Source organism: Somniosus microcephalus, unplaced genomic scaffold, assembly GCF_052327205.1.
Source record: "Somniosus microcephalus isolate GS21.2 unplaced genomic scaffold, FLI_Smic_1.0 unresolved_chr4, whole genome shotgun sequence".
Lineage (NCBI taxonomy): Eukaryota > Metazoa > Chordata > Chondrichthyes > Squaliformes > Somniosidae > Somniosus > Somniosus microcephalus.
In genome coordinates, this window is record NW_028225182.1 from 16,083,122 (window position 1) to 16,154,552 (window position 71,431).

General features: G+C 47.9%; 12 non-coding genes across 12 annotated transcripts; 1 reads left to right on the plus strand and 11 right to left on the minus strand.

Annotated features, from left to right (window-relative positions):
- Positions 1-20,127: 20,127 nt before the first annotated feature.
- On the plus strand, positions 20,128-20,199 carry trnae-cuc (transfer RNA glutamic acid (anticodon CUC)). The gene has a single exon. It is a non-coding gene; the product is annotated as a tRNA-Glu (tRNA).
- Positions 20,200-22,815: 2,616 nt separating this feature from the next.
- trnaq-cug (transfer RNA glutamine (anticodon CUG)) lies at positions 22,816-22,887 on the minus strand. The gene has a single exon. It is a non-coding gene; the product is annotated as a tRNA-Gln (tRNA).
- Positions 22,888-25,525: 2,638 nt separating this feature from the next.
- Positions 25,526-25,597, minus strand: trnah-aug (transfer RNA histidin (anticodon AUG)). The gene has a single exon. It is a non-coding gene; the product is annotated as a tRNA-His (tRNA).
- Positions 25,598-26,202: 605 nt separating this feature from the next.
- On the minus strand, positions 26,203-26,274 carry trnaq-uug (transfer RNA glutamine (anticodon UUG)). The gene has a single exon. It is a non-coding gene; the product is annotated as a tRNA-Gln (tRNA).
- Positions 26,275-26,871: 597 nt separating this feature from the next.
- On the minus strand, positions 26,872-26,943 carry trnaq-cug (transfer RNA glutamine (anticodon CUG)). The gene has a single exon. It is a non-coding gene; the product is annotated as a tRNA-Gln (tRNA).
- Positions 26,944-27,549: 606 nt separating this feature from the next.
- On the minus strand, positions 27,550-27,621 carry trnaq-cug (transfer RNA glutamine (anticodon CUG)). Its single transcript has one exon. It is a non-coding gene; the product is annotated as a tRNA-Gln (tRNA).
- Positions 27,622-29,578: 1,957 nt separating this feature from the next.
- trnaq-uug (transfer RNA glutamine (anticodon UUG)) lies at positions 29,579-29,650 on the minus strand. The gene has a single exon. It is a non-coding gene; the product is annotated as a tRNA-Gln (tRNA).
- Positions 29,651-30,247: 597 nt separating this feature from the next.
- On the minus strand, positions 30,248-30,319 carry trnaq-cug (transfer RNA glutamine (anticodon CUG)). Its single transcript has one exon. It is a non-coding gene; the product is annotated as a tRNA-Gln (tRNA).
- Positions 30,320-32,957: 2,638 nt separating this feature from the next.
- Positions 32,958-33,029, minus strand: trnaq-cug (transfer RNA glutamine (anticodon CUG)). The gene has a single exon. It is a non-coding gene; the product is annotated as a tRNA-Gln (tRNA).
- An 8,055-nt stretch (positions 33,030-41,084) lies between these two features.
- Positions 41,085-41,157, minus strand: trnaq-uug (transfer RNA glutamine (anticodon UUG)). The gene has a single exon. It is a non-coding gene; the product is annotated as a tRNA-Gln (tRNA).
- A 606-nt stretch (positions 41,158-41,763) lies between these two features.
- On the minus strand, positions 41,764-41,835 carry trnaq-cug (transfer RNA glutamine (anticodon CUG)). The gene has a single exon. It is a non-coding gene; the product is annotated as a tRNA-Gln (tRNA).
- Positions 41,836-44,478: 2,643 nt separating this feature from the next.
- trnaq-uug (transfer RNA glutamine (anticodon UUG)) lies at positions 44,479-44,550 on the minus strand. Its single transcript has one exon. It is a non-coding gene; the product is annotated as a tRNA-Gln (tRNA).
- Between the last annotated feature and the right edge of the window lie 26,881 nt (positions 44,551-71,431).

Below are 71,431 nucleotides of genomic sequence, written 5' to 3' on the forward strand. Positions count from 1 at the left end.
ACACATACTATCTCTCTCAGACTCACTCTCACACACACTGTCTCTCTCAGACTCTCACACACTGTCTCTCTCAGACACACTCTCTCACACACTGTCTCTCTCAGACGCACTCTCTCACACACTGTCTCTCAAACTCACTCTCTCACATACTGTGTCTCAGACTCTCGCACACACTCTCTCAGACTCACTGTGACACACACACTGTCTATCTGACTCACTCTCTCACCCGCTGTGTCTCTCTGACTCACTCTCTCAGACTCACTCTCTCACACACTGTCTCTCTCATACTCACTCTCTCATATACTGTCTATCTCAGACTCACGCTCTAACACCCTGTCTCTATCAGACTCACTGACTCACTCAGACTCACTCTCTCACACACTGTCTCTCTCACACTCACTCTCGCACACACTGGCCCCGATTTTCGGGCAGCTGTCGGGCGGCTTTTCATGCGGCCGTGGTCCGAAAATCGCGGAAAATGCGAGTCGGGACCCCTCCCCCGTCTGATTCCCCGCCCCTTCTGAATTTCGGACCGCCGTTTCCACGCACCCCGCTTCAGTCCCGCCCGCCGCTGGTGGGACTGCTCGTCGGAGCACTAATCACCAATGATCACCTTGTTAAGGACGATTTTCCCGTGCCGTTGCGACTTTGGGGCTTTCCCCACCTGAAACCCGCCTGCGGGGAACCCCGCCGATGAGAGCTGGCGTGAAAACAGCTGGCTTGCTTGCTTGCAGCAGCAGGTCGCTGAGGGCTGAAGGTATTTAAAGAGGCAGCATTTGCAGGCTGCAGGACCTTGTTGATCAAGGCTTGGGGGAACTATTTGAAGCCTTAGGAGCAGCTGCAGAAAGTTGGAGCCTCACACACTTCTCCAGTGTGAGCTCCTGGAAAGCCGCTCTCACCACCCTAACTCAGGACCTCCTCAACCGAGGCATCTGCTAGAAGCATGGGAGGCCTTTGGCACCTTCCCTTCCTGGCATTAGAGGATCTCCAACAGCAGAGGTGGCAGCAGCAGAACCAGGATGAGCACCAGGAGCACCAGGCTGCTGCTCACTCACCTGAAGCTGCACAATCCAGAAGGGGCCAGCGCTTGGAAGTGGCTTGAGAGCACCTTGCTGCGCTTTAGGGGGCCAGTGGGACCCGTTTCTGCACTGGCAGTCCTACTCAGAAGGACTTCCATGAAGATCTGGTTTCTCTGTTCAACAGATGGCCAACGCTCCTCAAGAGATGTCATTCTCTTATGAGCACTCACCATGTTTTCCGTATGAAACATCGAAACAGAAACTAGGAGCAGGAGTAGGCCATTCGGCCCTTCGAGCCTGCTCCGCCATTCAACGAGATCATGGCTGATCATCCAAACCCTAGCACCCGGTCCCTACACCGACAGCCATCCCACCCAAGCCCTATCCCCGTAACCCCATAACCCCACATATTTAATCCCCCCTAACACTAAGGGCCAATTTTTATCATGGCCAATCAACCTAACCCGCACATCTTTGGACTGTGGGAGGAAACCAGAGCACCCGGAGCAAACCCACGCAAACACGGGGAGAATGTGGAAACTCCACACAGACAGTCACCCGAGGCCGGATTTGAACCCGGGTCCCTGGCGCTGTGAGGCAACAGTGCTAACCACTACGCTGGCGAGTTATCTCCTCCATGGAGGTTGCCAACCTTTCCATGGTGCTGCGTTCATGCACCAGTGACTCCACAAAGGCTCTGCTCATGGTCGCTATGGACTCCTCCATTCGCTCCACATTCGCAGCGACCCTGGAGACAAAACCTGCCAGAGACTCCTGCATCTGTGCATGGAGATCCATCAGCTCTTCTCTTGTGGATGGACCCAGAGGCAGAGGGTCGAGATGCAGCGCAGCTGAGCTGAGCTGGCAGAGCCCTGCGCCCTCCGACGAGGACTCTCCACTGCTGTCCCTGTCTCCAGAATCTGCTGAGGCTCACTTGTCAGCTGTGAAACACCAGGTGACAACACTACTCTATGTCCCAAAGGTACCCCCGAGGTGTGAGTGTCTGCGCTGGTGCTGGGTGCGCTTACTTCTGCTGACGCTGCACCTTCAGAGGTTGGAGCTTCCTCTGAGGAATCTGGCTGCACAGCCTCTTCCTCCTCCACAGTGAGGACGGGGGCTCTGGATGGTACTGTGGGGGAGTCAAGGAAGGAGTTACAGATGTAATGCCAAGGTTCCTCTGGTGACTCCCAGCGAGTTGGCATCTGCTGACACCTGCATCCATGCAGCATTGGTCTCAGTGGGAGGCCTCTTCCTCCCTGACCTAGGGAAGAGGACCCCCCTGTGGGCCCTAGCCCCATCCAATAATGCCTGCAGTGAAGCCTCCTCGAATTTTAAGGCAGCTCGGGGTCTGGCACTGGCCACAGCTGCTGCAGGCTCCTCTGCCATCCTGTATGGTTCATTTGGAAGCCTTCAGAGGATGCAGTGCTTGCCATGGACCTTGAAAGCACCACGAATGATGACATCATACTGTGGGGATTTCTGACTCGATTTAGACAATTAGCAAGGCTTCCCACATGCTTGGAATTAATTGGCCAATTGAGGGAAAATTGCATGGGGCGGGCTGACACTTTATTATGTGTGTCAGAAACCCCACATTTGGGGAAATCCGACCATTTCCCACACAAGCCGAAAATCGGGGCCACTGTCTCTCTCAGACTCACTCTCTCACCCACTGTCTCTCTGACTCACTCTCTGATACACAGTCTCTCTGACTCTCTCTCTGATACACTGTCTCTCTGACCATCTCTCTCTCTCTCTCACACTCTCTCTCAGACTCACTCTCTCACACACTGTCTCTCTGACTCACTCTCTCACACACTGTCTCTCTCAGACTCACTCTCTCACACACTGTCTCTCTCAGGCTCACTCTCTCGCACACTGTCTCTCTCAGACTCACTCTCTCACACACTGTCTCTCTCAGGCTCACTCTCTCACACACTGTCTCTCTCAGACTCTCTCTCACACACTGTCTCTCTCAGACTCTCTCACACACTGTCTCTCTCAGACTCTCACACACTGTCTCTCAGACTCACTCTCTCACACACAGTCTCTCTCAGACTCACTCTCTCACACACTGCCTCTCTCAGACTCACTCTCTCACACACTGTCTCTCTCAGACTCACTCTCTCACACACTGTCTCTCTCAGACTCACTCTCTCAGACACTGTCTCTCAGACTCACTCTCTCACACACTGTCTCTCTCAGGCTCACTCTCTCATACACTGTCTCTCTCAGACTCACTCTCTCAGACACTGTCTCTCAGACTCACTCTCTCACACACTGTCTCTCTCAGACTCACTCTCTCAGACACTGTCTCTCTCAGACTCACTCTCACACACACTGTCTCTCTCAGACTCACTCTCTCACACACTGTCTCTCTCAGACTCACTCACACTGTCTCTCTGACTCACTCTCTGATACACTGTCTCTCTCTCACTCTCTCTCAGGCTCACTCTCTCATACACTGTCTCTCTCAGGCTCACTCTCTCACACACTGTCTCTCTCAGACTCACTCTCTCAGACACTGTCTCTCTCAGACTCACTCTCACACACACTGTCTCTCTCAGACTCACTCTCTCACACACTGTCTCTCTCAGACTCACTCTCTCACACACTGTCTCTCTCAGACTCACTCTCTCAGACACTGTCTCTCTCAGACTCACTCTCACACACACTGTCTCTCTCAGACTCACTCTCTCACACACTGTCTCTCTCAGACTCACTCACACTGTCTCTCTGACTCACTCTCTGATACACTGTCTCTCTCTCACTCTCTCTCAGGCTCACTCTCTCATACACTGTCTCTCTCAGACTCACTCTCTCACACACTGTCTCTCAGGCTCACTCTCTCATACACTGCTTCTCTCAGACTCAATCTCTCACACTGTCTCACTCAGACTCTCTCTCTCACACATATAGAAACACAGAAGATAGGAGCAGGAGTAGAACATTCGGCCCCTCGAGCCTGCTCCGCCATTCAATGAGATCATGGCTGATCATCCAAATTCAGTACCCTGTCCCTGCTTTCTCCCCATATCCCTTGATCCCTTTAGCCTTAAGAAATATATCCAACTCCTTCTTGAATATATTTAATGAATTGGCCTCCACTGCCTTCTGTGGTAGAGAATTCCAAAGGTTCACCACTTTCTGGGTGAAGAAATTCCTCCTTATCTCAGTCCTAAATGGCTTACCCCTTATCCATAGACTGTGACCCCTGGTTCTTTACTCCTTGGCCATCGGGAACATCCTTCCTGCATCTAGTCTGTCCAGTCCTGTTAGAATTTTATATGTTTCAATGAGATCCCCTCTCGTTCTTCTAAATTGCAGCGAGTATAAGCCCAATCGATCCAATCTCTCCTCATACGTCATTCCTGCCATCCCAGGTATCAGTCTGGTGAATCTTCACTGCACTCCCTCCATGGCAAGAACATCCTTCCTCAGATAAGGCGACCAAAACTGCACACAATACTCAAGGTGAGGTCTCACCAAGTCCCGGTACAACTGCAGCAAGACATCTTTGTTCCTGTACTCGAATCATCTCACTACGAATGCCAACATACCATTTACCTTCTTAACCGCATGCTGCACCTGCATGCTTACCTTCAGAGACGGGTGCACAAGGACACCCAGGTCTCGTTGCACTTCCCCTTCTCCCAATCTATTGCCATTCAGATAATCTGCCTTCCTGTTTTTGCCACCAAAGTGGATAACCTCGCTTTTTTCCACATTGTACTGCATCTGCCATGCTTCTGCCCAATCACCCAACCTGTCCAAATCATACTGGAGATTCTCGGCATCCTCCTTACAGCACACATGCCCACCCAGCTTTGTGTCGTCTGCAAACTTGGAGATATTACATCTAGTTCCCTCGTCTAGCTCATTTATATATATTGTGAATAGCTGGTCTCTCACGGTCTCTCTCAGACTCACTCTCACACACTCTCTCTCTCACACACTGTCTCTCTGACTGACTCTCACACACTGTCTGACTCTCTCTCACACACAGTCTCTCTCAGACTCACTCTCTCACACACAGTCTCTCTCAGACTCACTCTCTCACACACTGTCTCTCTCAGACTCACTCTCTCTCACACACTGTCTCTCTCAGACTCACTCTCACACACTCTCTCTCTCACACACTGTCTCTCTCAGACTCACTCTCTCACACACAGTCTCTCTCAGACTCACTCTCTCACACACAGTCTCTCTCAGACTCTCTCTCTCACACACAGTCTCTCTCAGACTCACTCTCTCACACACAGTCTCTCTCAGACTCACTCTCTCACACACTGTCTCTCTCAGACTCACTCTCTCTCACACACTGTCTCTCTCAGGCTCACTCTCTCACACTCTCTCTCTCAGACTCACTCTCTCACACAGTCTCTCTCAGACTCTCTCATGCACTGTCTCTGTCAGACTCTCTCTCTCACACACTGTCTCTCTCAGACTCTCTCACACACAGTCTCTCTCAGACTCTCTCTCTCACGCACTGTCTCTCTCAGACTTACTCCCTCACACACAGCCTCTGGGTCTCTCTCTCACACACGGTCTCTGTCAGACTCTCACTTCTTCTTAGGCAGTCCCTTGGAACAGAGGATGATTTGCTTCATTACTGATAATTAGTTCTCAAGTGACTGATGAGTCCAATGCAGGACCTACAGTCTCTGTCACAGGTGGGGCAGACAGTGCTTGAAGGGGTGGGTGGGTGTGGTGCCTGGGTTGACGTGCGCTCCTTCCACTGTTTGCTCTTGGCTTCCGCTTTCTCCCGTCGAAGAGACTCGAGGTGTTCGGCGCCTTCCCGGATGCTTCTCCTCCACTTTGTGTGGTTTTGGGCCAGGGATTCCCAGGTGTCGGTGGGGATGTTGCACTTTTTCAAGGAGGTTTTTAGGGTGCCCTTGAAGCATTTCCTCTGCCCACCTGGGGCTCTCATGCCGTGTTGGAGCTCCGAGTAGAGCGCTTGTTTTGGGAGTCTCGTATCGAGCATGCGGACGATGTGGCCCATCCATCAGAGCTGATCGAGCGTGGTCAAAGCTTCAATACTGGGGATGTTGCCTGAGCGAGAACACATACATTCATGCGCCTATCCTGCCAATGGATTTGCAGGATCTTGTGGAGGCAGCGTTGGAGGTACCTCTCCAGGGCTTTGAGTTGCCTGTTGGACATGGTCCATATCTCTGAAGCATACAGGAGGGCGGGAATCACGACTGCTCTGTAGACCATGAGCTTGGTGCCGGGTTCGACGCCCTGGTCTTCAAACATGCTCTTCCTCAGGCGACCGAAAACTGCACCGGCAAACTGAAGGTGGAGTTGGACTTCATCACTGCCTCTGAGTCTCACTCTCTCACACACCGTCTCTCAGACTCACTCTCTCACACACTGTCTCTTTTAGACTCACTCTCTCACACACTGTCTCTCTCAGACTCACTCTCTCACACACTGTCTCTCTCAGACTCACTCTCTCACACACTGTCTCTCTCAGACTCACTCTCTCTCTGTCTCTCTCAGACACACTCTCTCTCAGAAGGTTGTGATTTCAAGTCCCATTCCAAAGACTTGAGCACATAAAGCTATGCTGACACTCCAGTGCAGTGCTGAGGGAGTTCTGCACTGTCGGAGGTGCAGTCTTTCAGATGAGACGTTAAACCGAGATCCCTTCTACTCTCAGGTGGATGTAAATGATCCCATGGCACTATTTCGAGGATGACCAGCGGTCCTGGCCAATATTTATCCCTCAACCAACATAACAGAAACAGATTATCTCGTCATTATCACATTGCTGTTTGTGGGAGCTTGCTGTGCACTAATTGGCGGCTGCGTTTCCCACATTACAACAGCAACTCCACTTCAAAAGTACTTCAAAGTACTTTCTTTGTTATTATAGCTATTGTCATACATTCCTATTGCACTTTTGCCCTGAATTACATTGAATTTGCAGCACAGAAACAGGCCATTGGGCCCAACTGGTGTATCGCGGTGTTTGTGACTGACACAAGCCTCCTCCCAGCCCTCTTCACCTCACCTTTCAGCATCTCCTTCTATTCCTTTCACCCTCAGCTGCTGATCAAGCTGCCCCTCAAATGGGCCTGTGCTGTTCGCCTCAACTGCTCCTTGTGGGAGCGAGTTCCACATTCTAACCACTCTCTGGGCAAAGAAGTTTCTCCTGAATTCCCGGTGGGATTTATTAATGGCCAGCTTGTATTTATGGAGCCTAGTTCTGGTCTCCCCCCACAAGTGGAAGAATCTCTCCACGTCTACCCTATCAAACCCTTTCATAATCTTATAGAACTCTGAGCTCACCCCTCAGCCCTCTCTTTTCTACAGGCCTGTTCTGCCTTTCCTGATAATTATAACCTCTTAGTTTTGGTATCAACCTTGTAAATCTTTTTTGCATCTTCTTCAGTGTCTCTCCATCCTTTTAATAATATGGAGACCAGAACTGTGAAATTAAAGTTAAGTGTGGTCTAACCAAGGTTCAATACAAGTTTAACAAACCTTGTCTGCTTTTCAATTCAATCCCTTTAGAAACAAACTCAAGGGGTTGGTTTGCTTTTTTTGGCCTTATTAACCTGGGTCGCTACTTTTAGTGATTTGAGTATCTGTCCCCCAGATCACTTTGATCATCTGCCCCAGTTAGACTATTAATTTCCAAGCAGTCTGTGGCCTCCTTATTCTTCCTACGAAAATGTAAAATCTCTCACTTATCTCTGTAGAAATTCGTTTGCCAATTACACGCCCATTCTGCAAGTTTATTAATGTTCTCTTGTATTTTGTCGCAGTCTTTCCCAGTATTAACTATACTCCCCCAATTTGGTGACATCTGCAAATTTTGAAATTGTGTTTCCGATTCTCAATTCCAAACCGTTTGTGTAAATTGTGAACAGTGCTCCCAGCACCGATCCTTGTGGAACACCACTTCCCAACATTTTCCAGTCAGGGTAGCTCCCCTTAACCCCGACTCTCTGTTTTCCATTCTGCATCCAGCTTGCTAGCCATTCTGCTACCGGTCCCCTGACTCCACATGCTCTGACCATAGTCATGAGTCTACGATGCGGTACCTTATCGAAGGCCTTTGGAAAATCCTAATCTATTACACCTACTGTATTATCCTTGTCTTCTCTTTGTTACTACTTCACAGAATTGAATAAGGTTGGTCATGCATGACCTTCCCTTTTGAAATCCGTCCTGACTATTCTTTATTACGTTTTCTGTTTCCACATGTTTTTCTACTGTGGGTACATTGCAGGATATTGTCATACATGCTTAGTGGCCGCATGTGGGGGTATCATAGATATTGTTGACATGAATCAACTGAGCGGCCTGCGGTTGGCGCTGTCCAGGGAGAGTATGAAAACTGTGGAGGTATTGTATGATATGGGATATACCTCAAACATCCATTGCCTTTGTTACCGCTACAATTGACGATTCCAACGCTCTCCTGGCCAGCGTCCCACCTTCTCCCTTCCGTAAACTGCAGGTCATCCAAAACTCTGCTGTCCGTGTCCAACTCGCACCAAGTCCCGTTCACCCATCACCCCTGTGCTCGCTGACCTACATTGCCTCCCGGTTAGGCAATGGCTCAATTTAAAATTCTCATCCTTGTTTTCAAATCGCTCCAGGGCCCCTTCCTCCCTATCTTTGTAATCTCTTCCAGCCCCACAAAACTCCCTCCGAGGTATCTGTGCTCCTCTAATTCCGGCCTCTTGAGCATCCCTGATTTTAATCACTCCTCCATTAGTGGCCGTGCCTTCAGCTGCCTCGGCCCTAAGCTCTGAATTTCCTCTCTAAACCTTTCTACCTCTCTTTCCTCCTTTAAACCTTTGAACAACATTTTGGCAATCTGCCCTAATGTGGCTCGTTGTCAAATTTTGTCTGAAATGCTCCGGTGAATCATCCTGGGACTTTTTACCATTTTTAGTACGTTAAAGATGCTATATAAATACAAGTTGTTGTTGTATTACCCTCATGTCGAAGCTTTGTAGGACAATGTCACATATCCCTATTGCCCTTATTGAGGTACTGTAGGATATTGTCATATAAATCTCTATTGCCCTTTTTGAGATATTGGAGGATATTGTCATATATCCCTATTGCCCTTATTGAGGTCTTGGAGGATATTGTCATATATCCCTATTGCCATTATTGAGGTATTGTAGGATATTGTCATATATCCCTATTGCCCTAATTGAGGTCTTGGAGGATATTGTCATATATCCCTATTGCCGTTATTGAGTATTGGAGGATATTGTCATATATCCCTATTGCCCTTATTGAGGTATTGGAGGATATTGTCATATATCCCTATTACCGTTATTGAGGTATTGGAGGATATTGTCATATATCCCTATTGCCCATATTGAGGTATTGGAGGATATTGTCATATATCCCTATTGCCCTGATGTGGGATATGAGAAGCACAGGACATAGAAACAGGAAGAGGCCCTTCAGCCCATCGAGCCTGTCCCTCCATTCAATGAGATCGTGGCTGATCTGTGTCCTAACTCCATCCACCCGACTTAGCTCCAGATCCCTTAATACCCTTGGCGATGATAAATCTATCGAACTCAGATATGAAATTATTATTTGCGCTGACTTCTACTGCTTTTTGTGGGAGAGGGTTCCACACTTCTACCACCCTTTGTGTGAAGAAGTGTTTCCTAAATTCTCTCCTGAATGGCCTGGCTCTGATTTTAAGGTTATTACCCGTTGTTCGAGACTCCTCCACCAGTGGAAATAGTTTTTCTCTATCCTATCAATTCCTTTCAAAATCCTGGAAACCTCAATCAACTCACCCCTTAACCTTCTATATTCCAGGAACAGAAGCCAGGTTTATGTAATCTCACCTCATACTTTAACCCTTGGTCCCAGTTAACATGCTCCAAGTCCAGGATATCCTTTACCAGGTGCGGTGCCCAGAACTGTACACAGTGCTCCAGATGAGATCTAACCAGGGCTTTGTAAAGCTCTAGCAATCCCCCTTGTATTCTGGCCCTCTCAATATAAATTGGGTGAGTAGCGCCACCTGTTAGCACCTAAAGAGGCAGGCAGTGGCTGTAGCGCCACTGGCTGCACCTCCCGCGATATTCAGGAGGGGTGCTAATGGTGGCGTTAGCCTGTTGCGCTGCACCGCCACCGATGACGTCATCGGTGTGCGCAGCGCCCCATTCGTGCCCCGTTCGTGATATTTGGTAGCGAACAGTGCAGTTGTGCCGTTCGCTACCCTCGCCCGGTTCACGGGGCCTTACTGTGCCGGCAGTGGCGCAAGTTAAGGTGGAGGTGCGGGGCGGCCGCCTGCCAGCACCTCCGTCCCTGGCCTCCTAACCCCACCCCCGCGGCATTGCCGGCTGTTTCCCGAGAGCCCGGCACTTCTCCTTGGTGCCGGGCTCATTTCCCAGCACTCGCGATTGATGTTCGCGCTGTTGCAGGCACCTCCCCCTTAACAGTGGGAGGAAGGCCTGCAGTACCGCAGCGTGCTGTGCCGCAGTGTGTGGCGCTGCGGCACGTTGCACTGCGATAATCAGTTTCAGCGCCCTAAGAGGGACGCGGAGCGACTCGAGTCTCGCCCCGTGTCCCTCGAGGGGCACTGAAACTGAATTTCTGGCGATCGGTATTACTACGATCGCTGCGCTAAATCCTGCGCTCAGGCGACTTTTGCGCCACTTTGGCGCCACAACCCAATTTCTAGGCCAAAGGCTCACATTCCATTGGCTTTGTTGATTATTTTTTGTACCTGATCACTATATTTTAGTGATCTCTTTACACAAACCCCTAAATGTCTTTGGACCTTCACTGTTCCCAGCTTTCCACCATTTAAACAATACTCACATCTGTCTTTCTTTGGTCCAGAATGGATGACCTCACATTTAACTGTGTTGAAATCCAGCTGCCACAGTTTTGCCCACTCAGTTAATCTATCAATGTCTCTTTGTAATTTTATGCTCCCCTCTACACTACTTACTGTGCCACCTATCTTTGTGTCATCGGCAAACCTGGATATATGGCTCTCTATTATGTTATCCCTGTCATTAATAAATATAGTGAATAGTTGACCCCCAGCACAGATTCTTGTGGACACCACAAGTCACTTCCTTCCAATTCGAGTACATTCCCACTGTCCCTACTCTCTGTCTCCCACCGCCTGACCAATCTCCTAACGAGCCCAATAATTTGCCTTCAATTCCATGACCTTTAATTTTAGCTAACAGTCTCTTATACGGAACCTCATTGAATCCATTCTGGAAGTCCATATACAAACATCCACAGACATTCCTCTGTCTACTACTTCAGCTAATTCCTCAAAATTCAATGAGGTTCGTTAGACATGACCTGCCCTCTACACATCCATATTGCCTCTCTCTAATCAACTCACATTTCTCTCCGTGCTCAGTCACTTTGTCCTTGGCTGTAGGAGATTGTCATATATTCCTATCTCCCGTGTGGATGTATTACAGGATATTGTCAAACATCCTTTATCTCCAATACAAGTTCGAGGTGAAGGGAAACAGTGAAAAAACCTTTGACTTCGTTCAATAAAGTTATAATCAATCAGATACTGAAATATAACCCCTTCCATGCAGTGTATATGTGATATCGGTACCAATAAAACTCACACACCCCAGAGATACCGGCTTTGCTCCTCAAAGAGTCGATTTGAAGAGTTCCCCTTTTTTTATTACTCTGAGCTTCAGATTGCTGTATTCTTATATTTTTCATATTGGGACACGTGTGTGAATCATAAACCATCACTCCCTCCCTGTGTGTATCCTGATGATACAGTGGTTCTCATTTGTTCGGGAAGCCTTGGATGTTTGATCGCTTCCAACCTTTATTGCAAAGACAACGTTTGTCTCTTCTCCACACGAGCAGTTGAAATTCCTGCTTCACACTCCCCCCTGCTGTGATAAAAGTCTGTCTCTTTCAGTGTGTGTCTTTCTCTCGTGTGTTTTAAACTTGCTCCATCCGGAGGGACCACCCGGCATCGAACTCGGCACCAGCTAAGAACACGGCAACGGCACACCCAGCCCCGTCGACCCTGCAAAGTCCTCCTCACCAACATCTGGGCAATTGTGCCAGAATTGGGAGCGCTGTGACACAGACTAGTCAAGCAACAGCCTGACATAGTCATAATCACAGAATCCTACCTTTCAGCCAATGCCCCAAACTCCTCCATCACTATCCCTGGGTATGTCCTGTCCCACTGGCAGGACAGACCCACCAGGGGTGGCGGCACTGTGGTATACAGTCGGGAGGGAGTGGCCCTGGGAGTCCTCAACATTGACTCCGGACCCCATAAAAGTCTCGTTGCTTCAGGTCAAGCATGGGCAAGGAAACCTCCTGCTGATTACCACCTACCACCTACCTCCCACCCTCAGCTGATGAATCAGTGCGACTCCATGTTGAACACCACTTGGAAGAAGCACTGAGAGTAACAAGGGCACAGAATGTACTCTGGGTGGGGGACTTCAATGTCCATCACCATGAGTGGTTCGGTAGCACCACTACTGACCGAGCTGGCTGAGTCTGGAAAGACATATCTGCCAGTCTGGGCCTCCGGCAGGTGGTGAGAGAACCAAAATGAGGGAAAAACCTACTTGACCTCGTCCTCACCAATCTACCTGTCGCAGATGGATCTTTCCATGACAGCATTGGCAGCAGCGACCACCGCACAGTCACTGAGGAGACGAAGGCCCGTCTTCACACCAAGAACACCCTCCATCATGTTGTGTGGCACTACCACCGTGCTAAATGGGACAGATTCAGAACAGATCTAGCAGCTCAAAACTGGGCATCCATGCGGCGCTGTGGGCCATCAGCAACAGCAGAATAGTATTCAACCACAATCTGTACCACCAAGGCCTGGCCTGGTTCAATAAGGAGTGCAGAAAACCATGCCAGGAGTAGCAGCAGGCATACCAAAAATGAAGTGCTAAAAAGCGGAAGCAGCATGTTATAGACAGGGTGAAGTGATCCCACAATCAATGGATCAGACCAAAGCTCTGCAGTCCTGCCACATTCAGTCGTGAATGGTGGTGGACAATTAAACAACTAACGGGAGGAGGAGGCACCATGAATATCCCCATCCTCAATGATGGCGGAGCCCAGCACGTGAGTGCAAAAACACGGCTGAAGCGTTTACCACCACGTTTATCACCATCTCACCCCCTCTCACTCTCTCTTCGCTCTCTCTCTCTCCCTGCCCTCTCTCTCTCCCTCCCCTCTCTCTCTCTCCCTGCCCTCTCTCTCTCCCTGCCCTCTCTCTCTCCCTGCCCTCTCTCTCTCCCTGCCCTCTCTCTCTCCCTGCCCTCTCTCTCTCCCTGCCCCCTCTCTCTCCCGCCCCCTCTCCCGCCCCCTCTCTCTCCCGCCCCCTCTCTCTCCCGCCCCCTCTCTCTCCCGCCCCCTCTCTCTCCCGCCCCCTCTCTCTCCCGCCCCCTCTCTCTCCCGCCCCCTCTCTCTCCCGCCCCCCTCTCTCTCCCGCCCCCGCTCTCTCCCGCCCCCCCTCTCTCCCGCCCCCCCTCTCTCCCGCCCCCCCTCTCTCCCGCCCCCCCTCTCTCCCGCCCCCCCCTCTCTCCCGCCCCCCCTCTCTCCCGCCCCCCCTCTCTCCCGCCCCCCCTCTCTCCCGCCCCCCCTCTCTCCCGCCCCCCCTCTCTCCCGCCCCCCCTCTCTCCCGCCCCCCCCTCTCTCCCGCCCCGCCTCTCTCCCGCCCCCCCTCTCTCCCGCCCCCCCTCTCTCCCGCCCCCCCTCTCTCCCGCCCCCCCCTCTCTCCCGCCCCCACTCTCTCCCGCCCCCACTCTCTCCCGCCCCCGCCTCTCTCCCGCCCCCCCTCTCTCCCGCCCCCCCTCTCTCCCGCCCCCCTCTCTCCCGCCCCCCCTCTCTCCCGCCCCCCCTCTCTCCCGCCCCCCCCTCTCTCCCGCCCCCCCTCTCTCCCGCCCCCCCTCTCTCCCGCCCCCCCCTCTCCCGCCCCCCCCTCTCTCCCGCCCCCCCTCTCTCCCGCCCCCCCCTCTCTCCCGCCCCCCCTCTCTCCCGCCCCCCCTCTCTCCCGCCCCCCCTCTCTCCCGCCCCCCCTCTCTCCCGCCCCCCCTCTCTCCCGCCCCCCCTCTCTCCCGCCCCCCCCTCTCTCCCGCCCCCCCTCTCTCCCGCCCCCCCTCTCTCCCGCCCCCCCTCTCTCCCGCCCCCCCTCTCTCCCGCCCCCCCTCTCTCCCGCCCCCCCTCTCTCCCGCCCCCCCTCTCTCCCGCCCCCCCTCTCTCCCGCCCCCCCTCTCTCTCCCGCCCCCTCTCTCTCCCGCCCCCTCTCTCGCTCATCCTCTCTCTCACTCCCTCCCCGCTCTCTCTCCCTCCCCACTCCCTCTCTTTCTCTCCCTCCCCCCTCCCTCTCTTTCTCTCTCTCTCCCTCGCTCCCCCCCCTCTCCCACCCTACGATTCACACTGTTGTCTCCCTATTAATGTGTCCAGTTTTAGATGTGGCCGTGTAATAATACTGTGTAATGTCGATGTAATGAGTACAGACTCTGAACACAAAGCTTCCTGTGGGTAATTGGGGAGAGGAACACCAGCAGACTCTGCAGGAATTCCCACTGGGAGCACAAATTCATAACATCAACTAGTTTATGTCGATTAGATTTGATTGGCTTTCAGGGAAATATTTTTACATCAATTTAAACATCAACCCACAGCTGTACGATGGGGTTAATTATGAGGTCATTGTGATGAAATATTCCATTCATCACTGCCTGTGACTGTGGTTGGTTTCAGGTTCCCCCTTACCATTGTATTGCCTGTGACTGTGGTTGGTTTCAGGTTTCTCCTCACCATTGTATTGTGTATTGGAATGTATTGAATGTGTTGTGTGTAGGGCTCCGCCCATACCTGGCCTCTATGTAAGCCAGCTCAGTCTGGCCTCACAGCCAGTACTGCAGACCTCCAGGGAAGATACCTCTCTCCACTGCGTGTTATCTTCTAAGTTAATAAAAGCCTTGTTTTGTTTTGCTAACATCGAGTCTCGGGATTATTGAGGCACATCAATTTTATTAACTTATTTTTCAACACAATGGATCAACTCCTGAAACCCGAACGTTTGGATTTGGATCAGCATGCTCCGGACGCATCAGCACGCTTCGGACACTGGTTTATGTGTATGGAATTCTTCCTGGACAATTCCGCAGCCGTCAAAGACGCTACGGACGCTGCGAGTATGAAACTCGGAATTCTGCGGAATTGGGTAAGCCACCGGGTTTACCCCCTCATCCAAGACGCCGACACGTACCTGGCCGCCTGCGACATCTTAAAGGTGCATTACCAGCAGCCTACGAATGAGGTGTATGCTAGGCATCTGCTCGCCACTCGCGCACAGCGACCTGGGGAATCGGTGGAGGAGTTCCTAGGCAACCTGAAAATGCTTGGCAAAGACTGCAAGTGCCGAGATGTAAAAGCCGCAGTGTACAACCGACGAGCTTGTTCGCGATGCCTTTATCACAGGCCTCAGCTCCACTTACATCCGGCAAAGACTGCTGGAAAAAACGGGATTGGACCTGAAACAGGCTGCGGACACCGCGCGATCACTGGATGTGGCCCAGAGAAACTCGGACGCCTACTCTTCAGCCCGTGCCGTCCACGCCGCCACGTGTGCACCAAGGGCGCCGCCATCTTGGAAGGCATCTTCCCCGCCCGGCAGCCCGACACCGTCGGGGCCCCGCTCTCCCCCCCCAGAAGCCCTACGACAGCCGCGACGCGTCGGGGGACCCAACTGCTACTTCTGCGGGCAGCCAAAGCACACCAGAAACCTGTGCCCGGCGAAAGGCACCACCTGCTTTAAGTGCGGTAAGAAGGGGCACTTTGGGATGGTGTGCAGAGGGAACCCCGCTGGAAAAACCAAAACCCGCCACCAGCCGCGTGTGCGCCGTGGGAGCGGCCATCTTGGACGCCATCTTGCCCGACCTCGTGGGGTCGCCATCTTGTGAGCAGACAGCGCGGACGCCATCTTGTCTCGATCAGGGCCCTACAGTGGCATCGGTCACAGTGGACCAGACCAGACCCCACCCGCTATCCAAATCAATGGTGGACATCGAGGTAAACGGGTGCGGGGTTAAATGTTTAATTGACAGTGGAAGCACGGAGAGTTTTATCCACCCGGAACTGGCACGACAACTCTCCCTAAAGGTGGTCCCTACTCGGGGTACCATCTCTATGGCTGATAAAACCCAGACATCGACCATTCTGGGTTACTGCACGGTACAATTGTCCGTTAACGGGACTGTATACGATAATTTTAAAGTATTAATCATGAAGAATTTATGCGCGAGCGTGATCTTGGGCCTGGATTTCCAGTGCAACCACCAAAGCATCACGCTCAAGTACGGTGGGTCCCAGCCGCCCCTCACAGTGTGTGGCCTGGCTACCCTGAAGGTAAAGCCACCTTCGCTATTCGCGAACCTCACCCCTAACTGCCGGCCAATAGCGACCAAAAGCAGGAGGTACAGCTGGGAGGACAGGCGGTTTATCGCAACCGAGGTAGACAGGCTCCTGAAAGAGCGCATTATTGAATGCAGCAATATCCCGTGGCACGCCCAAGTGGTGGTGGTAAGGGGTAGCGAGAAGAAATGGATGGTGATCGACAATAGCCAAACGATCAACAGGTACACCCAACTAGACGCCTACCCGCTACCCCGCATATCAGAAATGGTGAACCAAATCGCCCAATACCGGGTGTTCTCCACCATCGACCTCAAGTCAGCGTACCACCAGCTCCCTATCAGACCAGAGGACCGCCCGTACACCGCCTTCGAGGTGAACGGACGCCTCTACCAATTCCTCAGAGTCCCCTTTGGGGTGACGAATGGGGTCTCGGCCTACCAGAGGGAGATGGATCGCATGGTCGATGACCACCACTTGCAGGCAACCTTCCCCTACCTCGACAACGTCACCATCTGCGGTCACAACCAGCAGGATCACGACTCGAACCTCGAGAGGTTCCTGAAAACCGCACAAAAACTCAACCTCACCTACAACGAGGACAAGTGCGTTTTCAACACCACGCGCCTCTGCATACTAGGCAGCGTGGTGGAGAATGGGGAAATCGGACCAGACCCCGACCGATTGCGCCCCCTACGGGAGCTGCCCCTGCCCAACACTCCCAAAGCCCTGAAAAGGTGCCTGGGGATATTTTCTTATTATTCCCAATGGGTCCCCAACTACTCCGACAAAGCCCGCCCCCTCTTGAAAGCATCCTCTTTTCCGCTCTCTGCTGTGGCCCACGCCGCCTTCAAAAGCATTAAGCAGGATATTGAGCGGGCCACGCTACAGGCAGTGGACGAGAACACTCCATTTCAAGTGGAAAGTGATGCGTCTGACTTTGCCTTGGCGGCCACCCTCAACCAGGCGGGGCGGCCCGTAGCTTTCTTCTCGAGGACCCTCCAAGGGCCCGAGATCAGACACTCCTCCGTGGAAAAGGAGGCCCAAGCCATCGTGGAGGCAGTGCGCCACTGGCGCCACTACCTAGCCGGCAAACGCTTCACCCTACTTACCGACCAGCGGTCGGTAGCGTTTATGTTCAATAACAAACAGGGGGAAGATCAAAAATGATAAGATTCTTAGGTGGCGGATCGAGCTCTCCACCTTCGAGTATGACATCATTTACCGGCCAGGGGCCCTTAACGATTCCCCAGATGCCCTCTCACGAGGGATGTGTGCCAGCGCCACCGGGGATCGGCTACAGACCCTCCACAACGACCTCTGCCACCCAGGGGTCACGCGGCTGTTCCACTTCATAAAGTCCCGCAACTTACCCTACTCGATTGAGGAAGTTCGGTCTCTGACCAGGAACTGCCGCACTTGCGCCGAGTGCAAGCCTCGGTTCTACCACCCTGATAGAGCCCACTTAATCAAAGCTACACGGCCCTTTGAGCGGCTCAGCTTAGATTTCAAGGGCCCCCTCCCGTCCGTCGACCGCAATGTTTACTTCCTGAACATTGTGGACGAATACTCCCAGTTCCCATTCGCCTTCCCCTGCCCAGACATGACCAGCGCCACGGTCATTAAATGCCTCAACAGCCTGTTCTGCCTGTTCGGTATGCCGAGCTACATCCACACAGATAGGGGGGCGTCCTTCATGAGTGAAGAGCTACGCCAGTACATGCTGTCCAGGGGTATCGCCACGAGCCGTACCACCAGCTACAACCCCCGGGGTAACGGTCAAGTGGAGCGAGAGAACGGGACAGTATGGAAAGCAGTCACTCTAGCTCTAAGGACCAAGGGCCTCCCTATCTCCCGCTGGCAGGAAGTCCTCTCATATGTGCTCCATTCGATACGGTCGCTATTGTGTACTGCCACTAATGCCACGCCTCATGAACGAATGTTTAGCTTCCCCCGGAAATCCACCTCAGGCGTATCCATGCCATCATGGCTCTCCACCCCGGGTCCGGTATTCGTGCGAAGGCATGTGGGGGGCCATAAGACGGACCCTCTCGTGGAGCCAGTGCACCTACTCCACACCAACCACCAATACGCGTATGTCCGGCACGCCGACGGAAGGGAGGACACCGTGTCAATAAAAGATGTCGCCACAGCCGGTAACAACAACAACCACGGCAATAGCAGCAACAACGACCACAGCAACTCTTACCCACCCACTACTCATTCATCACCCCCGGAAGAACATCGACCAACGGCACCCCCACCAACTACCCCTTCAACAACCCTGGCGGCACCCCCGGCAGAGACCCAGGAGGCCACCGGGGACACCCAGCCGACACCCGCGACACTACAACAGCCACGACGGTCGCAGAGGACTACCAAACCCCCGAACAGACTAAATCTATGGAAGGGGTGAATGTGATTAAATATTCCATTCATCACTGCCTGTGACTGTGGTTGGTTTCAGGTTCCCCCTTACCATTGTATTGCCTGTGACTGTGGTTTCTTTCAGGTTTCTCCTCACCATTGTATTGTGTATTGGAATGTATGGAATGTGTTGTGTGTAGGGCTCCGCCCATACCTGGCCTCTATGTAAGCCAGCTCAGTCTGGCCTCACAGCCAGTACTGCAGACCTCCAGGGAAGATACCTCTCTCCACTGCGTGTTATCTTCTAAGTTAATAAAAGCCTTGTTTTGTTTCGCTAACATCGAGTGTCGGGATTATTGAGGCACATCAGTCATCATCAGCAGTGAGGTCATCAGCTGGCAGGTCAGGTGACCGCTTGAGCCACAAGGCATCACAACCCGATTTGTGACTGGATTCAGAGCCCAAACCCTGTCACAATGGCCTTTTCAAATCAACTTACTGGCTGCTGGAAAACACAGCAGGTAAACTTTGTGTTTGACCGCGAGGAGAGCGAGTGAGAGATTTACAAAACACAATCAACTCTTGTGAAGATCAGTGAGTAAAGGCTGAGAGCTCTGTGCTCGAGCAGACCGTGAGTTTATCAATAGGAGATAGGCCGAGAAATTCCTTTCCCCGAGAATGGGTGCGGGGATCGGGATGGGCTCGCAACACAGGTCCGTTCGGAGGACTGCAGGCAGTTTGCCAACTTCGTGCTGCCGACTCTGCTGAGCACTGAGCACGGGGGGGTGAATAACGCCAAGGGCGCGGGTCCGATCCCCGTACGGGCCATCAGCCTAATTTTATGGTCTTTCCGAAAATATAAAATACAAACTTTAGAAGGAAGCCAATGCAGACAGAATCTCACGGGGGATTTATTTGGATTAACATCCACTGCACCTTTGCCACAGGGGCTGAGAGACACATCTTTCTGTTTATTTGTCTTTCTGGGTTTGCTGATGAAATTGAACAGGCGGCCTGTTCCCGATAATGGTCACAAGCAGGTAAGAGACAGACAGAGCGGCTCTGACCCCGCGAGATGGGCAAAAGGCTTCAGTTCAGGAGAAATGCATCAATGAATTGTTCGCCCAGCACCGAGAGAGACAACATCCAGAGAAAAACACAGGAGGACATCGATTTCAAGTGGATGCCTACCCGCACTTGGTGCCGTGCTTTTGTGAACACGTCTTTTGTGTGCTCGTCTAAAAAATGTCATTTTGTCCGAACAGTTTGCCTGTCGCGAAAGGATCTGAATTGCAAAGGAGCAGGCAGGAACAACTGCATTGCTGTGCTTGCTGCAGCTTCCCTGGTGGTCTACTGGTTAGGATTCGGTGCTCTCATCGCCGCGGCCCGGGTTCGATTCCCGGTCAGGGAACAGTGCGTTTTGGGGCTGTTTGAATTGCCCGATTTGTAGAGCCTCTCAATCGAGCTTGAGCGCACCACAGTCCGGAAGGGTCAGCGCACCACCTGCTTCCAGCACGATTCGCTGGAACCACAGTCTCTCCCGCAATTCTCCAAACACCGATGGATTCTTTGGGCGGTTGCCCTCGGTCGGCGCCCGTTGCTCAGACTACGACCTTCCAGGACCTTCCTTTCAGGTGAGATCCCCATGAGATGATGCCACACTGCAGGTGAGTTCGAACTTACTCGTCGCCACTGTAAAGTCTGCACCTCAATAATACACGCACTTCGGGAGAACAGTTTAACAGGTACTTTACTGAACAAGAGGCAGCTTGAAACTGAAACTACAGAAGCCTGCTTGGGCCTTTTATACAGGGGTGGTCACTGCCAGTACTGCAGTCTAAGACCAGTTATTCCCTTAAAGGTACATACACAACAGAGAACAATAAATCAACCGTCATTGATTCAGGCAGCAAACGGTCCAGCAACCGTGGTTGGTACGCAGATGCCTTCACCCTGTATGTCCAAAATTTCCAGCAACTGGGACAACAAGAATTCAGGTTCCACCGAGATTTGAACTGTGATTGCTGGATTCAGAGTCCAGAGTGCAAACCATTACACCATGGAACCGTTGCTGAAGATTTCATTAGCTCTTTTCTCAAAATCAACAACATTAACGTCTCCACCATTCAACTTTGTCTCGGCCTGGTCTCATCCTTAACTTCAGCTTGCCCAATTGCCCCTCTGCTAAGCCTCGGTTCTGAGCAAATCACACAGCCGCCTTGATGGATCTTGGTTCTCAAAACGCTGCTTCTTTCTCACACTGCTCAGAACAGCTTGTATTACAGTCCTGCCTGATAAAATGTGTATAAACCTTGCAAGGCACTGCTGCACTAAAGAAAAGCAATTGTTAACTTTTTTCGAGAATACGAAGTGCAATGCCTACGTTTCAAGAAGCTCTGCTTTCAATTACAACAAGTATGCCAGCCGAATGCAGCTTGCAAAGAAAATGTTGAGCAATCTGCTGTGGAATCAAATGAAGCACTGAACAACACATCTCTTTCTGCTCCGCTCATTTGGAACAGGGAATGAGAGGTTCAGCCTATCATCTAATGTCGAGAACAATAAATCAACCGTCATTGATTAAGGCAGCAAACGGTCAGGTAACCGTGGTTGGTATGCAGATGCCAAGCTTGTATGTCCCAAATTTCAGCAGCTGGGACAACAAGAATTCAGGTTCCACCGAGATTTGAACTCGGATCGCTGGACTCAAAGTCCAGAGTGGTCACCATTACACCATGCAAACGTCGCCGAAGAATTCATTAGAATCTTTTCTTAAAATCAACAACATTACCGTCGCCACCATTATACTTTGTCTCGGTCTGGTCTCATCCTTAACTTCAGCTTGCCCACTTGCCCCTCTGCTAAGCCTCGGTTCTGAGTAAATCACACAGCTGCCTTGATGGCTATCGGTTTACAAATCTCAGCTTCTTTTTCACACTGCTCATGGCAGATTGCATTGCAGTCCTGCCAGGTAAAATGAGTATAATCATTGCAAGGCACTGCTGCACGAAAGATGAGCAATTGTTAACTTTTTTCTAGAATATGAAGTGCAATGCCTACGTTTCAAGAAGCACTGCTTTCAATTTCAGCAAGTATGCCATCCGAATGCAGCTTGCAAAGAAAATGTTGAGCATTCTGCTGCGCAGTCAAACGAAGCACTGGACAACACACATCTTTCTCCCCCTCTTATTTGGAACTGGGAATAAGAGGTTGAGCCTTTCATCTGATGTCGAGAACAATAAATCAGCCGTCATTGATCCAGGCAGCAAACGGTCCCATAACCGTGGTTGTTATGAAGATGCCAAGCTTGTATGTCCCAAATTTCCAGCAGCTGGGACAACAAGAATTCTGGGTCCACCGAAATTTGAACTCAGATCGCTGGATTCAGTGTCCACAGTGCTTACCATTACACCATGGAATATCTCCTGAACAGTTCCTTAGATTCTTTTCTCAAAATCAACAACATTACCATCTCCACCATTATACTTTGTCTCGGCCTGGTCTCATCCTTAACTTCAGCTTGCCCACTTGCCCCTCTGCTAAGCTTCGGTTCTGAGCAAATCACACAGCTGCCTTGATGGCTATCGGTTCACAAATCTCAGCTTCTTTTTCACACTGCTCATGGCAGATTGCATTGCAGTCCTGCCAGGTAAAATGAGTATAATCTTTGCAAGGCACAGCTGCACGAAAGATAAGCAATTGTTAACTTTTTTCGAAGGATACGAAGTGCAATGCCTACGTTTCAAGAAGCACTGCTTTCAATTTCAGCAAGTATGCCAGCCGAATGCAGCTTGCAAAGAAAATGGTGAGCATTCTGCTGTGCAGTCAAACGAAGCACTGGACAACACACATCTTTCTCCCCCGCTTCTTTGGAACTGGGAATGAGAGGTTGAGCCTATCATCTGATGTCGAGAACAATAAATCAACCGTCATTGATTCAAGCAGCAAACGGTCCCGTAACCGTGGTTGGTATGCAGATACCAAGTTTGTATGTCCCAAATTTCAGCAGCTGGGACAACAAGAATTCAGGTTCCACCGAGATTTGAACTCGGATCACTGGATTCAGAGCCCAGAGTGCTTACCATTACACCATGGAACCTTCGCTGAACCGTCCCTAGATTCTTTTCTCAAAATCAACAACATTACCATCTCCACCATTATACTTTGTCTCGGCCTGGTCTCATCCTTAACGTCAGCTTGCCCACTTGCCCCTCTGCTAAGCTTCGGTTCTGAGCAAATCACACAGCTGCCTTGATGGCTATCGGTTCACAAATCTCAGCTTCTTTTTCACACTGCTCATGGCAGATTGCATTGCAGTCCTGCCAGGTAAAATGAGTATAATGTTTGCAAGGCACAGCTGCACGAAAGATAAGCAATTGTTAACTTTTTTCTAGAATACGAAGTGCAATGCCTACGTTTCAAGAAGCGCTGCTTTCAATTTCAGCAAGTATGCCAGCCGAATGCAGCTTGAAAATAAATGTTGAGCATTCTGCTGTGCAGTCAAACGAAGCACTGGACAGCACACATCTTTCTCCCACTCTTATTTGGAACTGGGAATAAGAGGTTAAGACTATCATCTGATGTTGAGAACAATAAACCAACCGTCATTGATCCAGGCAGCAAACAGTCCCGTAACCGTGGTTGTTATAAAGATGCCAAGCTTGTATGTCCCAAATTTCCAGCAGCTGGGACAACAAGAATTCAGGTTCCGCCGAAATTTGAACTCGGATTGCTGGATTCAGAGTCCAGAGTGCTTACCATTACACCATGGAACCTTTGCTGTACAGTTCCTTAGATTTTTTTCTCAAAATCAACAACATTACCATCTCCACCATTATACTTTGTCTCGGCCTGGTCTCATCCTTAACTTCAGCTTGCCCACTTGCCCCTCTGCTAAGCTTCGGTTCTGAGCAAATCACACAGCTGCCTTGATGGCTATCGGTTCACAAATCTCAGCTTCTTTTTCACTCTGCTCATGGCAGATTGCATTGCAGTCCAGCCAGGTAAAATGAGTATAATCTTTGCAAGGCACAGCTGCACGAAAGATAAGCAATTGTTAACTTTTTTCGAAGAATACGAAGTGCAATGCCTACGTTTCAAGAAGCACTGCTTTCAATTTCAAAAAGTATGCCAGCCGAATGCAGCTTGCAAAGAAAATGTTGAGCATTCTGCTGTGCAGTCAAACGAAGCACTGGACAGCACACATCTTTCTCCCCCTCTTATTTGGAACTGGGAATGAGAGGTTGAGCCGATCATCTGATGTCGAGAACAATAAATCAACCGTCATCGATTCAGGCAGCAAACGGTCCCGTAACCGTGGTTGGTATGCAGATACCAAGCTTGTATGTCCCAAATTTCAGCAGCTGGGACAACAAGAATTCAGGTTCCACCGAGATTTTAACTCGGATTGCTGGATTTAGAGTCCAGAGTGCTTACCATTACACCATGGAACCATTGCTGGTAAATTTATTTGAATCTTTTCTTAAAATCAACAACATTACCGTCTCCACCATTATACTTTGTCTCGGCCAGGTCTCATCCTTAACTTCAGCTTGCCCACTTGCCCCTCTGCTAAGCCTCGGTTCTGAGTAAATCACACAGCTGCCTTGATGGCTATCGGTTCACAAATCTCTGTTTCTTTATCACACTGCTCATAGCATCTTGTATTGCAGTCCTGCCAGGTAAAATGTGAATAATCTTTGCAAGGCACTGCTGCACGAGAGATAAGCAATTGTTAACTTTTTTCGAGAATACGAAGTGCAATGTCTACGTTTCAAGAAGCACTGCTTTCAATTTCAACATGTATGCCAGCCGAATGCAGCTTGCAAAGAAAATGTTGAGCAATCTGCTGTGCAGTGAAACGAAGCACTGAAAAACACACATCTTTCTCCCCCGCTTATTTGGAATTGGGAATGAAAGGTTGAGCCTATCATCTGATGTCGAGAACAATAAACCAACCGTCATTGATCCAGGCAGCAAACAGTCCCGTAATTGTGGTTGTTATGAAGATGCCAAGCTTGTATGTCCCAAATTTCCAGCAGCTGGGACAACAAGAATTCAGGTTCCACCGAAATTTGAACTCGGATCGCTGGATTCAGAGTCCAGAGTGCTTACCATTACACCATGGAACCTTTGCTGAACAGTTCCTTAGATTCTTTTCTCAAAATCAACAACATTACCATCTCCACTATTATACTTTGTCTCGGCCTGGTCGCATCCTTAACTTCAGCTTGCCCACTTGCCCCTCTGCTAAGCTTCGGTTCTGAGCAAATCACACAGCTGCCTTGATGGCTGTCGGTTCACAAATCTCAGCTTCTTTTTCACACTGCTCATGGCAGATTGCATTGCAGTCCTGCCAGGTAAAATGTGAATAATCTTTGCAAGGCACTGCTGCACGATAGATAAGCAATTGTTAACTTTTTTCGAGAATACGAAGTGCAATGTCTACGTTTCAAGAAGCACTGCTTTCAATTTCAGCAAGTATGCCAGCCGAATGCAGCTTGCAAAGAAAATGTTGAGCATTCTGCTGTGTAGTGAAACGAAGCACTGGACAACACACATCTTTCTCCCCCTCTTATTTGGAACTGGGAATGAGAGGTTGAGCCTATCATCTGATGTCGAGAACAATAAATCAACCGTCATTGATCCAGGCAGCATACGGTCCCATAACCGTGGTTGTTGTGAAGATGCCAAGCTTGCATGTCCCAAATTTCCAGCAGCTGGGACAACAAGAATTCAGGTTCCACCGAGATTTAAACTCGGATCGCTGGATTCATAGTCCAGAGTGCTTACCATTACACCATGGAACCTTTGCTGAACAGCTCCCTATATTCTTTTCTCAAAATCAACAACATTACCATCTCCACCATTATACTTTGTCTCGGCCTGGTCTCATCCTTAACTTCAGCTTGCCCACTTGCCCCTCTGCTAAGCCTCGGTTCTGAGTAAATCACACAGCTGCCTTGATGGCTATCGGTTCACAAATCTATGTTTCTTTTTCACACTGCTCATAGCATCTTGTATTGCAGTCCTGCCAGGTAAAATGTGAATAATCGTTGCAAGGCACAGCTGCACGATAGATAAGGAATTGTTAACTTTTTTCGAGAATACGAAGTGCAATGTCTACGTTTCAAGAAGCACTGCTTTCAATTTCAGCAAGTATGCCAGCCGAATGCAGCTTGCAAAGAAAATGTTGAGCATTCTGCTGTGTAGTGAAACGAAGCACTGGACAACACACATCTTTCTCCCCATCTTATTTGGGACTGGGAATGAGAGGTTGAGCCTATCATCTGATGTCGAGAACAATAAATCAACCGTCATTGATTCAGGCAGCGAACGGTCCCGTAACCGTGGTTGGTATGCAGATACCAAGCTTGTATGTCCCAAATTTCAGCAGCTGGGACAACAAGAATTCAGGTTCCACCGAGATTTGAATTCGGATCGCTGGATTCAAAGCCCAGAGTGCTTACCATTACACCATGGAACCTTTGCTGAATAGTCCCTAGATTCTTTTCTGAAAATCAACAACATTACCATCTCCACCATTATACTTTGTCTCGGCCTGGTCTCATCCTTAACTTCAGCTTGCCCCTCTGCTAAGCTTCGGTTCTGAGCCAATCACACAGCTGCCTTGATGGCTATCGGTTCACAAATCTCAGCTTCTTTTTCACACTGCTCATGGCAGATTGCATTGCAGTCCTGCCAGGTAAAATGAGTATAATCTTTGCAAGGCACAGCTGCACGAAAGATAAGCAATTGTTAACTTTTTTCGAAGAATACGAAGTGCAATGCCTACGTTTCAAGAAGCACTGCTTTCAATTTCAGCAAGTATGCCAGCCGAATGCAGCTTGCAAAGAAAATGTTGAGCATTCAGCTGTGCAGTCAAACGAAGCACTGGACAACACACATCTTTCTCCCCCTCTTATTTGGAACTGGGAATGAGAGGTTGAGCCGATCATCTGATGTCGAGAACAATAAATCAACCGTCATTGATTCAGGCAGCAAACGGTCCCGTAACCGTGGTTGGTATGCAGATACCAAGCTTGTATGTCCCAAATTTCAGCAGCTGGGACAACAAGAATTCAGGTTCCACCGAGATTTGAACTCGGATCGCTGGATTCAGAGCCCAGAGTGCTTACCATTACACCATGGAACCTTCGCTGAACAGTCCCTAGATTCTTTTCTCAAAATCAACAACATTACCATCTCCACCATTATACTTTGTCTCGGCCTGGTCTCATCCTTAACTTCAGCTTGCCCACTTGCCCCTCTGCGAAGCTTCGGTTCTGAGCAAATCACACAGCTGCCTTGATGGCTATCGGTTCACAAATCTCAGCTTCTTTTTCACACTGCTCATGGCAGATTGCATTGCAGTCCTGCCAGGTAAAATGAGTATAATCTTTGCAAGGCACAGCTGCACGAAAGATAAGCAATTGTTAACTTTTTTCGAAGAATACGAAGTGCAATGCCTCCGTTTCAAGAAGCACTGCTTTCAATTTCAGCAAGTATGCCAGCCGAATGCAGCTTGCAAAGAAAATGTTGAGCATTCTGCTGTGCAGTCAAACGAAGCACTGGACAACACACATCTTTCTCCCCCTCTTATTTGGAACTGGGAATAAGAGGTTGAGCCTATCATCTGATGTCGAGAACAATAAGTCAACCGTCATTGATCCAGGCAGCAAACAGTCCAATAACCGTGGTTGTTATGAAGATGCCAAGCTTGCATGTCCTAAATTTCCAGCAGCTGGGACAACAAGAATCCAGGTTCCACCGAGATTTGAACTCGGATCGCTGGATTCAGAGTCCAGAGTGTATACCATTACACCATGGAACCTTTGCTGAACAGTTCCTTAGATTCTTTTCTCAAAATCAACAACATTACCATCTCCACCATTATACTTTGTCTTGGCCTGGTCTCATCCTTAATTTCAGCTTGCCCACTTGCCCCTCTGCTAAGCTTCGGTTCTGAGCAAATCACACAGCTGCCTTGATGGCTATCGGTTCACAAATCTCAGCTTCTTTTTCACACTGCTCATAGCATCTTGCATTGCAGTCCTGCCAGGTAAAATGTGAATAATCTTTGCAAGGCACTGCTGCACGATAGATAAGCAATTGTTAACTTTTTTCGAGAATACGAAGTGCAATGTCTATGTTTCAAGAAGCACTGCTTTCAATTTCAACAAGTATGCCAGCCGAATGCAGCCTGCAAAGAAAATGTTGAGCAATCTGCTGTGCAGTGAAATGAAGCACTGGACAATACACATCTTTCTCCCCCGGTTATTTGGAACTGGGAATGAGATGTTGAGCTATCATCTGATGTCCAGAACAATAAATCAACCGTCATCGATTCAGGCAGCAAACGGTCCCGTAACCGTGGTTGGTATGCAGATGCCAATCTTGTGTGTCCCAAATTTCCAGCAGCTGGGAAAACAAGAATTCAGGTTTCACCGAAACTTGAACTCGGATCGCTGGATTCAGTGTCCAGAGTGCTTACCATTACACCATGGAACCTTTGCTGAACAGATCCCTAGATTCTTTTCTCAAAATCAACAACATTACCATCTCCACCATTATACTTTGTCTCGGCCTGGTCTCATCCTTAACTTCAGCTTGCCCACTTGCCCCTCTGCTAAGCTTCGGTTCTGAGCAAATCACACAGCTGCCTTGATGGGTTTCGGTTCACAAATCTCAGCTTCTTTTTCACACTGCTCATGGCAGATTGCATTGCAGTCCTGCCAGGTAAAATGAGTATAATCTTTGCAAGGCACAGCTGCACGAAAGATAAGCAATTGTTAAGTTATTCGAGAATACGAAGTGCAATGCCTACGTTTCAAGAAGCACTGCTTTCAATTTCAGCAAGTATGCCAGCCGAATGCAGCTTGCAAAGAAAATGTTGAGCATTCAGCTGTGCAGTCAAACGAAGCACTGGACAACACACATCTTTCTCCCCCTCTTATTTGGAACTGGGAATGAGAGGTTGAGCCTATCATCTGATGTCGAGAACAATAAATCAACCGTCATTGATTCAGGCAGCAAACGGTCCCGTAACCGTGGTTGGTATGCAGATACCAAGCTTGCATGTCCCAAATTTCCAGCAGCTGGGACAACAAGAATTAAAGTTCCACCGAGATTTGAACTCGGATTGCTGGATTCAGAGTCCAGAGTGCTTACCATTACACCATGGAACCTTTGCTGATAAATTTAATTGAATCTTTTCTTAAAATCAACAACATTACCGTCTCCACCATTATACTTTGTCTCGGCCAGGTCTCATCCTTAACTTCAGCTTGCCCACTTGTCCCTCTGCTAAGCCTCGGTTCTGAGTAAATCACACAGCTGCCTTGATGGCTATCGGTTCACAAATCTCTGTTTCTTTTTCACACTGCTCATAGCATCTTGTATTGCAGTCCTGCCAGGTAAAATGTGAATAATCTTTGCAAGGCACTGCTGCACGATAGATAAGCAATTGTTAACTTTTTTCGAAATACGAAGTGCATGTCTACGTTTCAAGAAGCACTGCTTTCAATTTCAACAAGTATGCCAGCCGAATGCAGCTTGCAAAGAAAATGTTGAGCAATCTGCTGTGCAGTGAAATGAAGCACTGGACAACACTCATCTTTCTCCCCCGCTTATTTGGAACTGGGAATGAGAGGTTGAGCCTATCATCTGATGTCGAGAACAATAAATCAACCGTCATTGATTCAGGCAGCGAACGGTCCCGTAACCGTGGTTGGTATGCAGATACCAAGCTTGTATGTCCCAAATTTCAGCAGCTGGGACAACAAGAATGCAGGTTCCACCGAGATTTGAATTCGGATCGCTGGATTCAAAGCCCAGAGTGCTTACCATTACACCATGGAACCTTTGCTGAATAGTCCCTAGATTCTTTTCTGAAAATCAACAACATTACCATCTCCACCATTATACTTTGTCTCGGCCTGGTCTCATCCTTAACTTCAGCTTGCCCCTCTGCTAAGCTTCGGTTCTGAGCCAATCACACAGCTGCCTTGATGGCTATCGGTTCACAAATCTCAGCTTCTTTTTCACACTGCTCATGGCAGATTGCATTGCAGTCCTGCCAGGTAAAATGAGTATAATCTTTGCAAGGCACAGCTGCACGAAAGATAAGCAATTGTTAACTTTTTTCGAAGAATACGAAGTGCAATGCCTACGTTTCAAGAAGCACTGCTTTCAATTTCAGCAAGTATGCCAGCCGAATGCAGCTTGCAAAGAAAATGTTGAGCATTCAGCTGTGCAGTCAAACGAAGCACTGGACAACACACATCTTTCTCCCCCTCTTATTTGGAACTGGGAATGAGAGGTTGAGCCGATCATCTGATGTCGAGAATAATAAATCAACCGTCATTGATTCAGGCAGCAAACGGTCCCGTAACCGTGGTTGGTATGCAGATACCAAGCTTGTATGTCCCAAATTTCAGCAGCTGGGACAACAAGAATTCAGGTTCCACCGAGATTTGAACTCGGATCGCTGGATTCAGAGCCCAGAGTGCTTACCATTACACCATGGAACCTTCGCTGAACAGTCCCTAGATTCTTTTCTCAAAATCAACAACATTACCATCTCCACCATTATACTTTGTCTCGGCCTGGTCTCATCCTTAACTTCAGCTTGCCCACTTGCCCCTCTGCGAAGCTTCGGTTCTGAGCAAATCACACAGCTGCCTTGATGGCTATCGGTTCACAAATCTCAGCTTCTTTTTCACACTGCTCATGGCAGATTGCATTGCAGTCCTGCCAGGTAAAATGAGTATAATCTTTGCAAGGCACAGCTGCACGAAAGATAAGCAATTGTTAACTTTTTTCGAAGAATACGAAGTGCAATGCCTCCGTTTCAAGAAGCACTGCTTTCAATTTCAGCAAGTATGCCAGCCGAATGCAGCTTGCAAAGAAAATGTTGAGCATTCTGCTGTGCAGTCAAACGAAGCACTGGACAACACACATCTTTCTCCCCCTCTTATTTGGAACTGGGAATAAGAGGTTGAGCCTATCATCTGATGTCGAGAACAATAAGTCAACCGTCATTGATCCAGGCAGCAAACAGTCCAATAACCGTGGTTGTTATGAAGATGCCAAGCTTGCATGTCCCAAATTTCCAGCAGCTGGGACAACAAGAATCCAGGTTCCACCGAGATTTGAACTCGGATCGCTGGATTCAGAGTCCAGAGTGTATATCATTACACCATGGAACCTTTGCTGAACAGTTCCTTAGATTCTTTTCTCAAAATCAACAACATTACCATCTCCACCATTATACTTTGTCTTGGCCTGGTCTCATCCTTAATTTCAGCTTGCCCACTTGCCCCTCTGCTAAGCTTCGGTTCTGAGCAAATCACACAGCTGCCTTGATGGCTATCGGTTCACAAATCTCAGCTTCTTTTTCACACTGCTCATAGCATCTTGCATTGCAGTCCTGCCAGGTAAAATGTGAATAATCTTTGCAAGGCACTGCTGCACGATAGATAAGCAATTGTTAACTTTTTTCGAGAATACGAAGTGCAATGTCTATGTTTCAAGAAGCACTGCTTTCAATTTCAACAAGTATGCCAGCCGAATGCAGCCTGCAAAGAAAATGTTGAGCAATCTGCTGTGCAGTGAAATGAAGCACTGGACAATACACATCTTTCTCCCCCGGTTATTTGGAACTGGGAATGAGATGTTGAGCCTATCATCTGATGTCCAGAACAATAAATCAACCGTCATCGATTCAGGCAGCAAACGGTCCCGTAACCGTGGTTGGTATGCAGATGCCAATCTTGTGTGTCCCAAATTTCCAGCAGCTGGGACAACAAGAATTCAGGTTTCACCGAAACTTGAACTCGGATCGCTGGATTCAGTGTCCAGAGTGCTTACCATTACACCATGGAACCTTTGCTAAACAGATCCCTAGATTCTTTTCTCAAAATCAACAACATTACCATCTCCACCATTATACTTTGTCTCGGCCTGGTCTCATCCTTAACTTCAGCTTGCCCACTTGCCCCTCTGCTAAGCTTCGGTTCTGAGCAAATCACACAGCTGCCTTGATGGGTTTCGGTTCACAAATCTCAGCTTCTTTTTCACACTGCTCATGGCAGATTGCATTGCAGTCCTGCCAGGTAAAATGAGTATAATCTTTGCAAGGCACAGCTGCACGAAAGATAAGCAATTGTTAAGTTATTCGAGAATACGAAGTGCAATGCCTACGTTTCAAGAAGCACTGCTTTCAATTTCAGCAAGTATGCCAGCCGAATGCAGCTTGCAAAGAAAATGTTGAGCATTCAGCTGTGCAGTCAAACGAAGCACTGGACAACACACATCTTTCTCCCCCTCTTATTTGGAACTGGGAATGAGAGGTTGAGCCTATCATCTGATGTCGAGAACAATAAATCAACCGTCATTGATTCAGGCAGCAAACGGTCCCGTAACCGTGGTTGGTATGCAGATACCAAGCTTGCATGTCCCAAATTTCCAGCAGCTGGGACAACAAGAATTAAAGTTCCACCGAGATTTGAACTCGGATTGCTGGATTCAGAGTCCAGAGTGCTTACCATTACACCATGGAACCTTTGCTGATAAATTTATTTGAATCTTTTCTTAAAATCAACAACATTACCGTCTCCACCATTATACTTTGTCTCGGCCAGGTCTCATCCTTAACTTCAGCTTGCCCACTTGTCCCTCTGCTAAGCCTCGGTTCTGAGTAAATCACACAGCTGCCTTGATGGCTATCGGTTCACAAATCTCTGTTTCTTTTTCACACTGCTCATAGCATCTTGTATTGCAGTCCTGCCAGGTAAAATGTGAATAATCTTTGCAAGGCACTGCTGCACGATAGATAAGCAATTGTTAACTTTTTTCGAGAATACGAAGTGCATGTCTACGTTTCAAGAAGCACTGCTTTCAATTTCAACAAGTATGCCAGCCGAATGCAGCTTGCAAAGAAAATGTTGAGCAATCTGCTGTGCAGTGAAATGAAGCACTGGACAACACTCATCTTTCTCCCCCGCTTATTTGGAACTGGGAATGAGAGGTTGAGCCAATCATCTGATGTCCAGAACAATAAATCAACCGTCATTGATTCAGGCAGCGAACGGTCCCGTAACCGTGGTTGGTATGCAGATGCCAATCTTGTATGTCCCAAATTTCCAGCAGCTGGGACAACAAGAATTCAGGTTCCACCGAGATTTGAACTCGGATCGCTGGATTCAGAGTCCAGAGTGCTTACCATTACACCATGGAACCTTCGCTGAACAGTCCCTAGATTCTTTTCTCAAAATCAACAACATTACCATCTCCACCATTATACTTTGTCTCGGCCTGGTCTCATCCTTAACTTCAGCTTGCCCACTTGCCCCTCTGCTAAGCTTCGGTTCTGAGCAAATCACACAGCTGCCTTGATGGCTATCGGTTCACAAATCTCAGCTTCTTTTTCACACTGCTCATGGCATATTGCATTGCAGTCCTGCCAGGTAAAATGAGTATAATCTTTGCAAGGCACTGCTGCACATAAGATGAGCAATTGTTAACTTTTTCGAGAATATGAAGTGCAATGCCTACGTTTCAAGAAGCACTGCTTTCAATTTCAGCAAGTATGCCATCCGAATGCAGCTTGCAAAGAAAATGTTGAGCATTCTGCTGTGCAGTCAAACGAAGCATTGGACAACACACATCTTTCTCCCCCTCTTATTTGGAACTGGGAATAAGAGGTTGAGCCTATCATCTGATGTCGAGAACAATAAATCAACCGTCATTGATCCAGGCAGCAAACGGTCCCATAACCGTGGTTGTTATGAAGATGCCAAGCTTGCATGTCCCAAATTTCCAGCAGCTGGGACAACAAAAATTCAGGTTTCACCGAAACTTGAACTCGGAGCGCTGGATTCAGTGTCCAGAGTGCTTACCATTACACCATGGAACCTTTGCTGAACAGTTCCTTAGATTCTTTTCTCAAAATCAACAACATTACCATCTCCACCATTATACTTTGTCTCGGCCTGGTCTCATCCTTAATTTCAGCTTGCCCACTTGCCCCTCTGCTAAGCTTCGGTTCTGAGCAAATCACACAGCTGCCTTGATGGCTATCGGTTCACAAATCTCAGCTTCTTTTTCACACTGCTCATAGCATCTTGTATTGCAGTCCTGCCAGGTAAAATGTGAATAATCTTTGCAAGGCACTGCTGCACGATAGATAAGCAATTGTTAACTTTTTTCGTGAATACGAAGTGCAATGTCTACGTTTCAAGAAGCACTGCTTTCAATTTCAACAAGTATGCCAGCCGAATGCAGCTTGCAAAGAAAATGTTGAGCAATCTGCTGTGCAGTCAAACGAAGCATTGGACAACACACATCTTTCTCCCCCTCTTATTTGGAACTGGGAATAAGAGGTTGAGCCTATCATCTGATGTCGAGAACAATAAATCAACCATCATTGATCCAGGCAGCAAACGGTCCCATAACCGTGCTTGTTACGAAGATGCCAAGCTTGCATGTCCCAAATTTCCAGCAGCTGGGACAACAAGAATTCAGGTTCCATCGAGATTTGAACTCGGATCGCTGGATTCAGAGTCCAGAGTGTTTACCATTACACCATGGAACCTGTGCTGAACAGTTCCTTAGATTCTTTTCCCAAAATCAACAACATTACCATCTCCACCATTGTACTTTGTCTCGGCCAGGTCTCATCCTTAACTTCAGCTTGCCCACTTGCCCCTCTGCTAAGCCTCGGTTCTGAGTAAATCACACAGCTGCCTTGATGGCTATCGGTTCACAAATCTATGTTTCTTTTTCACACTGCTCATAGCATCTTGTATTGCAGTCCTGCCAGGTAAAATGTGAATAATCTTTGCAAGGCACTGCTGCACGATAGATAAGCAATTGTTAACTTTTTTCGAGAATACGAAGTGCAATGTCTACGTTTCAAGAAGCACGGCTTTCAATTTCAGCAAGTATGCCAGCCGAATGCAGCTTGCAAAGAAAATTTTGAGCATTCTGCTGTGCAGTCAAACGAAGCACTGGACAACACACATCTTTCTCCCCCTCTTATTTGGAACTGGGAATGAGAGGTTGAGCCTATCATCTGATGTCGAAAACAATAAATCAACCGTCATTGATCCAGGCAGCAAACGGTCCCATAACCGTGGTTGTTATGAAGATGCCAAGCTTGTATGTCCCAAATTTCCAGCAGCTGGGACAACAAGAATTCAGGTTTCACCGAAACTTGAACTCGGATCGCTGGATTCAGTATCCAGAGTGCTTACCAGTACACCATGGAACCTTTGCTGAACAGTTCCTTAGATTCTTTTCTCAAAATCAACAACATTACCATCTCCACCATTATACTTTGTCTCGGCCTGGTCTCATCCTTAATTTCAGCTTGCCCACTTGCCCCTCTGCTAAGCTTCGGTTCTGAGCAAATCACACAGCTGCCTTGATGGCTATCGGTTCACAAATCTCAGCTTCTTTTTCACACTGCTCATAGCATCTTGTATTGCAGTCCTGCCAGGTAAAATGTGAATAATCTTTGCAAGGCACTGCTGCACGATAGATAAGCAATTGTTAACTTTTTTCGAGAATACGAAGTGCAATGTCTACGTTTCAAGAAGCACTGCTTTCAATTTCAACAAGTATGCCAGCCGAATGCAGCTTGCAAAGAAAATGTTGAGCAATCTGCTGTGCAGTGAAATGAAGCACTGGACAATACACATCTTTCTCCCCCGGTTATTTGGAATTGGGAATGAGATGTTGAGCCTATCATCTGATGTCCAGAACAATAAATCAACCGTCATCGATTCAGGCAGCAAACGGTCCCGTAACCGTGGTTGGTTTGCAGATGCCTATCTTGTATGTCCCAAATTTCCAGCAGCTGGGACAACAATAATTCAAGTTCCACCGAGATTTGAACTTGGATCACTGGATTCAGAGTCCAGAGTGCTTACCATAACACCATGAAACTTTTGCTGAATAGCTCCCTCTATTCTTTTCTCAAAATCAACAACATTACCATCTCCACCATTATACTTTGTCTCGGCCTGGTCTCATCCTTAACTTCAGCTTGCCCACTTGCCGCTCTGCTAAGCTTCGGTTCTGAGCAAATCACACAGCTGCCTTGATGGCTATCGGTTCACAAATCTCAGCTTCTTTTTCACACTGCTCATGGCAGATTGCATTGCAGTCCTGCCAGGTAAAATGAGTATAATCTTTGCAAGGCACAGCTGCACGAAAGATAAGCAATTGTTAACTTTTTTCGAAGAATACGAAGTGCAATGCCTACGTTTCAAGAAGCACTGCTTTCAATTTCAGCAAGTATGCCAGCCGAATGCAGCTTGCAAAGAAAATGTTGAGCATTCTGCTGTGCAGTCAAACGAAGCACTGGACAACACACATCTTTCTCCCCCTCTTATTTGGAACTGGGAATGAGAGGTTGAGCCTATCATCTGATGTCGAGAACAATAAATCAACCGTCATTGATTCAGGCAGCAAACGGTCCCGTAACCGTGGTTGGTATGCAGATACCAAGCTTGTATGTCCCAAATTTCCAGCAGCTGGGACAACAAGAATTAAGGTTCCACCGAAATTTGAACTCGGATTGCTGGATTCAGAGTCCAGAGTGCTTACCATTACACCATGGAACCTTTGCTGATAAATTTATTTGAATCTTTTCTTAAAATCAACAACATTACCGTCTCCACCATTATACTTTGTCTCGGCCAGGACTCATCCTTAACTTCAGCTTGCCCACTTGTCCCTCTGCTAAGCCTCGGTTCTGAGTAAATCACACAGCTGCCTTGATGGCTATCGGTTCATAAATCTCTGTTTCTTTTTCACACTGCTCATAGCATCTTGTATTGCAGTCCTGCCAGGTAAAATGTGAATAATCTTTGCAAGGCACTGCTGCACGATAGATAAGCAATTGTTAACTTTTTTCGAGAATACGAAGTGCAATGTCTACGTTTCAAGAAGCACTGCTTTCAATTTCAACAAGTATGCCAGCCGAATGCAGCTTGCAAAGAAAATGTTGAGCAATCTGCTGTGCAGTGAAATGAAGCACTGGACAATACACATCTTTCTCCCCCGCTTATTTGGAACTGGGAATGAGAGGTTGAGCCAATCATCTGATGTCCAGAACAATAAATCAACCGTCATCGATTCAGGCAGCAAACGGTCCCGTAACCGTGGTTGGTATGCAGATGCCAATCTTGGATGTCCCAAATTTCCAGCAGCTGGGACAATAATAATTCAGGTTCCACCGAGATTTGAACTTGGATCGCTGAATTCAGAGTCCAGAGTGCTTACCATTACACCATGGAACCTTTGCTGAATAGCTACCTCTATTCTTTTCTCAAAATCAACAACATTACCATCTCCACCATTATACTTTGTCTCGGCCTGGTCTCATCCTTAACATCAGCTTGCCCACTTGCCCCTCTGCTAAGCTTCGGTTCTGAGCAAATCACACAGCTGCCTTGATGGCTATCGGTTCACAAATCTCAGCTTCTTTTTCACACTGCTCATGGCAGATTGCATTGCAGTCCTGCCAGATAAAATGAGTATAATCTTTGCAAGGCAGTGCTGCACGAAAGATAAGCAATTGTTAACTTTTTTCGAAAATACGAAGTGCAATGCCTAATTTTCAAGAAGCACTGCTTTCAATTTCAGCAAGTATGCCAGCCGAATGCAGCTTGCAAAGAAAATGTTGAGCAATCTGCTGTGCAGTGAAACGAAGCACTGGACAATACACATCTTTCTCCCCCACTTATTTGGAACTGCGAATGAGAGGTTGAGCCTATCATCTGATGTCGAGAACAATAAATCAACCGTCATTGATCCAGGCAGCAAACGGCCCCGTAACCGTGGTTGTTATGAAGATGCCAAGCTTGTATGTCCCAAATTTGCAGCAGCTGGGACAACAAGAATTCAGGTTTCACCGAGATTTAAACTCGGATTGCTGGATTCAGAGTCCAGGGTGCTTACCATTACACCATGGAACCTTTGCTGAACAGTTCTTTAGATTCTTTTCTCAAAATCAACAACATTACCATCTCCACCATTATACTTTGTCTCGGTCTGGTCTCATCCTTAAATTTAGCTTGCCCACTTGCCCCTCTGCTAAGCTTCGGTTCTGAGCAAATCACACCGCTGCCTTGATGGCTATCGGTTCACAAATCTCAGCTTCTTTTTCACACTGCTCATGGCAGATTGCATTGCAGTCCTGCCAGGTAAAATGTGAATAATCTTTGCAAGGCACTGCTGCACGAAAGATAAGCAATTGTTAACTTTTTTCGGGAATACGAAGTGCAATGTCTACGTTTCAAGAAGCACTGCTTTCAATTTCAACAAGTATGCCAGCCGAATGTAGCTTGCAAAGAAAATGTTGAGCAATCTGCTGAGCAGTCAAACGAAGCACTGGACAACACACATCTTTCTCCCCGGCTTATTTGGAACTGGGAATGAGAGGTTGAGCCTATCATCTGATGTCGAGATCAATAAATCAACCGTCATTGATTCAGGCAGCAAACGGTCCCGTAACTGTGGTTGGTATGCAGATGCTAAGCTTGTATGTCCCAAATTTCCAGCAGCTGGGACAACAGGAATTCAGGTTCCGCCGACATTTGAACTTGGATCGCTGGATTCAGAGTCCAGAGTGCTTACCATACAGCATGGAACCTTTGCTGAACAGTTCTCTAGATTCTTTTCTCAAAATCAACAACATTACCAACTCCACCATTATACTTTGTCTCGGCCTGGTCTCATCCTTAACTTTAGCTTGCCCACTTGCCCCTCTGCTAAGCTTCGGTTCTGAGCAAATCACACAGCTGCCTTGATGGCTATCGGTTCAAAAATCTCAGCTTCTTTTTCACACTGCTCATGGCAGATTGCATTGCAGTCCTGCCAGGTAAAATGAGTATAATCTTTGCAAGGCACTGCTGCACGAAAGATGAGCAATTGTTAACTTTTTTCGAGAATATGAAGTGCAATGCCTACGTTTCAAGAAGCACTGCTTTCAATTTCAGCAAGTATGCCAGCCGAATGCAGCTTGCAAAGAAAATGTTGAGCATTCTGCTGTCCAGTCAAACGAAGCACTGGACAACACACATCTTTCTCCCCCTCTTATTTGGAACTGGGAATAAGAGGTTGAGCCTATCATCTGATGTCGAGAACAATAAATCAACCGTCACTGATCCAGGCAGCAAACGGTCCCCTAACCGTGGTTGTTATGAAGATGCCAAGCTAGTATGTCCCAAATTTCCAGCAGCTGGGACAACAAGAATTCAGGATCCTCCGAGATTTGAACTTGGATCGCTGGACTCAAAGTGCAGAGTGGTCACCATTACACCATGCAACCTTCGCTGAAGAATTCATTCGAACCTTTTCTTAAAATCAACAACATTACCGTCGCCACCATTATACTTTGTCTCGGTCTGGTCTCAGCCTTAACTTCAGCTTGCCCCTCTGCTAAGCCTCGGTTCTGAGTAAATCACACAGCTGCCTTGATGGCTATCGGTTCACAAATCTCTGCTTCTTTTTCACATTGCTCATAGCATCTTGTATTGCAGTCCTGTCTGGTAAAACGTGAATAATCTTTGCAAGGCACTGCTGCACGAAAGATAAGCAATTGTTAACTTTTTTTCGAGAATACGAAGTGCAATGTCTACGTTTCAAGAAGCAGTGCTTTCAATTTCAACAAGTATGCTAGCCGAATGCAGCTTGCAAAGAAAATGTTGAGCAATCTGCTGTGCAGTGAAACGAAGCACTGGACAATACACATCTTTCTCCCCCGCTTATTTGGAACTGGGAATGAGAGGTTCAGCCTATCAACTGATGTCGAGAACAATAAATCAACCGTCATTGATTCAGGCAGCAAACGGTCCCGTAACCGTTGTTGGTATGCAGATGCCAAGCTTGTATGTCCCAAATTTGCAGCAACTGGGACAACAAGAATTCAGGTTCCACCAAGATTTGAACTTGGATCGCTGGACTCAAAGTCCAGAGTGGTCACCATTACTCCAAGCAACCATCGCTGAAGAATTCATTAGAATCTTTTCTTAAAATCAACAACATTACCTTCGCTACCATTATACTTTTTCTCGTTCTGGTCTCATCCTCAACTTCAGCTTGCCCACTTGCCCCTCTGCTAAGCCTCGGTTCTGAGTAAATCACACAGCTGCCTTGATGGCTATCGGTTCACAAATCTCTGCTTCTTTTTCACACTGCTCATAGCAGCTTGTATTGCAGTCCTGCCAGGTAAAATGTGAATAATCTTTGCAAGGCACTGCTGCACGAAAGATAAGCAATTGTTAACTTTTTTCGAGAATACGAAGTGCAATGTCTACGTTTCAAGAAGCACTGCTTTCAATTTCAACAAGTATGCCAGCCGAATGCAGCTTGCAAAGAAAATGTTGAGCAATCTGCTGTGCAGTCAAACGAAGCACTGGACAACACACATCTTTCTCCCCGGCTTTTTTGGAACTGGGAATGAGAGGTTGAGCCTATCCTCTGATGTCGAGAACAATAAATCAACCGTAATTGATTCAGGTAGCAAACGGTCCCGTAACCGTGGTTGGTATGCAGATGCCAAGCTTGTATGCCCCAAATTTCCAGCAGCTGGGACAACAAGAATTCAGGTTCCACCAAGGTTTGAACTCGGATCACTGAACTCAAAATCCGGAGTGCTTACCATTACACCATGGAACCTTTGCTGAACAGTGCCCTAGATTCTTTTCTCAAAATCAACAACATTACCATCTCCACCATTATACTTTGTCTCGGCCTGGTTTCATCCTTAACTTCAGCTTGCCCACTTGCCCCTCTGCTAAGCTTCGGTTCTGAGCAAATCACACAGCTGCCTTGATGGCTATCGGTTCACAAATCTCAGCTTCTTTTTCACACTGCTCATGGCAGATTGCATTGCAATCCTGCCAGGTAAAATGAGTATAATCTTTGCAAGGCACTGCTGCACGAAAGATAAGCAATTGTTAACTTTTTTCGAGAATACGAAGTGCAATGCGTACGTTTCAAGAAGCACTGCTTTCAATTTCAGCAAGTATGCCAGCCGAATGCAGCTTGCAAAGAAAATGTTGAACATTCTGCTGTGCAGTCAAACGAAGCACTGGACAACACACATCTTTCTCCCCCTCTTATTTGGAACTGGGAATGAGAGATTGAGCCTATCATCTGATGTCGAGAACAATAAATCAACCGTCATTGATTCAGGCAGCAAACGGTCCCGTAACCGTGGTTGGTATGCAGATGCCAAGCTTGTATGTCCCAAATTTCCAGCAGCTGGGACAACAAGAATTCAGGTTCCACCAAGATTTGAACTCGGCTCGACTGCATTCAAAGTACAGAGTGCTCACCATTACACCATGGAACCTTTGCTGATAAATTCATTTGAATCTTTTCTTAAAATCAACAACATTACCGTCGCCACCATTATACTTTGTCTCGGTCTGGTCTCATCCTTTACTTCAGCTTGCCCACTTGCCCCTCTGCTAAGCCTCGGTTCTGAGTAAATCACACAGCTGCCTTGATGGCTATCGGTTCACAAATCTCTGCTTCTTTTTCATGCTGCTCATAGCAGCTTGTATTGCAGTCCTGCCAGGTAAAATGTGAATAATCTTTGCAAGGCACTGCTGCACGAAAGATAAGCAATTGTTAACTTTTTTCGGGAATACGAAGTGCAATGTTTACGTTTCAAGAAGCACTGCTTTCAATTTCAACAAGTATGCCAGCCGAATGCAGCTTGCAAAGAAAATGTTGAGCAATCGGCTGTGCAGTCAAACGAAGCACTGGACAACACACATCTTTCTCCCCGGCTTATTTGGAACTGGGAATGAGAGGTTGAGCCTGTCCTCTGATGTCGAGAACAATAAATCAACCATAATTGATTCAGGCAGCAAACGGTCCCGTAACCGTGGTTGGTATGCAGATGCCAAGCTTGCATGTCCCAAATTTCCAACAGCTGGGACAACAAGAATTCAGATTCCACCGAGATTTGAACTCGGATTGCTGGATTCAGAGTCCAGAGTGCTTACCATTACACCATGGAACCTTTGCTGTACAGTGTCCTACATTCTTCTCTCAAAATCAACAACATTACCATCTCCCACATTATACTTTGTCTCGGCCTGGTCTCATCCTTAACTTCAGCTTGCCCACTTGCCCCTCTGCTAAGCCTCGGTTCTGAGTAAATCACACAGCTGCCTTGATGGCTATCGGTTCACAAATCTCTGCTTCTTTTTCACACTGCTCATTGCAGCTTGTATTGCAGTCCTGCCAGGGAAAATGTGAATAATCTTTGCAAGGCACTGCTGCACGAAAGATAAGCAATTGTTAACTTTTTTCGAGAATACGAAGTGCAATGTCTACGTTTCAAGAAGCACTGCTTTCAATTTCAACAAGTATGCCAGCCGAATGCAGCTTGCAAAGAAAATGTTGAGCAATCTGCTGTGCAGTGAAACGAAGCACTGGACAATACACATCTTTCTCCCCCGCTTATTTGGAACTGCGAATGAGAGGTTCAGCCTGTCATCTGATGTCGAGAACAATAAATCAACCGTCATTGATTCAGGCAGCAAACGGTCCTGTAACCGTGGTTGGTATGCAGATGCCAAGCTTGTATGCCCCAAATTTCCAGCAGCTGGGACAAAAAGAATTCAGGTTCCACCAAGATTTGAACTCGGATCACTGAACTCAAAGTCCAGAGTGCGTATCATTACACCATGGAACCTTTGCTGAACAATGCCATAGATTCTTTTCTCAAAATCAACAACATTACCATCTCCACCATTATACTTTGTCTCGGCCTGGTCTCATCCTTAACTTCAGCTTGCCCACTTGCCCCTCTGCTAAGCCTCGGTTCTGAGTAAATCACACAGCTGCCTTGATGGCTATCGGTTCACAAATCTCTGCTTCTTTTTCACACTGCTCATAGCAGCTTGTATTGCAGTCCTGCCAGGTAAAATGTGAATAATCTTTGCAAGGCACTGCTGCACGAAAGATAAGCAATTGTTAACTTTTTTCGAGAATACGAAGTGCAATGCCTACGTTTCAAGAAGCACTGCTTTCAATTTCAACAAGTATGCCAGCCGAATGCAGCTTGCAAAGAAAATGTTGAGGAATCTGCTGTGCAGTCAAACGAAGCACTGGACAACACATATCTTTCTTCCCCGCTTATTTGGAACTGGGAATGAGAGATTGAGCCTATCATCTGATGTCGAGAACAATAAATCAACCGTCATTGATTCAGGCAACAAACGGTCCCGTAACCGTGGTTGGTATGCAGATACCAAGCTTGTATGTCCCAAATTTCCAGCAGCTGGGACAACACGAATTCAGGTTCCAGCGAGATTTGAACTCGGACTTGGTGGATTCAAGAAGTCCAGAGTGCTCACCATGACACCATGGAACCGTTGCTGAAGATTTCATTAGATTCTTTCCTCAAAATCAACAACATTACCGTCTCCACCATTATACTTTGTCTCGGCCTGGTCTCATCCTTAACCTCAGCTTGCCCATTTGCCCCTCTGCTAAGCCTCGGTTCTGAGTAAATCACACAGCTGCCTTGATGGCTATTGGTTCACAAATCTCTGCTTCTTTTTCACACTGCTCATAGCAGCTTGTATTGCAGTCCTGCCAGGGAAAATGCGAATAATCTTTGCAAGGCACTGCTGCACGAAAGATAAGCAATTGTTAACTTTTTTCGAGAACACGAAGTGCAATGTCTACGTTTCAAGAAGCACTGATTTCAATTTCAACAAGTAAGCCAGCCGAATGCAGCTTGCAAAGAAAATGTTGAGCAATCTGCTGTGCAGTCAAACGAAGCACTGGACAACACACATCTTTCTCCCCGGCTTATTTGGAACTGGGAATAAGAGGTTGAGCCTGTCCTCTGATGTCGAGAACAATAAATCAACCGTCATTGATTCAGGCAGCAAACGGTCCTGTAACCGTGGTTGGTATGCAGATGCCAAGCTTGTATGTCCCAAATTTCCAGCAGCTGGGACAACAAGAATTCAGGTTCCACCAAGGTTTGAACTCGGATCACTGAACTCAAAGTCCAGAGTGCTTACCATTACACCATGGAACCTTTGCTGAACCGTGCCCTAGATTCTTTTCTCAAAATCAACAACATTACCATCTCCACCATTATACTTTGTCTCGGCCTGGTTTCATCCTTAACTTCAGCTTGCCCACTTGCCCCTCTGCTAAGCTTTGGTTCTGAGCAAATGACACAGCTGCCTTGATGGCTATCGGTTCACAAATCTCAGCTTCTTTTTCACACTGCTCATGGCAGATTGCATTGCAGTCCTGCCAGGTAAAATGAGTATAATCTTTGCAAGGCACTGCTGCACGAAAGATAAGCAATTGTTAACTTTTTTCGAGAATACGAAGTGCAATGCGTACGTTTCAAGAAGCACTGCTTTCAATTTCAGCAAGTATGCCAGCCGAATGCAGCTTGCAAAGAAAATGTTGAACATTCTGCTGTGCAGTCAAACGAAGCACTGGACAACACACATCTTTCTCCCCCTCTTATTTGGAACTGGGAATGAGAGGTTGAGCCTATCATCTGATGTCGAGAACAATAAATCAACCGTCATTGATTCAGGCAGCAAACGGTCCCGTAACCGTGGTTGGTATGCAGATGCCAAGCTTGTATGTCCCAAATTTCCAGCAGCTGGGACAACAAGAAATCTGGTTCCATCGAGATTTAAACTCGCATCGCTGGATTCAAAGTCCAGAGTGCTCACCATTACACCATGGAACCTTTGCTGAAAAAATCATTAGAATCTTTTCTTAAAATCAACAACATTACCGTCTCCACCATTATACTTTGTCTCGGTCTGGTCTCATCCTTAACTTCAGCTTGCCCAGTTGCCCCTCTGCTAAGGCTCGGTTCTGAGTAAATCACAAAGCTGCCTTGATGGCTATCGGTTCACAAATTTCTGCTTCTTTTTCACACTACTCATAGCAGCTTGTATTGCAGTCCTGCCAGGGAAAATGTGAATAATCTTTGCAAGGCACTGCTGCACGAAAGATAAGCAATTGATAACTTTTTTCGAGAATACGAAGTGCAATGTCTACGTTTCAAGAAGCACCGCTTTCAATTTCAACAATTATGCCAGCCGAATGCAGCTTGCAAAGAAACTGTTGAGCAATTTGCTGTGCAGTCAAACGAAGCACTGGACAACACATATCTTTCTCCCCGGCTTATTTGTAACTGGGAATGAGAGGTTTAGCCGATCATCTGATGTCGAGAACAATAAATCAACCGTCATTGATTCAGTCAGCAAACGGTCCCGTAACCGTGGTTGGTATGCAGATACCAAGCTTGTATGTCCCAAATTTCCAGCAGCTGGGACAATAAGAATTCAGGTTCCACCGAGATTTGAACTTGGATCGTTGGAATCAACGCCCAGAGTGCTTACCATTACACCATAGAACCTTTGCGTAACAGTTCCCTAGATTCTTTTCTCAAAATCAACAACATTACCATCTCCACCATTATACTTTGTCTCGGCCTGGTCTCATCCTTAACTTCAGCTTGCCCACTTGCCCCTCTGCTCAGCTTCGGTTCTGAGCAAATAACACAGCTGCCTTGATCGCTATCGGTTCACAAATCTCAGCTTCTTTTTCACACTGCTCATGGCAGATTGCATTGCAGTCCTGCCAGTTAAAATGAGTATAATCTTTGCAAGGCACTGCTGCACGAAAGATAAGCAATTGTTAACTTTTTTCGAGAATACGAAGTGCAATGCCTACGTTTCAAGAAGCACTGCTTTCAATTTCAACAAGTATGCCAGCCGAATGCAGCTTGCAAAGAAAATGTTGAGCATTCTGCTGTGCAGTCAAACGAAGCACTGGACAACACACACCTTTCTCCCCCTCTTATTTGGAACTGGGAATGTGAGGTTGAGCCTCTCATCTGATGTCGAGATCAATAAATCAACTGACATTGATCCAGGCAGCAAACGGACCCGTAATCGTGGTTGTTATGAAGATGCCAAGCTTGTATGTCCCAAATTTCCAGCAGCTGGGACAACACGAATTCAGGTTCCAGCGAGATTTGAACTCGGACTTGGTGGATTCAAGAAGTCCAGAGTGCTCACCATGACACCATGGAACCGTTGCTGAAGATTTCATTCGATTCTTTCCTCAAAATCAACAACATTACCGTCTCCACCATTATACTTTGTCTCGGCCTGGTCTCATCCTTAACTTCAGCTTGCCCATTTGCCCCTCTGCTAAGCCTCGGTTCTGAGTAAATCACACAGCTGCCTTGATGGCTATCGGTTCACAAATCTCTGCTTCTTTTTCACACTGCTCATAGCAGCTTGTATTGCAGTTCTGCCAGCTAAAATGTGAATAATCTTTGCAAGGCACTGCTGCACGAAAGATAAGCTATTGTTAACTTTTTTCGAGAATACGAAGTGCAATGCCTACGTTTCAAGAAGCACTGCTTTCAATTTCAACAAGTATGCCAGCCGAATGCAGCTTGCAAAGAAAATGTTGAGGAATCTCCTGTGCAGTCAGACGAAGCACTGGACAACACATATCTTTCTTCCCCGCTTATTTGGAACTGGGAATGAGAGGTTGAGCCTATCATCTGATGTCGAGAACAATAAATCAACCGCCATTGATTCAGGCAGCAAACGGTCCCGTAACCGTGGTTGCTGTGCAGATGCCAAGCTTGTATGTGCCAAATTTCCAGCAGCTGGGACAACAAGAAATCTGGTTCCACCGAGATTTAAACTCGCATCGCTGGATTCAAAGTCCAGAGTGCTCACCATTACACCATGTAACCTTTGCTGAAAAAATCATTCGAATCTTTTCTTAAAATCAACAACATTACCGTCTCCACCATTATACTTTGTCTCAGTCTGGTCTCATCCTTAACTTCAGCTTGCCCACTTGCCCCTCTGCTAAGGCTCGGTTCTGAGTAAATCACACAGCTGCCTTGATGGCTATCGGTTCACAAATCTCTGCTTCTTTTTCACACTGCTCAGAGCAGATTGTATTGCAGTCCTGCCAGGTAAAATGTGTATAATCTTTGCACGGCACTGCTGCACGATAGATAAGCAATTGTTAACTTTTTTCGAGAATTCGAAGTTCAATGCCTGAGTTTCAAGAAGCACTGCTTTCAATTTCAACAAGTATGCCAGCCGAATGCAGCTTGCAAAGATAATATTGAGCATTCTGCTGTGCAGTCAAACGAAGCACTGGACAATACACATCTTTCTTGCCCCGCTTGTTCGGAACTGGGAATGAGAGGTTGAGCCTCTCATCTGATGTCGAGAACAATAAATCAACCGTCATTGATTCGGGCAGCAAACGGTCCAGTCACCGTGGTTGGTATGCAGATGCCAAGCTTGTATGTCCCTAATTTCCAGCAGTTGGGACAAGAAGAATTTAGGTTCTGCCAAGATTTGAACTCAGATCGCTGGATTTAGAGTCCCGAGTGCTCACTCTTACACCATGGATCCGTTACAGAAAAGTTATTTAGATTCTTTTCTCAAAATCAACAACGTTACCATCTCCACCTGATGTGCCTCAATAATTCCGAGACTCGATGCTAGTGAAATAAAACAAGGCTTTTATTAACTTAGAAGGCAACACGCAGTGGAGAGAGGTATCTTGCATCTGGAGGTCTGCAGTACTGGAAATGAGGCCAGACTGAGCTTGCTTACATAGGGGCCAGGTATGGGCGGAGCCCTACACACAATACATTACAATATACAATACAATGGTGAGGAGACGGAACTGAGGTAAGGGAACTGAAACCTGAAACCAACCACAGTCACAGGCAGTGATGAATGGAGTATTTCATCACACCACCATTATACTTTGTCTCGGCCTGGTCTCATCCTTAACTTCAGCTTGCCCACTTGCCCCTCTGCTAAGCCTCGGTTCTGAGTAAATCACACAGCTGCCTTGATGGCTATCGGTTCACAAATCTCTGCTTCTTTTTCACACTGCTCATTGCAGCTTATATTGCAGTCCTGCCAGGTAAAATGTGAATAATCTTTGCAAGGCACTGCTGCACGAAAGATAAGCAATTGTTAACTTTTTTCGAGAATACGAAGTGCAATGTCTACGTTTCAAGAAGCACTGCTTTCAATTTCAACAAGTATGCCAGCCGAATGCAGCTTGCAAAGAAGATGTTGAGCAATCTGCTGTGCAGTCAAACGAAGCTCCTGATTCTTATGTAACTTATGTAACAGGTTACGGAGTTGGGGATAATTGGTGTAGGGCTTCCAGACATCATTGGGTCCCCATTTTAAAATCCCCACATTGTGGTTTACAACAAAGCTTAGAGTAATATGCCAGGTAGCTACAGTGGGTTGAAACAGAGAATGTTGGACAATGAGAAGCTGGGGCAGGTAAATCTGGACGGCTGCAGTGGCACCAACTGGTGACATAGAGAGTTGCCTTTATCATTATTATTATTGACAGAGCAATTTATTACAGAAAAGTTGGCACAGAAGTGTGACAAAATAGGGACAGGAGGTTTTGTAATAAGGAACTGGCGCAGATGAAATGTTTTTATTACATTTTATTGAACCGATACATATATGGAATGAGTGATACAGTAATTTGATACATTTGAACATATATAAAGTGCACGTGGGGATATTGAGAGTATTTGGATATAATCATTCTTGCATATTATGGACATTGTGCCCGGGTACGAGAACTAATTCAAGCAGGTTATCGTTCCTCAACATGTAAAGGAAATCAAATGTAATTAGTCCTGCCTCTCGTCAGAAGTCAATTCAAAGTGGATTTTTGTCATACATATGTGTGTATATATAAATCAATTTAATATTTACTTAATAGTTGTTTCATGACCAGCAAAACACAGAACACTGGGCATAACGGCATGAGATCATGGGGCAACCGTAACTTACAGGATATAATAGTTAATCCATCCTAGGATCACAGCCATCTAACAACTCTGCCCAGAACTGAATACAATACTCCATCTGAGGCCTAAACAGGGCTTTGTATAGCTGCAGCATTACTTCTGCCCCGTTGTATTCTAGCTTTCTAGATATTAAGGCCAGCATTCCATTTGCCTTTTTGATTATTTTCCATACCTGTTAATGAGATTTTATTGATCTATGTACATGGAACCTCGAGTCTCTTTGGACAGCAAAGGGGTGCAAAAACACTGTAAAAGGGAATGCAAGAATAAACCTGTGAAAAGTTTTTACTGGTATAGTATGATAAAGAGGGAGGCGAAGGAGAATGTGGGCCCCTTAAAGACAGAGTCCTTTCTACAAAACTTCCTATCACTTTTTTGTTACACTTCTGTGCCAACTTTTCTGCAATAAATTGCTCTGTCCATAAGAATAATGGCAACTCTCTATGTCACCACTTGGTGCCGCTGCAGCAGCACAGATTTACCAGCCCAGCTTCTCAGTGTGCACTCGTCTCTGGTTCAACCCACTGTAGCTACCTTGCATATTACTCTAAGCTTTGTTGCAAACCACAATGTGGGGACTTTAAAATGGAGAACCAATGAAGTCTGGAAGCCCTACTCCAATTAACCCCAACTCCCTAACCCTGTCATGTAAGAAACATAAGAATCAGGAGCAGGATTAGGCCTTTCAGCCCCTCAAGCCTGCTCCGCCATTCAATTAGATCATGGCTGATCTTCGACCTCAACTACACTTTCCCACCCGATCCCCATATTTCCTGATTCCCTCAGGGCCCAAAAGCATTGACAATTGCAGGGATGAGAGACTTACTCCTCACTTTTATATTCCAAACCCCTTGCAATAAAGGCCAAAATGCATCCACCTTCCTAATTTTTTGGTGTACCTTCATATTGTAGGCAGGCATTCTTTACCTGCTTTATGGCAATTTACCTTCCTTTACCTGGTTTACGGTACTTTACCTGGTCAGACAGCCTTTTTGCCACTGCACTTTGACCAGCTCCAAACAGCGGTCTCGAATCGCTATAGCCCTCCTTCGAGTTCTGACGGGAGGAACTTATAATTAATGATATATTAAAACGGACAAATGGTCTGGATGCAAGAAAGTCAAACTTTATTAAAACTAAGAAACTACACCACACGATCTTGTAATCACGCTAAAATTGCTTAAAGAGGGGAGGAAAAAAACGGACACAACGAGGGAAATCGACTAAAATACAATTCTAATGAAATCCCCACTTTACTCCCACCCCTCAGCCTATCCTAAGTTGCCTTGTGGAAGACCAGAAAAATATATGCTCACCACTGCAGTGCCAGCTGCGTGTCCCACGAGATCTTCACTGTCCTGAAGTAAAGAAACACCCCAGTGTTTTAAAAGCAAACTGCTGGTGTTACTTCTTCTGACAGACTGCCACACTGTAGAGAGCACATGGAGGCAAGCCAGAGAGAGAGAGATGCCTCTGAGAAGCTATCTCTTACACATCAGTTTTGGGGCCGAAATGTTCCCGCCCAGATCCGGAAGTTTCTGGGCTAAAGCAAAAGTGATCCAACTGTCCCCATTGTCCAGAAATGGGTGCTTCAAACCCATTCATTTTAAACTGTTCCCTTCCTCAGTTTAAGTGTTTCTTTTCAAATGTCTGTGCTGAGCCTTCGAACCATCTCCATTCACCCTGATGGGTTTTGAATGGAGTTGTATTACTATGTAAACAGAAACCCATTATCTTGTGGTCACTGCAACCGCAGTCAATTGGTTTAATCCCTTGTGCAAATAGCCTTTTGCAGTTTCTGTAAACAAACATCGATTGTCTCTGCAGTGAGGGAACCTCCCCTTCTGATTGACAGAATTTGACTGCCGTTGCTTCACAGACACAGAAAGCTGCTTCCAGGCCCTTTGTCCTTGGCCACGCAGTCTGACGGCCATTTTATCCCTGGGCAATTTACCAAACTCAAGAGTACCTTTTTTTAATAAAAATGTGCTGTCTTAAGGTGTGCGATTTTTTTACAAAGTTCTTTGATTCCGGTGTTGTCCAAGTGCTGCCTAGCTTAACGCAGACTTCTTGCGGTTCTGGGTATGTTATAAAAAAAATCCAACCCAGAGACAATTTAAATCACGCAAACTCTTCGTCCACGATGTGGGTTAATATTTCCCGATCTTCGGGGGCTGAGGGGATTTTGCAAACCCCTACATTCGCACCTTGGATACTTCCAACTTGCTTGTAGTATCCTCTTGAAGAAGTGAGCAAAGATTTCTGACACCCGACAAACAACCATCCCTTGTATTTACCTATAGCTACCTATCACTGATTCCCCGACCTGTCTAATCCCCTCAAATCCGAGAAAACCGTGGTACGGTAGGCATCTACAGATACATCAATTACAAAATGTTACAATAAGGGTCTCATACCCCTGCACCACTTGTTACATTATAACATATTACAAAATGTTGCAATCTTGGTTATACAATGTAATCAGAATGATTTCAAGCACGTAGAGTGTCCTACGCCTCTGCAGCACTTGGAACTGTAAAACAAAATACAAAAATCTCCATTAAACATTTGAAACAAAATGCTGAAAAAAACCCGGACCATCACGTGCCAATGAAGGGCCACGAAATTCGAGTGAGTATTGCTCCTCCCACCCGGGCAGTAAATGTTCCTTCCACCCCCCCTTTTAATGGTCTTAAACTTTTAAAACATACAGAATGGATTTTACAGAACAGTCTGCTCCGCCAGCCCCAAGCCATTCCCTTCTCCCTTTGTGGAGGCGGGGTACCCCTCATGTTTCACAGACCGAGACCGGGGAGTATGGGATCGCAACTCCCAGTCCCTCCCCCTCCCATCTTCCCTTGACTGGCTGCAGAAAATGATGGGTGCCTGTGTGGCGTCTCTCACTGGCCCCACACTCAAACTTGGATCCCAGATCCTGCCACTCACTCATCCTTCCCAGCCACAGTTAGACTCCAACTTTGCCTGTGGGCCCCGGGTGAGTTCCTCCCTTCCCCGAATGCACCCATGCGACTCTTGAGTCTCCCCCTCCCCTTTACAATCTTTCCCGGGCCATCACCACCCAGTCCCCGGGGAATGCGTCCCTATCTGACAAGGCGCCTGTGCTTCCCCACCATGACTCCTCAATAGCGAGGTCTCCAGCAAGTGAAATTCGGTCAGGATAGTGCTGGGTTGCGGCTGTGCCCCACCTAGCTGGGGCCATCACTACCACGTAGGATGAATCACACACAGAATCTACAGTGCAGATAGAGGCCATTTCAGCCCATCGAGCCTGCACCGACACATATCCCACCCTATCCCCGTAACCCCACGTATTTAATCCCCTAACACTAAGGGTCAATTTATCATAGCCAGATCAACCTAACCTGCACATCTTTGGACTGTGGGAGGAAACCGGAGCACCCAGAGGAAACCCACGCAGACACAGGGAGAATGTGCAAACTCCACACAGACAGTCGCCCGAGGCCAGATATGAACCCGGGTCCCTAGCGCTGTGAGGCAACAGTGCTAACCACTATGCCACCGTGCCCCCCTTGAGTAGGCAGGTTCCACCGGACTCTGTCCGGTTTCTCCCGAAGGTCACTGTGGGGTCTCCTTCTGGATTTGTCCAATGGCGAGGTGATCACCAGCATTCTGTATAACCATATCTTCATTCGATGCCCAGCTCGGGCTGGGCGAACAGGTCTGCTCCTTTGTCCACTCTCCTGCAAAAGAACTTAAAAGGACATGCAGCCAAGTCTCTCACTGACCTGCTGCCTTAGGTGGAGACATGGTCGGGTCCCTTGACCTCGGACCAAAATACAAATATTTGGCACACTTACAAGCTTAAACTTTAAACTACTAGTTACATTCTAAACTTAAAATTTAAACACCTTAAAAGCAAGCTATAAACACTGGTAACTTAACACAAAGCTATAATACAAATGCCGCCCGTCTCCGGACGGCCAGGCTAATCTCTGGTGTCACTGTCGCAGATTACTGCTGCCTGCAGTGAAGCTGGACTGCCTCCTGCTTCTGGTCCCTGGCAGCTTATGGCTGCTAGTTGGGGACCTCTGTGATCTGTTTCCTCCCGGCTCGGAAGATTGCTCTTTGTGACAGGTACCCTGGTGACCATCTTATATTAGGCTTGTGGACCCGCTGAGACTTTCTGAGGGTCGTCTCTGCGGGGAAACATTGGCTGACAGACCCTGAGCCTGGGTCACAGCCCTAGCTGGCTAGGAACTTTTTCCCCCTGATGCAAACAGACCGCACTGTTTAATATACCTGGCAGCCTGCCAGTAATCCGGGTTTGTCTCCTTTTCCCTACCCACTCCTGTACTGGGGGCAGGCATCCCCTCACCACCCGCTGCTGGTGACTGAAAATCTTCCTCTCCAGGTCCAAAACCTGGTACCGGCTCCTTCCATATGTCCCCCACAAGAGGAATTTCAATCCTTTCCTCCCCAGAGTTCCACACCATAGGGGGAACCACTCTAGAAGCGGGCTGGGAAGTTTGTCCCTTGAAACAGGCAACTGCGCCTGCACGAACCTCCTCCCCTGAGTCCCCCGGCAGAGGCTGTGAAATCTCTGTATTCAAACAGGCGACAGCGCCTGCGCGGGAAAACTGAAGAGGAGCCGCTGGGGTCACAGGCTGGGGAACTGCACCTGTGCGAACCTGGTGTTGGGAAACCTCTCCCCGTGAACCTCCTGTTCAAAAGACTGGGGAATTCCTGCCTCCAGACCAGCGACTACACATGTGCGGGCAGTCTCTTCTGGGAATGAACTCGCAGCACCCTGCAGATTTTTACTCTCTGGTGGCTGTTTCTCTGTTTCTGAACTAGATAACTGGTTCAAATTTAAACTTAGGCCAAAACTTAGGTCCCACTGGGGCGGGGAAGTGTCCCAGTTGGTGGGCCGGACAACTTGTCCCTTGGAACAAGCCACAGTGCCTGTCTTTACAGCCTGTGAACTTGAACTTGTTACAATTTACATTGGTTGGCGTGGAACTACTTTGTGCACCGGGGTAGTTTTACTGCATTGACCATGGGGCTGTCCCTATCAACTATAATAGTATAGTCCCATGTAGAGTGGCTCTAAACTTCCCACCTGGGCATTGTATCTTACCATCACTCGGTCTCCTATCTCCCACTGGTGGCTCCTGCTAGGCTCCAGCAGCAGCCGGTTATTCCAATGCTGCTTCCTCATGCTGTCTGCTGCCTGCAGAAAAAATTCCCTTTTCCCATCTATCGCTCCTAGGGCTGCTGCGGTCTGCAGGTCTCCCATTAACTTAACAAATGCTGCCTGGCATCCCTCAACCCAGGACCACTCCACTCCCTTGTGTAGGAGATGGAGCAGAGGGGCCGCTGTGGCTGCATAGTCCTCTATAAATTCCCTGCAGTACCCCGTCAATCCCAGGAACGACCTCAGCCCTCTTACTGATTTGGGAATCGGTAACTCCTGGACCGCTTCCATCCTTGCCTTATCTATCGACCTCTCTCCTGTGCGGACAGTCAGACCCAGGAATTAAACTTCTTGCTGACCCATCTGCGCCTTCTTGGGGTTGACTTTAAACCACTTTGTCTGCAGCAGCTCAGCCAGCAGTGGGCCATGCTCCCCGACCGAGTCGGTAAATAAGAGCAGATCATCCACATACTGCAGTAAATGAGTGGTTTGACTGAACTCCTTTAAACTATCCTTCATGCATTGGTGGAAGATGCCGGGGCTGTTGTAGAAACCCTGTGGCAGACAGGTCCAGGTATACTGCTGTCCCTTAAAGGTGAAGGCAAACTTATATTGCACCTCCCATTTTAAAGGGATGGACCAGAACCCATTCGAAATTTCCAGCACCGTGAATGTGTTTGCGGATTCTGGAATACTGCTAATAATATTAGCCACTGCTTCTACTGTGGGGGCACACACGGGGATATTGCTGTTAAGCACCCGATAGTCCACCGTGGCTCTCCATGAATTATCCGGTTTCCTAACCGGCCAAAGTGGAGAATTAACATGAGTGGCTTTCGGCCTCAACACTCCCTGTTTAACTAAGGAGGTGATGGCTGCCTCCATGTCGGGTTCTGCCTCCTTGGGGAAATTGTACTGCTTCTGTGGTCGGGTCATGGGTTCCCCATTTATTTTAAATTCAAACCCTGTGATCCTTCCGCAGACGTGTTTATGGGTGGCAAAGGCTGTGAGGTTTGCCTGCACGACTGCCTGCAGTGCCTCCGGGACACCATTTACCATGAGCCTGAGGTCGTAACCTTCTTTGGGCTTCACAGTACACAAGGTCCCCTTACCCTCCTTGGCCGGGATGACCACTACACCTTCTTCCCTGTCTGTGCTAGCCCCCCAAAGGCAATGGTTGCAGAGATCCACGAGGATCCCGTGGCCCACCAGGAAGTCGGCTCCTTGGATCCCGTTTCCTTCCTCCTTATTCCACTTTGCCAGGATGCACGTCCACTTAGTTAGGAGCGTGCCCAGATGGACGGAGAGGGATCTGGAGTATACCCCCGCCTGCTACTGACTGGTGAATTCCGATAGTATGTTTGGAACCCCATCAAACAGAGGTGTGGTGGTGGGATTATCCGTATGGATCACGATGCATGATGCCCCCGTATCCAATAGATAAGTCCCTGTAACCTTCTCTGTCTCCATCTGTACGAGCGGTCTCTTCCATTCATCTTACCGGAGATTACACAGACGGACAGGCTGCGCGTGCTCCAGTCATTGTGGGGAGGCAAAGGTGGGCAAGGGGTTTGCAGCACCACTGATGGCTGCTACCTTTCCCTGATTGGCCCTGAGGAACGGTTTTATCGACTCCATGATGGACTCGACTGTATCGGGAGGAGTTTCTGTCTCTGCCTTCTGAGTTGGGGCTGCGGGGGTGCTGGCTTTATCGTCTCTCCAGGCTTTTTACAATCCCTGCGCCAGTGGCCATCCTCCCCGCTCCTGTAACAAGTGACCTTGTTCTTGGAGGGTCGGCTCCCCTCCTGGCGATGCTATTTCTTGAATTGAGTCCCAGGTTTAACCTCGTGGACCTTACCCTTTTGCTGGGGCTCCCACTATTCCTACTGTTCCTATATGCTACTGTGAGCTGCCGGATTACAGTCTCTTCGGTTGCTCGGGGGTCTCGATGGTCAAACCAAGTATCAGCCTTTGCTTTTATCTGGGGCAGACAATTGGACACCAGGCAACAAAGCCATTGGGTCCGCTGCTGCGGGTTCAGGCGTGCTCTATTTTGTCCCCCTGTACATGCACTGTTGTAGACTGGCTACCGCCTGTCTGCAAATGTCTGTGGGGTCTCCCCTTCCTTCTGCGGTGTTTTTCCTATGCGATCGAACGGACTGCCGTCGTTCGCACCCATGGCTTCCAGTATTTCCTCCTTTAGGTCCTCAAAACCATTCTGCCCTCTCTTAGCCTCATCTGAAAGGGTCTGATAGAGCTTAGTATCTACAGAGAAAAGGAACATTTTGGCTTTCTCTTCATCATCACAGCCATTAACACAGGCTGCCTGTTCTATCCCTTGCAAGTGCACTGAGGGGTCTCTCTTTTCGGAGAGCAGGGGAATATGTTTCACCAGGCCTCTGAGCTGTGGGGTATCATAGGGCACCAGATAGGTATGCTGAGCAGTCCCTGGGTCTTTATCGTTCACGGGCGGCCCGTACCTCCGTTGTGGGAGGGGGTACACTGGTCCTGATCCCCGCCTGCCTAGCGGGACCTGCTGGCGTTCTCCTACCACCCCATTGTCCACCCCTTCTTGCTGCCAGAGCTCCTCAAAACTCGGTGCTGTGGGCTGCTGTCTTGGGATCTCTAATTCCCTAGCAAGCTCTGTTCTGGGTGCTGCCTGTGGGGCGGTTTTATTTGGGCTGCTGGTACTGTCCAATGGACTTCCCTTCGGACTTATGAGACATTCCATCCCTTCAGTCCTTAATAACTCCATACCCAAACTCTCAATCATTCTGTTACATGGGGTATGATCTGCTCCACTAAACCTTTGGTCGCAGGCCAGCTTATAAGCTGCCTTTACCTCCTTAACCTTTTCCTCCTGCTCTGTTACTTCTGAGGTGAGGTGGGTATTCTCTTCCCGCAGTCTCATCTCGTTCCTCCTTGCTTCTGTAATTTGGCACTTTAGGAACTCTATCTTGTGCCTCGCGTGGCTTTTGCCATCACTAGTTTCTTGGGTGAGGTGTGCGTTTTCCTCCTGTAGCTTCATCTCACTGTCCCTAGCCACTGTGGCTTCCTGCACAAAGCGCTCTATCTCAGCCTGGCATTTCATGACCTCTAGTGTAAGGCGTGCATTTTCTTCCCGCACCCTCATCCCACTATCTCTGGCCTTATTCACCTCTCTTATGAGGCATTCTACCTCCGCCTGGCATTTTTCAAACTCTGACTCCCGATTCTTGGCCTCTTTAACCTCCTCCCGCACCCTCATCTCACCCTTCTTAATCCAGCCACCTATACCATAAACGGTGAGCTTACACACTGCCGCTAACTTCTGCAGGGCTACCTACAGACTAAAAGCAAGAAAAGCAAGCGCTGGTGCTTTCTCCAGATCCAGACCACTTATCATATCAAAAACTGCCTCCAGTCCTGCCACGGTCGCAAATTTGAAGGGGGCATTCTTTACCTGGTTTACGGTAACTTACCTTCCTTTACCTGGTTTACGGTAATTTACCTGGTCAGGCAGCGTTTTTGCCACTGCACTTTTTGCACTGCACAGCGGTTTCAAATCACAAAACCCCTCCTTCCAGTTCTGACTGGAGGAACTTATAATTAATGATATATTAAAATGGACAAATGGTCTGGATGCAAGAAAGTCAAACTTTACTAAAACTAAGAAACTACAACACACGATCTTGTAATCACGGTAAAATTGCTTAAATAGGGAAGGAAAAAAACGGACACAACGAGGGAAATCGACTAAAATACAATTCTAACGAAATCCCCACTTTACTCCCACCCCTAAACTTATCATAAGTTGCCTTGTGGAAGGCCAGAAAAATATATGCTCACCACTGCAGTGCCAGCTTCTTGTCCAACGAGATCTTCACTGTCCTGAAGTAAAGAAACACCGCAATGTTTTAAAAGTAAACTGCTGGTGTTCTTACTTCTTCAGACAGACTCCCACGCTGCAGAGGGCACACGGAGGCAAGCCAGAGAGAGAGAGATGCCTCTGAGAAGCAATCTCTTATACCCCAGTTTTGGTGCCGAAATGTGCCCGCCCAGATCGGGAAGTTTCTGGGCTAAAACAAAAGGGATCCAACTGTCCCCATTTTCCAGTAATGGGTGGTTCAAACCCATTCATTTTAAACTGTTCCCTTCCTCAGTTTAAGTGTTTCTTTTCAAATGTCTGTGCTGAGCCTTCGAACCATCTCCATTCAACCTGATGGGTTTTGAATGGAGTTGTATTACTATGTAAACAGAAACCCATTATCTTGTAGTCACTGAAACCGCAGTCAATTGGTTTAATCCCTTGTGCAAATATCCTTGTAGCAGTTTCTGTAAACAAACATCGATTGTCTCTGCAGGGAGGGGAAACTCCCCTTTTGATTGACAGAATTTGACTGCCGTTGCTTCACAGACACAGAAAGCTGCTTCCATGCCCTTTGTCCTTGGCCATGCAGCTTGACAGCCATTTTATCCCTGGGCAATTTACCAAACTCAAGAGTTCCTTTTTTTAATAAAAATGTACTGTCTTAAGGTGTGCGATTTTTTTACAAAGTTCTTTGAATCCGGTGTTGTCCAAGTGCTGCCTAGCTTAACGCAGCCTTCTTGCGGTTCTGGGTATGTTTTAAAACATTGTCCAACCCAGAGACAATTTAAATCACGCAACGTCTTCGTCCACGATGTGGGTTAATATTTCCCGATCTTTGGGGGCTGAGGGGATTTTGCGAACCCCTACAATGTTACCTCTCTGTGTTTCGTGTACAAGGCAGACAAAGTCCTCTGAGCACCAACATTTAACAGTTCCTCGCCGTTTAATAAAATGTTCTGTTTTCTGATTTTTCCTACCAAAGTGAATAACCTTACATTTCCCCACAGTATACTCCGTCTGCCACCTTATTGCACACTCACTTAACCTGTCTATATCCCTTTGCAGGTTCTTTGTGTCCTCCTCACAGCTTACTGTCCCACCTATCTTTGTATCGTCAGCAAACTTGGGCACATTACACTCGCTCCCTTCATCTAACTTATTGATATAGAGTGTTTCGCCTTAATACCACACCTAGGGGGGAAATTCAGTTGTTTGCACCTCCCGTTAGCGCCTTAAGAGGGCACTAAATGGGCGTAAAGCAACTAGTGCCCGGGCGCGGCGATGCTTGCGCCACTCGCGAAATTAACTAGACTTTTGCGGCGGCACTAAACACTACCGCCATGATCTCTTGGGCCGGCAGATCATGACATCAGTCAAGTGCACAATGCCCCGGTAGTGCCCCGGACCAGATATTTAGTGGCGCCCCCTGCCTTACCGCCTGCCGCTAGCAACAACAGTTTGAGGAGAGCGTTATGCAGTCAGAAAGGGACTGGGGGAGCGCTACTTAAAGGCGACCGCTTCCTGCCTTTTTTTGTTGGTGACATTTTTGCACCACGCATTCTGAGAGAGAGAGAGCGAGAGAGACTTCTGGAGAGATTCAATGCTGTGTGAAGGAGTTTTGGGTACAGAGCAGCACTTTGCAGGTTTATTTTAGTTTGCCCTTCCTTGCTTCGCCAGCGCTCTGAGGTACCGCATCACTCCTCGGGCTTTTTGCCTTAAGACTGGTGTGAAGCACCTGATTTAGCGCTCCAATCACCTCCAGGGGCAATAAAAGCCAAGTTTGCCGTCGGAGGTGATAATTAGTGCGCCAGGCACTAAATTTTGCGCATGGCCGATAATGCCGCCCCAAACGGGGCGATACTGAACTTTTCCCCCCTAGTCACAGTGCCCCGTGTGTGGCACTAATGGAGATTAACTGATAATAATAGAATGCTATTGAAAGATATAAATATAGTCAGTATCCTAAGGTACTGCACATGGCAAGGTTCCTCTTCGCTGTGTGTGCTATTTCTCTCTGTCTCCTCCTTTGCTTCTTTCTCCCTATTTCCCTTCTCTTCAATCCTCAATTCCTATGTTTGCTTCTCTTTTTCTCCTTTTCTCCCCCTACCCTTTTTCTTTTTTCCTTTCGCATGGGAGCTGCTGGTTTGCATCGTGTGGTGGTGCACAATAAGCAGCCGCCAATGTGTTCCGGAAGCAATTTGTGGGTAGGACTTGGCCGGAATTCCCTCCCGACCCATCCCCAAACACTCACGCCTCCCACCCCTCATTCCCATTGCATCCCCTGTACCGTTACCTTCCCACTGACCCCGCCCATTATCTTCCCCTCTCAAGAACATGAGAAATAGTAGCAGGAGTCAGCCATATGGTCCCTCAAGCCAGCTCCGCCATTTAATAAGATCATGGCTGATCTTCGACCTCAACTCCACTTTCCCACCTGATCCCCATATCCCTTGATTCCCCTAGAGTCTAAACAGCTATCGATCTCAGCCTTGAATATACTCAACGATTCAGCATTCACAGCCATCTGGGGTATAGAATTCCAAAGATTCACCACCCTCAATGAAGAAATATCTCCTCATCTCAGTCGCCCCCTCCTTCTGGACTCTCCAGCCAGTGGAAACAGCTTCTCAGCATCTACCCTGCCAAGCCCCTTAAGAATTTTACACGTTTCAATGAGATCACCTCTCATTCTTCCAAACCCCAGAGCGCATAGTCCCAATCTACTCAATCTCTCCTCATAGGACAGCCCTCTCACCCCAGGAATCAATCTGCTGAACCTTCATTGCACTCCCTCTAAGGCAAGTATATCCTGCTTTAGGAAAGGAGACCAAAACTCTGCACAGTACTCCAGGTGTGGTCTCAGCAAGGCCCTCTACAATCGCAGCGACACTTTCCTCACTCTTACATTCAAACCCATTGAATTTCGTCTGCCATGTGCTCGCCCATTCCACCAGCCTGTCAATGACCTCCGTGTACACAGGGAAAAATAAACATAGAAACATAGAAGATAGGAGCAGGAGTAGGCCATTCGCCCCCTCGAGCCTACTCCGCCATTCAATGAGATCATGGCTGATCATCCAAACACAGTACCCTGTCCCTGCCCTCTCCCCATATCCCTTGATACCTTTAGCCTTAAGAAATATATCTAACTCCTTCTTGAATATATTTAATGAATTGGCCTCAACTGCCTTCTGTTGTAGAGAATTCCACAGGTTCACCACTCTCTGGGTGAATAAATTCCTCCTCATCTCAGCCCTAAATGGCTTACCCCTTATCGTTAGACTGTGACACCTGGGTCTGGACCGCCCCGCCATCGGGAACAGCCTTCCTGCATCTAGTCTGTCTAGTCCTGTTAGAATTTTATAAGTTTCAATGAGATCACCTCTCATTCTTCTGAACTCCAGCGAGTATAAGTCCAATATAACTCATACGTCATTCCTGCCATCCCAGGTATCAGTCTGGTGACTCTTCGCTGCACTCCCTCCATGGCAAGAACATCCTTCCTCAGATAAGGCGACCAAAACTGCACACAATACTCAAGGTGTGGTCTCACCAAGGCCCTGTACAACTGCAGCAAGACATCCTTTTTCCTGTACTCAAACCCTCTCGATATGAAGGCTAACATACCATTTGCTTTCTTAACCGCCTGCTGCACCTGCATGCTTACCTTTAGCGACTGGTGCACAAGGACACTCAGGTCTCGTTGCACTTACCCTTCTCCTAGTCTATTGCCATTCAGATAATAATCTGCCTTCATGTTTTTGCCAGCAAAGTGGATAACCTCAAATTTATTCACATTATACTGCGTATGCCATGCATCTGCCCAATCAGCCAACCTGTCCAAATCATCCTGGAGTTTCTCGGTATCATCCTCACAGCACACACACCCACCCAGCTTTGTGTCGTCTGCAGACTTGGATGTGTTGGTTGAAGGATAAACATTTGTCAAGGAGAATACCCCGGTGTTCTTCCAAATACAACTGTGGAATCTTTTACGTCCACCTGAGGTGGAAAACAGAGCCTCGGTTTAACATCTCATCCAAAAGACGACACCTCCGACAGTGCTGCGCTCCCTCTACTATTTCACAGGAATTTGTGCTTCAGTCAAGTGGAGCTTGCACCTACGACTCACGTGAGCACGCGAACAACTGAGCCGAGGCTGACACCCAACATCAACCAGAAAGCCCCCTTAGAACAGAATAACCTAAGAATTAGGAGCAGGAGTCAGCCATACGGCCCCTCGAGCCTGCTCCACCATTCAATGAGATCATAGCTGATCATCGAGCTCAACTCCACTTTCCCGCCCGATCACCATGTCCCTTGATTCCCCTACAGTCCAAAAATTATATCTATCTCAGTCTTGACTATGCACAAAGACTCAGCATCCACAGCCCTCTGGGGCAGAGAATTCCAAAGATTCACCACACTCTGAGTGAAGAAATTCCTTCTCATCTCAGTCTTAAATGGCCGACCCCGTTTCCTGAGACTATGCCTAGTTCTATACACTCCAGCCAGGGGAAACAACCTCTCAGTGTCTACCCTGTCAATCCCCATGGAACATAGGAACAGGAGGAGGCTATTCAGCCCCTCGAGCCTGTTCCGCCATTCAATGAGATTATGGCTGATCTGTGATCTAACTCCATCTATCCGCCTTTGCCCATACCCCTTATTACCTTTGGTTAACAATTATCGATCAATCGCAGATTTAGTTTTAACAATGGACCCAGCATCAGTTGCTGTTTGTGGAAGAGAGTTCCAAACTTCTACCACCCTTTGTGTGTAGAAATGTTTCCTAACTACACTCCTGAAAGGCCTGGATCTAATTTTTAAGCTATGTTCCCTAACCCTAGACTCCCCAACTGGGGGAAATAGTTTCTCTCTACCTACCCTATCAGTTCCCCCTTAAATATCAAACCAAACTTGGGGGTGTGGCAAACATTGAGGTTGATACCAATCGACGGCAACAGGAAATAGAAAGGCTAGCAGAATGGGCAGATGGAATTTAATACAGAGAAGTGTGAGGTGATGCATTTTGGCAGAAGGAACAGGGAGAGGCAATATACACTTAATGGCACAGTCTTAAAGAGTTTTCAGGGACAGAGGTACCTGGGAGTTAATGTACATAGGACACTATGGAGGGATTTTCTAGATTTAATATGATAATTTCTAGCAGGCATTTGAGAAGATTTCACACAAGCGACTGTTAGCAAAAATTTAATTCTACGTTAAATTAGTAACTGTTAATAATATATTGCATTGATAACTTTAATTAGGTACATCTTAGTCTTAATATTCTGTAAAGTTAGTTAATAGTCGAATAAATAAAGGCAGGGCAGCTCAGTCCCACGGAATGTGCATCCTGTGCCATGTGGGAAATCCAGGACGTATCCCATGTCCTGGACAACCACGTGTGCAGGCCGTGTCGTCAGCTGGAGGAGCTCGCGGTTTCGGAGCTTGATCAGCAGCTGGCGTCACTGCAGTGCATCCGCGAGGCTGAGAGCTACGTGGACAGCACGTTTCAGGAGGTGGTCACCCCGCAGCTAAGGAGTGTACAGGCAGAGAGGGAATGGGTGACCGTTAGACAGACGAGGAGAACAGACATGACTCCAGGATGGGGAGACAGGGACTGAATTTATATGGCTAGAGTTAAGATATAATAGAGGGGCCGTTACACTACTAGATGTATTCTATAGGCCACCAACTAGTGAGAAAATATGGAGAAGCAAATTTGCAGAGAAATTACAGAGAGATGTAAGAACTATTCAAGAAAGGCTGTAAGGATAATTCTAGTAACTACAGGCTGGTCAGTTTAACATCAATGGTGGGTAAAGTTCTAGAAACAATAATCAAGGAAAATATTAACGGCCAGTTGGAGAGGTTTAAGCTAATTAAGGAGAGCCAACATGGATTTGTAAAAGGCAGATCGTGTTTGACTAATATAATTGAATTTTTTGATGAAGTAACAGGGAACATTGATCAAGAGAATGCAATGGATGTTGTCTGCATGGATTTTAGGAAGGCGTTTGATAAGGTACCACGTAGAAGGCTGGATAACCAAATTGAGGCTCATGGAATAGATGGGTCAGTGGCAGCTTGGAGAAGGAATTGGCTTAAGGATAGAAAACAGCGAGTTGTGGTAAATGTGTGTTTTTTCAGACTGGAGGATGGTAGACAGTGGTGTTCCCCAAGGGTCAGTGCTGGGACCACTGCTTTTTATGATATATATGTAATTGACCTGGATATTGGAATACAGAGTAGAATTTCTAAATTTACCGATGACAACAAACTTTGGGGTGTGGCAAACAGTGAGGATGATACCAGTCAAATACAGCAGGATATAGAAAGGCTAGCAGAATGGGCAGACAAATGGCAGATGGAATTTAATACAGAGAAGTGTGAAGTGATGCATTTTGGTAGAAGGAACAGGGAGAGGCAATATACACTTAATGGCACAGTTGTAAAGAGTGTGCAGGGACAGAGGGACCTGGGAGTTAATGTACATAGGTCTCTGAAGGTGGCAGGACATATTGAGAGAGTGGTTAGCAAAGCATATGGGATCTTGGGCTTCATAAATAGAGGTATTGCGTACAAAAGTAGAGAAGTTATGCTGAACCTTTATAAAGCGCTGTTTAGGCCACGACTGGAGTATTGCGTCCAGTTCTGTTCACCACACTTTAGGAAGGATGTGAAGGCCCTTGAGAGGGTGCAGAGGAGATTTACCAGTATGGTTCTGGGGATGGAGCATCTTAGCTACAAGGACAGGTTGGAGAAGCTGGATTTGTTTTCATTACCACAACAACAACAACAACAACCTCTATTTATATAGCACCTTTAACGTAGTAAAACGTCCCAAGGCGCTGGACAGGATGATTTTAAGGCAAAGGAGGTTGAGGGGTGATTTGATAGACGTGTACAAGATTATGGCGGGTTTGGATACACGAGACGGGAAAACGCTGTTCCCACTAGTTCATTGTACAAGGACTGATGGACACAGATTTAAGGTTTTGGGCAAGAGATACAGGAGGGATGTGAGGAAAACTTTTTTACTCAGCGAGTGGTGAGGACTTGGGACTCGCTGCCAACGGAAGTCGTAGAAGCAGAGACACTCAATGTTTTCAAGGGGAGACTGGTTAGAAACTTGAGGGAAATAGGCTTGCAGGGCTATGGGGATAGAGCGGGGGAATGGGACTGAATGGATAGCTCCACAGAGAGCTGGAACAGAATCAATGGGCCGAATGGCCTCCTTCTGTGCCGTTACGACTCTATGACAATGAAGTATAGACTAGTGATAATGGGGGCTTCAACTATCCTAATATATCTGACTATAGAGAGTTCAGATTAGAAGTGAAAAGGAAAATAAGAGGGGCAAAGAGAGGGTCTGAGAAAAGAATGGCAGCTAACATAAAAGGTAATCCCAAAGTCTTCCATAGGCATATATTACCAAGTTTAACGACACTAAGTTAGTGGCAGAGTAAGTAGTGCGGAAGGGAGCAGAAAATTGCAAAGGGACATTGGTTGAGTGGGCAAAACTAGAGACGTCAGATTCAGAGGGAAGGAAATTCGGGATTTAATGAGTTTGAATGGAACATTTTTGACTTGTGCAGTTCGGTCAGAGAAATGCCAGTGAAAGGAAATCATTGCAGAAAGAGCGATTCTGTAGTGTCCCTTCTGTCTGAACAGTACTTTGTCGATAATTAACTAAGCAGAGGTCTCCAGAGTGTAGCGGTTATCACGTTCACCACACACGTGAAAAGTCCCTGGTTCGAGCCCGTGCGGAAACATTATGTTCCTGATGATTTTTTCTCTGTAATAAATTTAATAGGTTTCTTGTGTCAGGAAAAATGAACAATTTTAAACAGACTCCTAAAATACAGAGTGCGTAAATTCTGATAGGGTATAAATCTTCGTCAATGAATAAACTTTCACAAATTAATAAAGTTAAATTACTCAACTTTTGACTGTCCCTTACTGTGAGCATTTCTTTCATTCTGCAAAACAACGCTTTCGGTTAATGAATGTTGATTAAAACAATTAAACCACTAAACTACCAGAACACACATTAAAGAGTTGAACACAATTGCTGATATTTCTTATCTTTTTTCTTGTGTTTTTTCAGCTCTTGGTCCTTTTCAGCTACTGACTGCGGATATTCCTCTGATTAAACGTGAACAAAATGAAATATCTCGCAGCCCCGGCCTCGGTTAATACCAACAGATCTAAGCCGCATTTCAGGCCAGAAAACAAAGCCATTAATTATTCGCTCTTCCCCAGCTCCAGAGTTCAGAATGTTACTGCCCATCCCTGGAGCTGCAAGATACCAGGGACCCAGGGCAAACCACCCCATGCACCGAGCACAGGCTCAGGAAAACCCCGGGGGAGAAGATATCCCGGTGACTGAGGCTTCAACATCATTGAACAAGCACCTGGACTGAAACGTTCTTCATGTGGAAGTGATGAGATGCGCAAATTAATCAAATAAGTCAGGATGACCGAGTGGTCTAAGGCACTGCGGTCAGGTCGCAGTCTCCTCTTGGAAGCGTGGGTTCGAATCCCACTTCTAGCAGTCTTTACTTTTAATTACGAAGCGGAACTGATTTATTTTCACACCACTGTCAAGCACTTTGGGACATCCCTTAAAAGTGGGATTCAGCGGTTCACCTGCTCCATTCACATAGAAACATAGAAGATAGGAGCAGGAGTAGGCCATTCGGCCCCTCGAGCCTGCTCCGCCATTTAATGAGATCATGGCTGATCATCCACATTCAGTACCCTGTCCCTGCTTTCTCCCCATATCCCTTTATCTCTTTAGCCTTAAGAAATATATCTAACTCCTTCTTGAATATATTTAATGAATTGGCCTCAACTGCCTTCTGTGGTACAGAATTCAACAGGTTCACCACTCTCTGGGTGAAGAAATTCCTCCTCATCTCAGCCCTAAATGGCTTACCCCTTATCCTTAGACTGTGACCGCTGGTTCTGGATTCCCGCACCATCGGGATCATTCTTCCTGAATCTAGTGTGTCTAGTCCTGTTAGAATTTTGTAAGTTTCAATGAGATCCCCTCTCATTCTTCTAAACTCTAGCGAATATAAGCCTAATCATCTCAATCTGTCTTCATACGTCATTCCTGCCATCCCATGTATCAGTCTGGTGAATCTTCGCTGCACTACCTCCATGGCAAGAACATCCTTCCTCAGATAAGGTGACCAAAGCTGCACACAATACTCAAGTTGTGGTCTCAGCAAGGCCTTGTACAACTGCAGCAAGACATGCTTGCTCCTGTACTCGAATCCACTCACTATAAAGGCCAACATTTGCCTTCTTAACCACCTGCTGCACCTGCATGCTTACCTTCAGCGATTGGTGCACAAGGACACCCAAGTCTCATTGCAGTGCCCCTTTTCCTAATCTATTGATGTTCTGATAATAAGCTGTCTTCCTGTTTTTGCCACCAAAGTTGATAACCTCACGTTTATCCACATTATACTGCGTCTGCCATGCATCTGCTAAATCACCTAACCTGTCCACATCATACTGGAGTTTCTCTGCATCCTCCTCACAGCACACATGCCCACCCAGCTTTGTGTCGTCTGCAAACTTGGAGTTATTACATCTAGTTCAACCTTCTACATCATTAATATATATTGTGAGTAGCTGAGGTCCGAGCACTTATCCCTGCCCTACCCCACTAGTATCTGCCTGCCACTTGGAAAAAGACCCGTTTAGACATACTCTTTGCTTCCTGTCTGCCAACCAGTTCTCTATCCAAGTCAGTACCTTACCCCCGATCCCATGTGCTTTAACTTTGCACGCCAATCTCTTATCTGGGACCTTATCGAAAGCCTTCTGAAAGTCCAAATACACCACATCCACTGGTGCTCCCTTATCTATTCTACCAGTTACATCCTCAAAATTTTTTAACATTTCCATGACTGGTGATGCGCTATCAATTACTCAAAAGACTGAGGTTAAGCGAGTAACTAACAGGCTTTTATTAACAAGAGAATGAAGGTGTGCCTCGAGTGGTCGACCAGTCCAGAATACAGAGGGACTGTGGAGCAGTCACCTTTATACCTGGACTCGTGGGAGAAGTCAGCCGAGGCATGTACAGACATGTACACAGTGGAATACAAACACCCACACAGGCAGGTATAACAGTGGTTTACCACATTCACCCCTTGTTTAAGAATGAGTCCAGCGGGGTGAAGTGTACTAAAAGTTTGTGTATTGGAGTCTCTCCGGAGGTCTTGTCTGCCGCTGTGATCGACGTGGCGATGGCAGGGGTAGTGAAGCTTCCAGCGTCGACTCCCGCGTAGGCTGGGGCACTGGTGTGTAGTCCTCGTGGGTGTCGAGCGGGTCGCGGGGCCCAGGCATGCCATCTGCTGGGGTTGGATATTGGATCGTGGGGGGGGCGGTGGTAGTGGGTAGTGGGTTACTGGGACCACCGAGGGTGCGAAGTCTCGTATGGAGACTGTGTCTTCCCGCCCGTCCGGGTACGCAATGTATGCATACTGGGGGTTGGCGTGGAGGAGGTCGACCCTCTCGACCAGGGTGTCCGTTTTATGGATCCTCACGTGTCTTCTCAGTAGGACCGGTCCTGGGGACGTCAGCCATGGCAGTAGCGATGTCCCCGATGTGGACTTCCGTGGGAAGACAAACATTTTCTCATGAGGGGTGGCATTAGTGGCAGTGCAGAGCAGTGACCGAATAGAGTGGAGCACATCGGGGAGCACATCCTGCCAGTGGGAGGTCAGAAGGCCCCTAGACTTTAAGGCTAGCAGGGCGGCCTTCCAAACTGTCGCATTCTCTCTTTCCATCTGTCTGTTCCGCCGGGGGTTGTAACTGGTGGTCCTGCTTGTGGCAATACCCCTAGCCAACAGGTACTGGTGGAGTTCGTCGCTCATAAACGATGAGCCCCGGTCGCTATGGATATAGCTGGGGAAACCGAACAGGGTGAAGAGGTCGTTCAGACATTTAATGACGGTGGCACTGGTCATGTCCGGGCAGGGGATGGCGAATGGGAAACGGGAGTGCTCATCAATAATGTTGAGGAATTACACATTGCAGTCGGAGGAGGTGAGAGGCCCTTTAAAATCAACACTCAGGCACTCGAAGGGGCGAATGGCTTTTATTAGGTGAGCCCTGTCTGGTCTATAAAAGTGCGGTTTGCACTCAGCGCAGACTTGGCAGTTCCTGGTCATGGTCCTTACCTCCTCAATGGACTAAGGCAGGTTGCGGGCCTTGATGAAGTGGAAGAACCTGGTGACCCCCGGGTGGCAGATGTCATTGTGGAGGGCCCACAGTCTATCAATCTGCGCGCTGGCGCAGGTGCCACGCGATAGAGCATCCGAGGGTTCATTGAGCTTCCCGGGCTGGTGCAAGATCTCGTAATTGTAGGTGGAAAGTTCGATTCTCCACCTCAAGATCTTGTCGTTTTTGATTTTGCCCCTCTGCTTGTTGTTAAACATAAAAGCAACTGAACGCTGGTCAGTGAGCAGGGTAAATCGTTTTCTGGCCAGGTAGTGCCTCCAATGACGCACAGCCTCCACAATAGCCTGTGCCTCCTTCTCAACAGTGGAGTGTCTGATCTCCGGGCCCTGGAGGGTTCGTGAAAAGAAGGCCACGGGTCTCCCTGCCTGATTAAGAGTAGCAGCCAGGGCAAAGTTGGACGCGTCGCTTTCCACCTGGAAGGGGATGGATTCATCCACTGCGTGCATGGTGGCTTTGGCAATGTCTTCCTTGATATGGTGGAAGGGTAAGCGGGCCTCTGCCATCAAGGGGAAAGAGGTGGACTTGATCAGCGGACGGGCCTTGTCCACATAGTAGGGGACCCACTGGGCATAATAGGTGAAAAACCCGAGGCACCTCTTCAGGGCCTTGAGGCAGTGGGAGTTCCATAAGGGGACGCATCCGGTCGGGGTCGGGACCGATGACTCCGTGTTCCACAACGCAGCCAAGGATGGCGAGGCGGGTTGTGCGGAATATGCACTTCTCCTTGTTATACGTCAGGTTCAGGAGTTGGGCGGTGCAGAGGAATTTTTCGAGGTTTGCGTCATGGTCCTGCAAGTCATGGCCGCAGATGGTCACATTGTCCAGGTATGGGAAAGTGGCCTGCAACGCATTTTGATCGACCATCCGGTCCATCTCCCTTTGGAAGACGGAGACCCCGTTGGTGACGCCAAAGGGAACCCTAAGGTAGTGATAGAGGCGGCCGTTTGCCTCAAAGGCAGTATACTGGCGGTCCTCAGAGCGGATAGGGAGCTGGTGGTACGCTGATTTCAGATCAATGGTGGAGAAGACGTGGTACTGCGTGATCTGGTTGACCATATCAGCTATGTGGGGGAGTGGGTAAGCCTCCAGCAGGGTGTAGCGATTTATTGTCTGGCTGTAGTCGATGACCAGGCGCTGCTTCTCGCCGGTCTTAATGACCACAACCTGGGCTCGCCAGGGGCTGGTGCTGCCCTCAATAATCCCCTCCTTCAGGAGCCGCTCCACTTCGGTTTTAATGAAAACCCTGTCCCCGGCACTTTATCGCCTGCTCTTTGTGGCGATGGGCTTACAGTCGGGGGTGAGGTTAGCAAACAGTGGGGGTGGGGGTGACTCTGAGTGTGGAGAGGTTGCACCTGGTGCGCAGCGGGCAGTTTGGAAGCTGCTGGCTGTGGACTGTGAGTGGGGGGAGGGGTCCACCGTACGCCATCGTAACACTTTTAAGGTGGCACTGAAAATCTAGCCCCAGTAGAACGGCAGTGCAGAGGTGGGGCAGGACCAGAAGATTAAAATGCTCATACACAGTCCCGTCTACTAAGAGTGTCACCATGCAGTAGACGCCAATGTCCGCCGACTGGGACTCGGAGGCCATAGAAATCCGCTGGTGCGCAGGCAGGACTGGGAGAGAGCAACGCCGCACCATGTCGGGGTGGATGAAGCTCTCCGTGCTCCCAGAGTCAAAAAGGCAGGTTGTTTTGTGACCATTTACCTTAATGTCCATTGTGGACCGGGCCAGTTGGTGCGGTCTCGCTTGGTCCAGCGTAACGGAGGCCAGCGTAGGGGTCGGTGTGTCGCTGCGGGTATCAGATGAGGCGGTGTTGGGGGCCTGCTGCGTCCCGGCTGGCATCCAAGATGGCGGCGTCCATGATCCCCATGTGGCTGGAGGCGTCCAAAATGGCTGCTGTTCCGGTGGTTCGCACATGGCTGGGGAGGCCCAAGATGGCGGCCCGCACGGCCCACACACGGCTCTGCTGGGGTTCGGGGTGGCTTTGGCACTGCAGACGCTGGCGTAGTGTCCCTTCTTCCCGCAGCCCGAGCAGATCTCATTTTTCGTCGGGCAGCGCGCTCTGGGGTGTCTGGCCTGGCCACTGAAGTAGCATTTCTGGCCTTGGGACACTGCTGCGGTAGTTGGGCCGTTGCTGGAATGTGGCTGGTGTGGCACGGCGCTATGAGACGGTCCTACAATGTCCCAGGCTGTCGTTCCCCGCGGCGTCCACGGTGCAGAGGAGTAGGCATCCATGCCCCGTTAGGCTGCGTCCAATGATAGTGCGAGTTAGGAGGCCTTGTTGAGGTCGAGGTCACTCTGCTCCAACAGTCGCTTTCGGGTGTAATTCGACCTGTGGCCCGCTACAAAAGCGTCCCGGATAAGTTCCTCTGTGTACACGGTGGCCTTTACATCCTTACAACCACAGGCCCGGCCAAGCACAGAC